The sequence below is a fragment of the Urtica dioica genome, chromosome 8 (genome assembly GCF_054948205.1).
Source record: "Urtica dioica subsp. dioica isolate 48M chromosome 8, U.dioica_male_clone48M_v1_H2, whole genome shotgun sequence".
Taxonomy (NCBI): domain Eukaryota; kingdom Viridiplantae; phylum Streptophyta; class Magnoliopsida; order Rosales; family Urticaceae; genus Urtica; species Urtica dioica.
This window is the reverse complement of record NC_142763.1, coordinates 49,918,518-49,979,465: the sequence shown is the minus strand read 5'-3', so window position 1 is coordinate 49,979,465 and position 60,948 is coordinate 49,918,518. Positions and strand designations below refer to the sequence as shown.

The window sequence follows — 60,948 nt, the reverse complement described above, 5'->3', positions numbered from 1 at the left end:
GCTCGGGGAGCACCAACCAAGCTGCAGATGCCTTGAGTAGGAAAACGGAGTTTGCCACGATACAGAAGCTTGCCCCATTGTCTACAAGTCAAGTAAGCATTCCAATCCGAACTCGTATCAAGGAAAATCTCGAGAAAGACCCGGTCGCCCGCGCCATCATGGCCCTTGTCAAAGAAGGGAAATCACGTCGATTTTGGATCGAAGATGGGCTCCTGTTAACCAAAGATCGCCGCTTGTTCGTCCCAAAGGCGGATGACTTACGGAAGACTCTCTTGAAGGAGTGCCATGACACGTTGTGGGCCGGCCATCCCGGGTGGCACCGCACGCTTGCCCTCCTTAAGCAAGCCTACTATTGGCCTCAGATGAAGTCCCATGCTCAAGACCATACTCGAACTTGCCTTATCTGCCAACAAGACAAGATCGAGAGAAAGAAGACCCCCGGACTTCTAGAGCTGTTGACCATCCCAACAAGGCCTTGGGAAAGCATCTCGCTAGACTTCATTACGAACCTCCCGCAAACAGGAGACTTGTCATGCATTCTAGTTGTGGTCGACCGGTTCTCCAAGTATGCCACCTTCATCCCAACGAGCAAGTATTGTGGGGCCGAGGAGACAACCCGCCTGTTCTTCACCCACGTAGTGAAGTATTGGGGCATACCTCAGCACATTGTGAGTGATCGAGACCCTCGCTTCACGGGAACTTTCTGGAGTGAGTTATTCAAGTTGCTCGGCTCACAGTTAAACATCTCCACAAGTTTCCACCCCCAGACGGATGGTCAGACCGAACGTTTCAACGGGATGTTAGAAGAGTACTTGCGCTACTTCGTCAATGAGAATCAACGTAATTGGCCGCAATTACTAGATGTAGCTCAATTAAGCTTTAACGCTCGCAAACGCTCGGCCACGTCTCTCAGTCCCTTCGAGATAGTCCAAGGCCAACAACCCTTGATGCCTCATTCGATCCCAGAATACGTGGGCAAGAATCCGCGGGCCTACGGATTTAGCAAGGAATGGGGAGACAACCACGAGATTGCCCGTGCATACCTAGAGAAGGCTGTGAAGAGAATGAAGAAGTGGACAGACCAAGATCGATGGCCGCTCGAGTTCAAAGTGGGAGATCGAGTTCTCCTCAAGCTGATGCACGAACATGTGATATATCGCCAAGCAAGAGACAAACGTCTGTTCCGAAGATACGAAGGCCTGCTGACCGTCCTTGAGAAGGTGGGCAAGGTGTCCTACAGGCTCGATACCAAGCCCTGGATGAAGATGCACCCGGTCTTCCACGTCAGCAACCTGAGACCCTACTGTCCCGACAAAGAAGACGCGTCCCGGAATGAAGACAAGCGCCCGCCAATGAAGGGGCCACGGAGCAAGAAGATTACCAAGGAGGTGGACACTATCCTCGCGGACCGCTATGTCAAGATCCACCACAAATGGCATTGGGAGCTACTCGTGAAGTGGAAAGATGCAGGAGACGAAGAATCAACCTGGGAGTGTGCAGAAGACTTAGAAGACTTCAAGCACAAGATTGAAGAGTTCAAGGAAGCAAGTCGCCATCTATCGTCGACATCGACAACTCCGGCCATGGGAGGGGGTAGAGTACTAGGTTCTTTTGATAAGGGCAAGTTCGTCCAGGGTCGTAAGTAAACCCATGGCCTCTTGCCCATCCTCATGTATTTTGGGTAGATTGTACTTAGGATTTACTTTTGTAAGCCCGATGAGGGCATCGATAGAATTAGTGGGGGTGAATGTTAGGGACCTCCTTTTTGCTCTCCAGAAATTTAATGTCTACTGGAGTCACTTTGCCAAATGTTCGTTTTCCTTCTTTAGGGGAGGGTGGTGGAAGGGCATGAGAGGAACTAGCCCAAGGATCCTTAGTCCACCACCGGGGATATCAAACTTGCCGTGTAACCTTCCCGTTTGATATCAATGAACAAGTAGACTCATTTTGCTTCTGTGTTTGCTGTGCCGTGTCCCTATGAATGATTGCTTGATTGTTGGCTTGTTTATATGTATGCTTGTCGATATGTTCTCGTGTGTGTGTGAATGATGTGGTCCCAATAGCTCGTTACAATGTTATTCCGTGGCTGATCATTATCTCATGTTGTCTTGCAGACATCCAGTAGGCTGACTTGCTAGCGAAGCGCCGCAAGTGCCGCACGTCCCGACTATCTACCGAGTGAAATTAGTCGGCCCGTGACACTGTTTGGTTAGGCACCGGCGGATCTGGAGGAGCGCTCGCCCCGGGTGGAGGCTCCCCTGGCTAGGTGAGCGCGGAGGGAGGTGCGCCGGCCTTGGGCGGCGCCAGTCGGGCCAGCGCCAGCGCGGGTAAGGAGACGCACCGACCGGCAGAGGTCGTTTGGCCGGGTGCTGGCAGCGTCGGAGGCCCACGCGAGTCGGGTGAGGCCGTGTCCGACTGGGGGCGTGCTAGGGACGACGCGCCGGCACTAGGTGAGGGCGTCCGGGCCGACGCCGACGTCGGTGATGAGGCGCTCCGGCTGAGCTGCCCCGGCCATGGCGCGGCAGTAGGGACACAGCCCGCCCAAACCCTAGGGGTCTGTGGGCCGGGCCCGTGCAAGGAGGGTCCACCCAGCCAGGGGCCGGACCGCGCCAATGGGCCAAGGGCGCGTGAGGGGCGCCCAACCATCCCAGGCGCGCGGGAGGACGCCCTGGCCGGGCCAGGCGCGCGAGAATCGGGCCAAGCTGGGACGAGCGTTCATGAGCCCGACCCACGTGGCCTGGGCGCTTGGGAAGAGGGCCCGGTATGCAGGACGTACGTGAGGAGGTCCGCTCGGCCGGCCTGGGCGCGGGCGAGGAGGCCTGTCAGGCCGACCTGGGCGAGCGCGAGATGTCCCGTCTGGCCGGCCCGGGCGCGCACGAGGCAGCCCATCTGACCAGCTCGGGCACGTGCCGGGAGGATGACTCGGCCGGTCTGGCGGAGCGTACCACGGATACCTCGACCGGCCCCGACGATGTAGCGAACCCCGAGGGCCCAGGCGAATCCTTTTTGCTCCGTTCTTCGGCGGTCACGGTGCGCACCTTGACCGCCCGAGAGGATGAGCACGCCTCGGCTTTCCTTATTGGGGAGTTGGCGACTCGAGACGGCGTTGATTGCTCTGACGTCGACATTCCGAGCTCACTCTCGCTGTCCAGCTTTAGGAGCTTGAGGAAGCGATTCAACATCCCACCAACTGTATCGTTATTGCGGCCGCTGTGTGACGATCTCCCGACTCATCCATGAAAGGGGTATGCCGCCGTCCATGAGGCGAGTCTTCGCGGGGGTCTACGATTGCCCTTTCAGCATGTGATCCAGGATCTTCTAGTCCGATTGAACGTTTACGCGTCCCAGATGTCTCCATCCTTCTACCACGTGGTGGCCGCGTGTCACATGATGCTCTATCGAGCGAGAAATACGGTCATGACAGCCGACGACATTAGAAACCTTGTGTCCGTCCACAGCGTCCCCAGGAAACTAGGTTTCTACAAGGTTCAACATCGCAAACGCCTCGCCATTCTCACTAAAGTATCCTCGAAGCATCGATACCCTTGGGTGTGGGTGTCTGAATCTGCCTTCGGGGCGGCGCCTCTTGTCTTCGGGCCCGTGGCCGACTTCGCGGCCGACCGCGGTACCGAGAACTCCGAGCTCGCACTCGTGATTGGAGCCGTTCCGGACTCGAGACAAGGGTCGCTCTTCGAGTCCCCTGATCTCATGGCGACTACCGGGTGGTTCGTACCTAACAATGTGACGCCCCCACTGTTTTCTCCTGGGTGACGAGGCTCTAAGTCCGAGGCGGGGGGTTCCTCTGCCCCCTCCCTTGACGTGGGTGGTATTAAATATTTTCATGCTGTCGCATTACTTATTGCTTGTGTTTCCGCGACATCGGTCGTTTTTATTTAAACTTCTTTGGTCTGTTATGCGTCTTATTTTTTTTCGATTTACTATGTCTAGCGTAATCGATTCACGCAATCTGGTTGATGCGTTCTCATGAACCTTGGTTTACTATGTCTAGTGTAACCGGTCTGCACGGCTTGGTGCCACATCGAGTGGTCAGGTTTTCTGTGGACGTTGGCTAGACCAATTTCGTCCGACGGGCGTAAGCCTTTGAAACCCATTGGCGATTTGCTGCCTATCGGTGCACGAGCTGGGCGGCTAGCGAGCCTCCTTCCTGGTGTGTACGCTACCTGTTGACGTGCGTGTCGTGCGTCAGGATGGGCTTGGAGTAGGACATTAAACGAAAATTTGACCGTGTCTACTGTTATGGGCGAGCAAAGGGATTCGTGGATTTGTGAATCGGTCATTTGATTCGATTCCGAGCGAGTCTAAGCCATTTCAGTTTCGAAGCATTGTTGATTGTCACCGAGATTCTGCCCGAGAGCTCGGTTCCGTCGAACTCCTCAATGGAGGCGATCAAAAGAATAAACGACGATCAGCTCCAGAGTGCCTCGACGACATGAAATTATCCTTAAGCTAACGAATCACGCTGTTCGGATGTGTTTGGTTGAACTGTGTATATTTTTTGTTGAGTTCATAATTACTGTTGTTCTTGCTACCGTTAATGAGATTTACAGTTGTTATTGTTACAATTAATAAGATTTAATGTTGTTCTTTTTACCGTTAATGAGATTTATTGTCGCTCTTGTTATAGTTAGTAAGATTTATTATTGTTCTTGTTATTGATAATAAGATTTACAGTTATTCTTGTAGTAGTTAATTAGATATATTGTTGTTCTTGTTATCGAATAAGATTTACTGTTTTTCTTATTACCGTTAATAAGATTTACTGTTGTTCTTGTTACCGTTAATGAGATTTACTATTGTTCTTGTTACCGATAGTGAGATTTATATAGTAAGATTTACTGTTGTTCTTGTATCGTTAATAAAATTTAATGTTGTTCTTGTTACCGTTAATGAGATTTATTGTTATTTTTATTACCGTTAATCAGATTTGTTATTTTTCTTGTTACCGTTAAAACATTTATTATTGTTCTTATTATCGTTATTAAAAATTATCAAAATTATAAGATGGTTAGTTTTATTTACTCTAAATAATATTAACCGTTAAGAGTGTTAAGAGTATAATGAGAATATTAAAATTTCATTTTAATGAATTGGCCATTCTCTTAAATATATGTTAATAATTAGACTATAATTATAAAAGAAGAGACGGACTATTTGAACTAATTACTAAGCTCGCTCTACAACTTTTCAATAAGCGTTCTTTTCATCGTAGTGTTTAATTTATTGATTGATGAATATATACATAAATATTTATTATTATTGCATGTGAAATGTAACCAATATTTCAATAAAAACATATTATTTATATTTGATAGGTAATAAAAAAAAAAAAAAAGGAAGTGGAGTGGGGTGGGGTAAAAACGGGACGAAAGGAGGAGGGGATGAGAAACGAAAGGTAGAGAGGAGAGAGGTAAGTTCATGAGTGATCAAAGAAGACAAACTCAAGAAAGGATCGGATGATGGGTATGACAATGATGACGACGGCGATGAGTAGCTGCGTGTACGGTGTGGCAACGTCGACGCAGGTGCGTTGTAGTAAGCGCAGAAGCACGGCAAGATGCTCCCTCGCCGACAGGAGCACGGCGGTGAAGGAAGTGTCCGGAGGAGGAAGAGTGGCCGATGCGGTGGTTGTTGGCGGCGGCGTAAGCGGGCTGTGCATCGCGCAGGCTCTGGCGACGAAGCACCCCGGCGCGGCGCCCAACGTGGTGGTGACCGAGGCCAACGATCGCGTGGGAGGCAACATCACCACCCGCTCTGGCGGCGGATATCTGTGGGAGGAAGGGCCCAACAGCTTTCAGCCGTCGGATGCGATGCTGACGATGGCCGTGGACAGCGGCCTGAAGGACGACCTGGTTCTGGGCGACCCCGACGCCCCTCGCTTCGTGCTCTGGGAAGGCAAGCTCAGGCCCGTCCCCTCCGGCCTCGCCGACCTCCCCTTCTTCGATCTCATGTCCATTCCGGGGAAGCTCCGAGCCGGCCTCGGCGCCCTCGGCATTCGCCCTCCTCCTCCTTCGGTTCGTCTCTCCCACCTCACATTCTTCTTTTTCCATTCCCATGGCTGACCCGTTGGTGGTGGTGGCAGGGCCGCGAGGAGTCCGTCGAGGAGTTTGTGCGCCGCAACCTCGGCAAGGAGGTCTTCGAGCGCTTGATCGAGCCTTTCTGCTCTGGTATCAAACCTCCACCCATGACCCACCCATTCCAGTTGTTTTAAGCTAACGGTCGAACCAACTGTTGGCAGGTGTTTATGCCGGAGACCCTTCCAAGCTAAGCATGAAAGCCGCTTTTGGGAAAGTGTGGAAGTTGGAACACAACGGAGGCAGCATCATTGGCGGGACTTTCAAAGCAATCCAAGAAAGGAACCAGTCTCCCAAGCCCCCTAGAGATCCGTAAGTACATCTTGATATTCTTGGTGGCAACATTCATCGAGAATGAGCTGGTGTGGTGGTGCAGGCGTCTTCCGAAGCCGAAAGGGCAGACGGTGGGATCGTTCAGAGATGGGCTCGCAATGTTGCCAAACGCTATCTCTAAAAGGTGTGTTTCCCATTTTCTCTCTCCCTCTCACCGCAACCATTTGCTGATGAGCAGGGATCGTGTTTGGCAGTTTGGGAGACAAAGTGAAGTTATCGTGGAAGTTGAGTGGGATCAGCAAGTTGGAGAACGGGCTGTTCGAATTGACATATGAAGCCCCGCAAGGATTAGTCACGCTTCTCACTAAAACCGTGATTTTGACCGTTCCTTCCCACGTTGCAAGCTATCTGCTGCGCCCTCTATCAGTATGTTTCTCTCGGGATATAACAAAATTGACATTTTTGTTGCTGCACAAAAATGGACAACCAAAGTGTTTTGCAGGGCGAGGCTGCAGATTTGCTGTCCAAGTTTTATTACCCGCCCGTGGCATCGGTGACGCTCTCATATCCAACGGATGCGATTCGGGAAGAATGCCTGGTAGACGGCAAACTCAAGGGTTTTGGTCAATTGCATCCACGGAGCCAGGGCGTTGAAACTCTAGGTACAGTGCTTTGAGTTTTAATGTGGATGTGGATGTGGATGGGATCATCATATCCCTGTTCCCTTGTTTCTCCAGGAACTATATACAGCTCATCCCTGTTCCCGAACCGGGCACCCGCAGGAAGAGTTCTACTGCTGAACTACATCGGAGGTGCCACCAATAGTGGGATCGTGTCAAAGGTAAGAAAGCCTGTTTTTGCATGAATAAAATGAAAGAAGGGTTGACGAAGATCGCGTTTGATGTGTGTGGGCAGAGGGAGGGGGAGATAGTGGAAGCGGTGGATAGGGATCTGAGGAAGATGCTGATAAAGGGGGACGCAAAGGAGGCGGAAGTGGTGGGGGTGAGAGTGTGGCCGAAAGCCATCCCGCAATTCACGATCGGTCATTTGGACACTCTCGACGCTGCCAGGGCTGCCCTCGCCCACAGCGGCTTGGATGGCCTCTTTTTGGGCGGCAACTATGTCTCCGGCGTTGCCTTGGGCCGATGCGTCGAGGGCGCCTACGAGCTAGCCTCCCAGGTCGCTGCCTTCCAACAGACGAGAGCCCACTTTTGATGAATGTTTTATGTATGTGTGTTTGTACTATAGTGTGTAAAGAGAGAGAGAGAGAGAGATGCGTAATGTGTGCGGTGGCAGTAATGGTAGCGCCGAAAGAGGCCATTGGCAGCAAGAGAGACAATGGAGCAGTAAAAGTTGGGAACACAAAATTGATGGTATTGTGGGGATGGTGGGGGACAAGGCCGACCAACTAACCAACATCTTCTTTTTGATAAATGTAGCCAAGCCTAAGCTTGATTACCCTAACTCGACTCCTAACATAACCATCCAAAGAGTGAATCATAATATAGTTAATAGGTGCATGCGCAACAAGACAAACTTGTGGGTTGTGGCACGGACTCCCATGCTTTTGTATCAGTTCGCTTCACTGCTGTGTCTACATTCATTTGCTCGACCATTATGTCTCCACGCTTGTCCAACACAATGCGACGCAACCAAAGCGGCTTTAGCTTAGGGAGGCTAATAAATGATGTTGGAAACTGAAAAAAGGTAAGAAATGATTATGTAGCCTCTAAATCAAGAAACATTAAAAAAAAGGAGCACGTGTTGGTGTCGGGTAAGTGATGGTAGTATAAGAGGGTGTCGTGTCGTGTTTTGTTTTGTATTGTTTGTTTTGTTGAAGAGAATGAGTAGCGGAAGTACTAGTAGTAGTAATAGCAGTCATCTTCAAATGGGAGTTACAAGCACTCTGTTCGTGAAAGTGCACATGGAAGGCCATCCCATTGGCCGCAAGCTCGACATCCTCGCCCACTCTGGCTACCGCCACCTCGTCGCCACCCTCGACCGCATGTTCAACGCCAACATTATATGTCAGCTCTCTCTCTCTCTCTCTCTCTCTCTCTCTCTCAGTTCAATTAATAATATCGTTACTATCTACTCAGTGGATGCGGATAATAGCTATCACCCGCATGATTTCCACGTGCTGACATATGAGGACGACGAAGGCGATTGGATTATGGTCGGCGATGTCCCTTGGGAGTCAGTCTCCACCTCCTTATCTATCTATCTATCTATAAATAATACATCTTTACACTATTCTGACTTGAATCATATTATGTCATCATCGCAGGTTGTTCTTGGGTGCCGTTAAAAGACTGAAGATCTCCAGACCTTGTCCCTGCACATGATCTACCATCCCAATCTCATCTCAAATTTGTTTATTCTTTCCTTCTTAGAACCAAACCAACACTTATTTCCAATACAAAAACCAGTCACATAGAAAAGAAAGTAGCAGTCAAAACAACAAAATAAGTAGTTATTAGAAGGAGCGCTGAGAGGCGCAGTCGAGATTGGGACCGGTGGGGACGCGGAAGATGTGGGCGTAGCGTTTAAAGTAGCCGATGCGGTCAGCCACGCGGGCATCTGCGGGGATGCCGCACTCGAGGCCGCCGTTGATTATGTTGGTGACGAGGCCGAAGCCGGCGGTGCGGTTGGCGGCCACGTCAGCGCGGGTGGGCTTGTAGGAGCCGACCATGACGGCGTGGCAGGACGGCTTGGGCCTCTGGGGGGTCATCCAGAACCAGAGGGCGGTCTTGAAGGCGACGGTGGAGTCGTTGGCCACGATATCGGGGTTGGCGAGGCCGTCGAAGCCGAGGGCAGCGCCGGCCGGGCCGTAGTTGTAGTTCCACGAGAGCTGGATTGGGCCGCGGCCCTTGTAGGACTTGCCGGGGGAGCACGGCCACCGTGTGTTGGAGGGGTCGCAGTAGTCCGACTGAGGGCTCACCTCCTCCTTGAAGCAGAGGCCCCACGAGTATGGGCCGTCCGGGGCATTGCCCCACCCGCCCGTCGTCTCGTGGGAGATCTGGGCCAGGAATGCCGCCACCTCCCGCTTTTGGGTGGCCTTACACCCCGTCGACCCGAAGGCAGGGAAGCGATTGGCGGCCGAGACAAAGGAGTCATAGGTGTAGAAGTGTTTGGCGGGGCAGGCCGGATCGTCCTTGTGGAGGAACAGCTTGCCGAACGTCTCCCGGCTCATGACACTCGATATCGAGCCTGACCGTGCCGGCCTAACCACACCCAGAAGAAGAAGAAGAAGAAGAAGCCAAATCGCCCGAGAAGAAGAAGAAGAAGAAGCCATTGTTAGAGTGGTGAATGATATGATGCATTGATATCTTCCTTCTTATATTATAATGCAAGAGCGTTGACCAATCTTACATTTTTGTAATTATATCAAGGGTGGTGCGATGAAGCTAACATTGTTGACTGGACTTGGTCTTGTATGCCCACATTATTGCATGCGCTTCTAATTGACACCACCGCAATAAGTGCCATCCCCACTATCTATACATCACATTACAATAGAATGATAGATTACTTGGTTTTTTCTATGTTCAAATGCTTTCTTTCGTCTTAATCTGACGCACATTATCTCTAATAAAGTCAACTCTTTACAAACACTTCCATTCCATTATGTATACCAAATAACAAGTTTTCCCATTTACTTGATATTAAAACGACAGCAGCTAACGTCAGAGCCTACATAATCATACATTAAAAAATTAAGTAAACTTCATTCATGATTCAAAATCTAGAAAAATCTTAAAACCCTCCCCTTCTCTCGCTTCTTTTTCTCTCTTCTTGCTCCTTCACCAAACCCTCTTTTTCTCTTTTTCTCTTCGTTTCTCACCCAAAATGATCGGAGAAAATTACTTTTACTTCTTACTACTCCCATAGATTGTTGTTGTCGTTCGTTTTCGGACAGCGATTTAAAAGCCTCAAACAGTTAGACGCAAGGCCGGATCGAGTGATCTCGTTTTGGCTTGAACGTGTCGGACTTGGTATCCCAGGTCATCCCTTAGCTTGGATGTCGGTAGCGTTTGTCGGAACACCTGAAATAAGAGGAAAACACGTGAACTACAAAGGGAAAACAGAGGGGGTGCCTCTGTTTACCTCTCCGACGCTCAGTATTAGAAGGATTGAGGTGGAGTATAGAGGGTTTGGTGTTTAGAGGGCCGAAGCTTGAGAGAAACGAGTGAAGTACGAGTTCAGCAGCGTTTCAATACTCAATTTTGGATTACCTTATTCGAGGGGTCGAGCCTCGTATTTATAGGCGACCAATGAGTGGTTTGGAGACTCCTTGGCCATGTGAAAGCCATGGTTGGCCATCGGCCGGGCATGACTTGGGTCGGCCGATGGCCGGGTGTGAGTCATGGTCGACCATCGGTCGGGTGTGGCTTGGGTCGACCGATGGCCGGGTGTGCGTCATGGTCGGCCGTTCATCGGGGGAAGGCTCCAGGGTCGGCCAATGGCCGAGCATGCCCTAGGGCCGGTCAATGGCCGGGGCGGGCCCTTGGGCCGACCATTGGCCGAGCATACCCTAGGGCCGGCCATTGGCTGAGCATACCCTGGGGCCGGCCAATGGCCGAGGCAGGCCCTGGGGCCGGCCATTGGCCGAGCATACCCTAGGACCGGCCAATGGCCGAGGCAAGCCCTTGGGCCAGCTAATGGCCGAGGCAGGCCCTTGGACCGGCCATTGGCCGAGCATGCCCTAGGGCCGGCCAATGGCCGAGGCAAGTCCTCGGGCCGCCCGCTGGGCGTCTCATCTTCACTTCACCGGATCGGGACAGGCTGGTAACATTAGCCCCCCGAGTTTAAAATAAACGACCTAGTTTATTTTAAATGAAAAAGGTTGTACGTTATTTATTTACGTTCTCAAATGTTTATAACTTGTCAATAAAAAGAGACAAGTCAAAAGATAAAAATATCTTCTAAAATACATTTGAGAAAGGTCGTTTTGAGTTATTTTATATAACTTATGTATGCTGTATATTATTAGCGATAATTTCTTATTATGTTCTTTTCTTTTAGTTTCGACCTCGGGAACCTATTCTAAACAGTGGGCCTTGCTGAGTCAAAAGAATAGGTGGTCGAATAGTATGGGACGTTTCTTAGCTTAAGTCAGAGAAGTTATGTCAAGATCTTATTATCTTTAGGCATCGATTCTTTTCTGTATCTCTGTTATGTTCTCATGTGTTCTTGATTGCTCGTGTTTGAGACGCTCTGAGTAGCGTGACTAGGAGGACGTTTGATCCGTTCCTTATGAGCTTTCTTTCTAGTAGAAGTATGTACATTAGTATGTCGAGGGATGAGATACTTCTCCATGTTCGATCTTTCTCTTCTATAGATAAGTTCAGATTGCTACAAGGATAGCAGCGAGCGTAAGGATATTACGTGGACGAAGCTACGAGAAGTAAAGAAAGGACTCTTTCTGTTGGAAGAGAAGGATTCGGGATTCATATCCAGGTAAGTAGAAACATTTCAATTGTATCACAAAAACAATGTGTTGTGTGTGTTGCTTATGTGCTTGCATTTACATTGGTATGATATTGTTGGAATTGATCTAGGGTTAAGAAAAAGTTTAACGCTTCGAGCAAGCGGCGGAATTTAAAAATTTTCTTTAAAACAAGTAAAACGATTTTACTAACCTAGACAAAGAGCAAGTACATGTAAATAAAAACTATTATGAGCATTAAAAATTTACTAACCTTTTTAGAAGCTTGAACGTTGATGAGCCTTCGGAAGGTTGAAAACGTTCATCTCCCCTTGCAGCACGTCTATCTTCTTTCCTCGGGAACTCGAGCAACCACGAAAGATTCTATCACTAAAATCACTCGAGAGAAAAGGAATCAGTGAGTGGGCACTTTTAAACACGACGACTCGTGAACAAGTCTCAAAGTCGAAGAGCTAAAACGCTAAGTCAAATGTGGACCTAGGTGCCAAAACAAAAACGAAAAAAAACTAGAGAGAGAGAGAGAGAGAGGAGAAGTTGGCCACCACAAGGTCTAGAGAGAGAAGCTCTCAATCTCTAACTTATGTGGAATGAATAAAATGAGAGGATTGATGCCTCTATTTATAGGGGAAGGATTACCTTCAATAAATTAGTTTCTTCTTCAATAGAATATCACATATTTATGAGCAAAATTTGCTCTTCCCCTGATATAGTCACACGGCCAAATAAGGTTTTAGAAACCTTGAATTTGTTTCCTCTTGTTGTACTTTTAGCCCTAATCTATGCAACCAAGATGATCTAATAACAACTACTCAGATTCGTGCAAGAAAGTAAAGTACTGAAATGAAAAAGACACAACCAGATTTTTCCCGTGCTTCGATCCAAAAAGATCTACGTGCACGTTGAGCTTCGTGGGAGAAACTCGGTCTGTACTAGCTTCGTCTCGATTACACCCTCAAGATTACCAATCTCTCAAACTCACGAATACAACCTCACACTCTCAATCACAGGCAATTCTTTTTACCAGTTTCACACAAGAAACACGATCAAGCCGATCGCTCAAGAACAAACCACTCAGAGAGAAGAAGAATAGAGAAAACCCTAACACAGTATTCGAACAGGACGCAAAGACTTGAACAATAGGTCACGAGCTCAAGAGATAGGCTATCACGAAGAAATGCTCGACCGTCAGATCAGGTGAGATCAACGGCTTCTGTTCCTTTATGCGCTACGATGTCGTTTAACCGACAGAGCACGACCCTAAGAAGCTGAAGCCTTTTGATCTTCATCCCAGTGGGCCTCAGCTAATGGGCTTCGGCGAAAGAGTTGCTGGGCTTCCAAAACCAACACCTCTTTTTATTTTTCTTCTCCCTTGACTTGTCTTGGCCGAAATCCTTCTCTCCTCATAGGGGAAATTTGTTCCTCTTTTTCTTTTGGCAAGTATCTTGATACATCAATGCACAAAATAATCTCTCTTTTCTTTGGGTAATGGGCGGCCAAGGCTCTCTAGGAGGAGCTTCTAAAAGCTTCTTCATTTGTTCATGACAACATGAGAAAGGCCAATTAAGAATTTTCAATAATACTCTTATGAAATGAAATTAATCCACAAGGCCCAAACAACACATCATGGCCGAGTGATTTAGGTCATCATATGACCATGTCAAAAAAATTTATTGACATTCATTTCATCCTATGTCCAAAAAGACAAAATTACCCTTTTGACAATTTTCGTAATACTTGTCTCGTTCTTGTTTTGACTTAGCTTCTAGTTTAACTGTTCCTACTCGATGTGATTTGTGACAGTGACCTCATAGATCCAAATGAACAAAGCTTGAGCTAAATACTTGGACTCAAAAGTTCACAAACCTTTTCCAAGTTTAGCTTAATGTCAACTGACTCCACTAAAGAGTTGACACTGAAAATCTCTCGGTTCAAATGAATTTATTTTCTACTCAAGAATTCAACCTAATTGTAATGAGTGGATCCACAGAATGTTATCAGTGTTTACCCTTCATGAATATCATCAGCTAGTCGGGATTTACAAAATTACCATTTTACCCTTCTAGCTGTTATTTCCTCAACTCCTTTGTCGCTTGTGAATAAGTTAGAAACAATGTATTGACGAGGAGCTAACAAGTCACATTGTTTCATCCAAAAGAGTCAGGACTCAATTTGGACACTGGCCAGTTCATTTATTCACACTCCAAGGAACAAAGCATGAGGTGATATACATTGCATTTCAGCAATCTTGTACATGAATTCCATATCTATGAGAACTTCACAAAGTTACTCATGACATTCTCATAACTTATTATTTCACCAATAGGCCTTGTTCGGAATCACATAGTGAGTCCGAACTCTGACTTTCTCAAATGAGAATACGTAAACTGTGAAATGGCATGTCTCATTTCAAGATTAAGGTAAGCATGATGCAATTCATACGTAGTGACTTCGAGACATAAGAGGTTAAATGGTTTGTTCTTATCTTGTCTCTAGAAGTGCACTGGTCAATTCAGTACCTTCGGAAGATACCTAGAAGAACTATAGAGTCTCAAACTCTCAATGCCCCATAACCAGACATCATAGATTCTCCTAACAATCGTACTGAGGTCAATAGTCCTTTGATCCTTAGATTACGAATATATCGTTTTAAGAAAACTACGAAGAGTTTGTTCATGCAAATCTACATTTGTCTCTTCGTAAGTTGTTAATTTTGTTTATGGACTAAAGACTGAGGTTTTATCATAAAGCTTCAAACAGACAAGGAAGAATGAATGAACGTTTCAACTTTTAGTAATAAATAAGCAATTACAAGCAAGAGTCTTCGTGAGACTATATTACATCAAATGTACATAAATAGACTCGACTACTCTTCTTGTGGGCACTATTGACAACAGATATGTGATGGTTGCATTTATTGCATTTGCATTCATATGCATCTCATCTAAAAATGAAAAAGAGTTTTACGAGAAACGAGGTTTTTCGAAAGAAGGATGTGTGTTGTGGATCGTCCACGAATGGTCGGCTAACTCCTAGGATCGGGGAGCTAGATACAACTTCGCGAGATAGGATCGATCTCACGAAGGATCGGGTCGTTTGAATAGTTCTGGGAACCTTATGACTTCGAAGAGCGGACCGTATGTAGTAATGGGTACCTTATGGTCACGTCGGACCATTTGAATAGTGTTGGGCACCTTATGGTTGCGACCTCCGGGCTGTATGTCATAGTGCTGGGCACCTTACAGCTGCGGCATTAGTCATACATGTATGTGAGAGGACCTGAGTGAACTGTTTACAACACACACCTTGCGCGCAATCAAGAAGAGATTTAAAGAGAGAAAGAGATGAGAAAAACTTGCTTGGATTTTAAAGTGAAAATCATATCATATGCATTGTTTCTGCTTACTGGGCGTTAGCTCATTCGTTTTTGTGATACACGTGAGGGATGTGAATAAAAGAGTGTATATACGGTAGCGGGTTGACTGGCGAGCGCTTCCATGTAGACGAGACTTCTAGCATTTGACTAATGTTTTGTGAAATGTTTGTGTTTTGTGAAGTCTATCTAAGACCTAGAGGTCAAGTAGATTGTTTCTTTCACTATGTCGTTTATGCATGTAGACTTTAAGTCATTACGATGGTGTTGTGTGTAGATACGAAAGGTTTGTCATGACGTCGTGTCGTTTATGTCTCATAAAAAAAGAGAATTCCACAAGTTTTCATATTAAATAAACGACTCGTCGGGGCGTGACAATTATGTATTGACTCGATGCTCGTATTTGAATTTCGCAGATCGAGTCGGAACGAGCAAGAGCCGGCGTAATCGAGAGCATTGAAGTCGGAAATAGAAAGATCATAAAAGAATAGATCCCGATCTAACTCGTGAGTGTTGTTAATCACTTTGTAACGTTTAGTACTCTTGGGTTAGATCGTAGATCTAATGATTTGGATATAGGTGTGTACTTTAAGTGCTGTAGAATACTCGAACCATAATGAACTGTTGTCGGTGGTACCTACAAGTCATTGACTTCTGTCGAGGACCATACCGGTCCGGATGGCGTTGAGTACTCAAGCGGATGCCCACTGAGTGCCCCGTACCCCAATGAGACTGCTTCTCGAAGCGCGTGCTTATTGTCGGCTAGAGACCCCAGGCGGAGGCTCACCGAGTACCCCGTGTGGCATTGGGACTGCTTTGCAAAACGCAAGCCCATTGCCGAATAAAGACTCAAGCGGAGGCGGCTTTGAGTGCCCCGTGCCGCAGTGAGATGGCAATCGCGAATCGAGAGCTCATTGCTAGAAAGGCTCGGCACGCGCCGACGTCGCGGGTGAGATGGTACCACTAATGGATCCCAGACAAGCGATATAACTCTTAGACCACCGAACGACTGCTGCTCGAAGTCTAAGGCTGGTCTCTTGTTGTTCCGAAGGTTATAGTGGGGATGTGTGTACCCTTGCGGACGACAAGTACTAGTTAGAGTGTTCACACATTAGTCATGCTCTAGAACTAGTTAGATTTGCATCTTGCATTCTTATGTGCTTATTTGCACGTCACATGGCATTAGTTGCTTTTCTTTCTGAGTTAGACTCTCACTTGCTGAGTCAATCGACTCATAGTGTTATGACCCTTGGTTATGTAGAGAAAGGCAATGCGGCAATATCAGAGTCGTTATAAGACTCAATATTCGAATTGAGAAAAACGAAAAATTCTCCAGGATTTTCATATAACCACTTTTGATACTTATATATATATATATATATAAGAGTCGTTATAAGACTCAATATTCTGGTTACTATGTTTAATTATTTATTATCTGCTTGATGTTGTATATGATTTGGTGATTATATGTTATGCGACTTGACCGACGACGCGGCTCGTGGGGCAGCGGGCACTCGCAGGTCGTGACAAATTCTCTTTCGAGTAATAAACAATCCTAGATAACAGTTCTAATGGTGATCAAGCACTAGAAAGCATTATGCATGATTCATACCAAGCAATTCAATAGATGGAGCAAACAAGCATAATCTAACCTAACGAATCTTCCCTCCATTATCAACCCTAGCTACATTGCAACCCCATAAGAACCTAGCCGCCAATGGAACCCATAATAATAAAAACGCAAAGGATAATAGTTAAAAGCAAGATGAACATGGAAAGCAAAAGAGATTCATATTGAAATTAAACGATGTTCAACAATAATTTAAAGTAATAAAATAAATAAAAGAAGAGAAAAAAGAAGAACGAATGAATTCGGAGAAGGAGAACTCGTCGGGTTGTCAATTCCGTCGAAGAACGACTTAGTCCTCTTCCAAAAGCTCTAAAAAAACAACCAAACAGTAAAAGAGAAACTTAAGCAAAAGGGAAGATGTGTTTTTGAGAGCTTAAAGTCGAATATATAGGTCAACGGGTGATTTTCGGAACATATTGAGCCTTTGGAAGGGTTCAAATGACCCAAAAACATAAAGAACGGAAAGAAAGTCCGTTAAAACCCGAAGAAACGCGCGGTGCGCCGTCACTCCATAATCCAAATCATGCAGAAGAAGGCGCAATGTTTCTTGATTAGTTCTAACTCGTTCGAAAAATCTTCAAATCATCCCAAAGATGGTCCATTGCCCTCAAAACACTTTTAGATAATGATAAACCTCTAATAACAAAGAAAAAACAAAAAAAATATCAAAAACACCTAAGGATTCGCTTCGATTCAAGTTCGACAACGAGAGATTTGTACGTATAAAACGCACTCATCATTCAGTCTGAGCAAACTTTTGTTCCCCACTCTTCTTTGAAAGATCCAGCGTTCGAAAGGAAAGAAGCTTCTAGGAGAAGAATGAGGTGTTTCGCAAAGCTGAGGAGGTTTTGGGCATTAATGAGCCCGACCACTCTTTTAACCAAATGGGCTACGATTTGGGATTGAAGAGTGAGACTTTTCTTTTAAGGACGGGTGACTGAATCGCTCTTATTCACTTCAGCGAATGTGCTCAGTTCTTAGCTCCCCAAGATCTTGGGCAAGGGCAGATTTTGGAGTCGGCCTCAGCTCGTGTTGATACGTTCAAGACATTGGATGGTGTGGCTGCTCTTTCGATTACGATGCCTTCTCCAGCAGTGAGGAAAACGATCACTCTTTTGTCCCAGATTCCAAAATCTAGCTTCTTCCTTCTGCTCTTTCTCGGGACACCGTGTCTCCAAAGTCTAATGGGAGGACACAGAACAGGTGGTGTAGAACAGGTGGTGTCTACTCCTGATCGGCGAAAAAAAAAGTTGAGAGGATCGAGTTGGATAAAAGAGATCTTCGAAAAATGACCTATAAACTCAGCTTACGGAAACCAAAGTTGATTCGTTCCAGATTTTATGAATTCTTTCGCTTGGTTTGAGAGGAGGTTCGGAGGATGCTATTGGTTTTCGTGATTTTAGTATGGTGTTGTGTTTACCATCGGAGCAGCGGGCGGATTTTTAGTTTTTGCAATTTCTAGAAAGTTTTTTCTCTGATAAGTCGTAGGATGTTTGTATTGGGGGATGTCTTTTTTTTTACTTTTTTTTTTTTTTTTTTTGCTTGTTTCGGATTTTTTGTGTATAATTGCCTATTGCATGCTTTCAATATAACAGTGTTTTTGTTTAAAAAAAATAATAATAAACTTGAAAAAAATTATTAAAATAAATAGATAAATAAAAACCATAGGAGAGGAAGAGGGTTCGTCTTTCTTATTGGGTTGGGACGTACACATATCTAAAGGCTAAATTCAAAATTTTGATTTATCACTCAAAATTATTAGTCACCGCACACCAGGTTACAACAAAATTATTCTCCCATTACACCAGATTAGTAATAAAGTTTGAGGAGGAGGAGGAGTTGGTGGTGGAGGAGGTGGTGGTGGTGATTGGTGGATATGATTGAGGATAGATTGGCATCTCACTTACAATTAACTTGTATTATTTGATTCATTTTGTTCGATATCTATCAATAGTCACATCTCTGATTTTGTATCCCCAAAAAAATATCAATTTTACAGCATGACATAGCTCAACTATACAATACATGATTATATTAACCTTTGGAAGACTTGGGAGGAATGAAAAGCCTATGCGCTTGCAGCTGCAGAAGATGCCTCCGCAATCGCATCGGCATTTTGTACCGAATTCTTATCTTGTCTTCTGTCGTCATTCTTCTTAGCCATCACTGGTTGAAACTGCCACATCAATCAAACGAATCAGTACATACCTTCAACCTAACCCGCTTTTACGTCTCAACCAAAATCGATGCTAACCTGATAGATAGAATAAATAACATTTCTTCGCAGCTGACCCATCATCTCTAAAAACAGGTTGTAGCCTTCGAGCTTGTACTCGATAAGTGGGTCCCGCTGCGCATATCCTCGTAGACCCACAGCTTGCTGCACAAACTTGAGTGCTTGAAGGTGTTCTTTCCACAGTCGGTCAATATTGCTCAGTATCAAGAACCTTTCAGCTTCCTTCATCAAACCCGGTGCTTGATTCTCCACAATCTCCTGATACACCATCACAGCTCGTGCCAATATTAGAAACTAACAGAGATTGCTTGTTCAACAATTATCTACTACTGACCTTTTTCTGGAAATATGCTTCTCGACCACGAAGACGCAGGTAGTCTCGCAACTCCTCATAACTTGCTCCCTTACTCCTAAGCAAATCCGGTGTCAAGTCACCCAAGAGATAGCAATACCTGAACCAACAACAACATTTTTAAGAAAGGTTTCCCGACGAGTCATTTATAATAAAATCACTTACTGCTGTAGCTTAGCAATGAGCTTCTCAAGATCCCAGCTTTCCTTTGGAGCATCAGAACCAACATTTGCCTATTCATCAGCCCCCCAATTAGTTTGATGATACAAAGTACACAATGCAGTATATCCAAATAAATTTACCTCTAATATGTCATCCATTGTTAATTCAGCATATTCAAGGATAAGAGACTGAAGATCATCAGATTTGAGGGCTCTCCTTCTTTCAGTATAGACACGGTCTCTTTGGCTGTTTAAGACGTCGTCAAACTCAAATAACTGTTTCCTGATGTCGAAGAAGTAGTTCTCCACCTTTCTCTGAGCTTCGTCTAGCGCTTTGGTAAGCATCTTGGATTCAATCGGTAGGTCTTCAACTCTAAAAGCTCTCATCAAACCCTACAACTCAGACCACTGTTGATGAGATTCTCCTATAAAGAAATTTAAATACTACCAACCACACCCCAAATCTGAACCTGAATTCTGTCTCCGCCAAATACACGAAAGAGGTTGTCTTCGAGACTTAAAAAGAAGCGTGAGCTTCCAGCATCTCCTTGCCGGCCACTTCGACCACGCAACTGAATATATACATAAATTGAATCGTAAATCAAATTTTTTTTTTAAAAGAAACAGCTGACTTTATTATAACCGCGGCAAAGCCGGAAAAACAAATCGTATAATCAAATTAATAATGTTCTATAATGGAAAAAAGGCAAATTAGAAAATAATTTTCAATAGGCTATTATAACCTGATTGTCAATCCGGCGAGACTCGTGGCGTTCTGTACCCACCACATGAAGTCCACCAGCTGACACAACCTGCAATAATGTTGAAAATTAGAAACATAATAGAAAAGATATAGGAAAATTTATTTGTGAATAGAGACAAAACCTTCTTCCTCTCTTCCTCGGTGTAGATCTTATATTCTTTAACGATTTCTTTGAAGACGTTCCTCAGTGTGGCTATAACTTCATCCTGTGCGGGACCCTACAGGTATAAAAAGCATGCAGTGTTTGAGGAGCAATGAACAGGATCGTTTATGCAGCTTTTTTTTTTTTTTTTTTTTTTTTTTTATAACCGTGGTGACACCGGGTTAGACCCGACTAAAATCCACGAGGCCATGGTATTATCAACCGGGAGATCACCCCAGTGGCCCCAATTTTTGCGTCTAGGGGAAATCAAACCGGGGACTGACAAGGTCCCAAGACTAGACCAACCCCTTTGGGGTTGGATCATTTATGCAGCTTTGGCTCGCTTTTATGAAACTTTGAATCAATAAAAACTGTGACCTTCTCACACGAATACGACAGACGCTCCTCTGCTTCAAGCTCAGTCAACGATCTCCGGCCCCAAGATTGGACTGCTAGCTTCACAGCCTCCTCGGCCAACTTCACATTCTCACTAGATAGCTTGCATGGAAACAAATTTTCCGCAACCTGGAAAGCAAATCGTTCCAGTTTCAGAGACCAAAACCACTGCTTTTAGTATAACTTTGAGAAATTCTATTCACCATGGTAAATAACTATAAAAACAAAAATCGAAAGCCACACCTTCCATGACTTTTTTGGAGGAAGTTTCTTTATTGATACGATGCCTTCAATTGGATTTACGACACTGCCACACAAACATAAGAAAACAGTAAGTTACATTTTAAGCATTGCTGCTGATAGGATAGGATAGACTTGATAACCTAATACTTACACACATAAAAGAAAACAATCTGGTGTCTGAGCAGTAAAATTCCCCCCAACAATATTATGGAAAGAATCATAAACAATCATATACTAGTTTAGTTTGCTAGTTTTATACGCCAAAGGAAGATGTGTGGTTAATTACGCCTATTATTCAATATTATCAGGCTAGGACGTGAAGAAATAAATTATCACTAAACTCAGATAACACCTTGGCATTGGGTTTCTCTTGATACATAAGAACCCTTTTATTATTTATAGAATGTAACTTTCTCTATTGACAAAGGAAAAAAAAAATAGGGTCTTTTACCTATATAGCCATTTGACTTATAGCGTTTTGTATAATAGCCAACCTTTTGTAAATTTTCTGTAAATAGCCGCCTCAATTTATTTACGGCACTCAAAAAGACCAAAGACCCAAAATAGGTGGAAATGTTTTTGGGTATTTTTGTCTTTTTGAGTGCCGTAAATAAATTGAGATAGCTATTTACAAAAAGTTGGCTATCTAGCAATTCTTAGACTTTCAGTGGCTTATTTGGCCAAGTTTTTTTGAAAAAAATAAGATGAAAGAAAAAACCTTGGCATAAGCAATTCTCGTAGCTTCAATCTTGCCATGAATTCTGCATTACCACCTAGAATTATATCGGTTCCACGACCTGCCATATTGGTAGCGATTGTCACTGCCCCCAGCCGCCCACTCTGCGCAACAATTTCTGCTTCTCTTTCCACATTTTCTGGTTTTGCATTCAGAACCTTTCACACAAAATAAAATTAAATTAGGTATATAACTAATGCAAGGATTAGAAAAAAGAGAAAAATTGCACCTCGTGAGGAATTCCAACTTCTTTGAGCTGCTTGGATAAAGAGTCACTCTGTTCAACACTTGTTGTGCCAACGAGTACCGGGCGGCCTGTCTTGTTCATTCTAGAAATCTCTACCACAACAGCTCTCCATTTTCCCGAGGTTGCCCTAAACACCACGTCCGACTCATCCTGAGAATATTGAAGCCAACATGTCACTTCCTCTTTTTGGTTCATCAAATGAGGCACGCAGATGAAAGGTGTAAGTAACACAAAGACGTCCTGTTATCTGTGGCTAAATATTTTACCTTTCTTGACATGGGTTTATTTGTAGGCACAACTGCGACTTTCAGCTTGTATATACTTTCAAATTCAATGCTTTCGGTTGCGGCCGTGCCAGTCATTCCACAGAGTTTCGGGAACTGCGATGAAAAATCAAAGAGAGATCGAGATTTAGCACATATGATGATCTGATATGACAGCATGGATTGGGAGATGGAATAGTCGGACCTGTAGAAAGAAGTTCTGGTAACTGATTGAAGCCAAAGTCACTGTCTCCATTTGGATGGGCACGCCTTCTTTTGCTTCCACTGCTTGGTGAAGCCCGTCACTCCATCGCCTCCCCTAAATGACTAACAAATGTCATCGTTTGGCTTTTCTTTTTATTTTCTATGATTTATATTATCGACAAGATAATTCATTAGATGACCTGCATAACCCGACCAGTAAACTCATCGACAATAAGAACGTCTTTGCCCCGGATGATGTAGTTGACGTCTTTGAGAAAGATTTCCTTAGCTTTGATTGCATTCAGAACAAAGGACGCCCATTGCTCTCGCGGATCATACAAGTCTTTGACATCCAGGATCTCCTCAGCGTCCTCGTAACCCTGCTCCGTCATCAGAACTGTTTTCTGCTTCTCGTCAACCTACAAAAAAGAGCACGCCGAGTAATAGTCAAGACTTGATGACTTGGTGGTAATGATAGAGCCGGAGAAGAAATGTGTTATTACGGTGTAATGTATGTCGCGCTCGAAGGCTGAGGCTATTTTGGCAGCTTTGTAGTAGCGAGCACTGGGCTTCTCGGCGGGCCCAGATATGATGAGAGGCGTCCTGGCCTCGTCGATCAGGATGGAATCAACCTCGTCGATCACGCAGAAGTTGAAATCCCTCAAGACCAGCTCTTCCACGCTCTGCGCACACACACCAGAGAGAGAAGGGTTCAGTTCTGGGGGTAACATACGAGATTGAGAAAGCAAAGACAAATACTTTCCGTGGCGAGATTGTCTCTCAAGTAATCGAAGCCCAGCTCGCTGTTGGTGACGTAGGTGATGTCGCACAAGTAGTTGTCTTTACGCTGTTGGCTGGTCATGTCCTCTGAGAGAGAGAGAGAGAGAGATTGTTTTGTTTGTGATTGTGAAGTGTGAAGTGTGAAGTGTGAAGTGTGAGAGGTAAGGGAATACATACGCTGGATGAGGCCGACCTTGAGGCCGAGGAAGCGGGGAACTTGGCCGACCCACTCGCAGTCGCGGCGGGCCAAGTAGTCGTTGACGGTGACGACGTGGACGCCTTTGCCGGAGAGAGCGTTGAGGTAAGCCGGCAACACGGCCACCAGAGTCTTCCCTTCCCCGGTCTTCATCTCCGCAATCTGCCCATTGTGGAGGACCATGCCTCCGATCACCTGCACGTCGAATGGTCGCAGCCCCAACACGCGCTTCGACGCCTCTCTCACCACCGCGAACGCTTCCTGACCAAATTCAAACCCATTCAACTTCAACACACACACACACACACCAACACTCACACACACACTAAGACACCTACGGGGAGAACGGAATCCACAGACTCTCCCTGCTGGAGCCTCTGCCGGAATTCGGCGGTCTTCTCTCTCAGCTCGGAGTCGGAGAGCGCCGAGACCTCCGCTTCCAAGCGGTTGATAGAGCTCACGGTGGGAGCGTACAGCTGACGGGCGCCATCGCCGGAGTCCTCGGACTTGAAGATTCCGCCCAAGAGGCCTCCTAAAGCCGCCGCGGCACGCAGAGGCACACGGCGGCGATGCGGAGGCCAGCGAGGCGTTGACTGAGTCTTTGGGAAATTCACAGAACAAGAACAAGGAGTGCGGTTGAAATCCAAGAAGAGAGGCGTTTTGTGCAGTTTAATTGCCGCACTTGTCGCTGGCACCGCCATTTGAAGCGGTGATAAGTGTGCTTTTGATAAAACGATTAAATGAGTGGCAGAGAAAGAGAGTGTGACATCGTCGTCATTTCTTTCTTCCCCTTCCGCCTTTGTAATTTGGATTGCCTTTTTATTAATATTATAATTATTTGTGCTGTACTTGTACTCAAGGTGGATATCATAAGGGGCATGAATTATTAATTTGGATTTTTGGCGCAAATAGTCCCCATACTAGTATAATAGTAACGTTTTGATCCCTAAACTTTTTTTTGAAGCATTTTAATCCTTAATTTATTGATTTTGAAGTATTTTGATCCTTTTTTAACAAATTATAATCTTTTTATAAAATTCAACACCTAATCAATTTAAAACTTATTTACAAACTAAAATAACTTGCTTATAATTTTAAAAAGTATAATAAAATAGCATATATAATGCTTTAAAGATCTAATATTGTATAATTCTTTTAGTTCTTTAATGATCAAAATATAATTTAACAAATTTATTTTGTAAAATTTAGAATTTATACTAGTATATTATATATATGTTTTAAGTTTATAAGGTACGTAATTTCATAAAATAAAATGTATTTTTTCAAAGAGGACTAAAATGCTATAAAATCAATAGATTGAGGACTAAAATGCTTTAAAAGAGAGTTTAGAGACTAAAATGTCACTATCATAAAAAGTTAGGGACTATTTGAGCCAAAAATTCTATTTTTTTATATATATATATATATATATATATATATATATATATATATATAACAAAGCACGCACTCAAATGTAGGATGTAGTCTCCATAATTATTTATATGAAATATCTCCACAACAATTCCCTCCAAAATAACAAACTCTCTTGAATTGAATTTATGGTTAAAATAAAAAAAATAAAATATATATAAAAAAAACATGTCTGGGATTGTGATACAAAAAAAAAAAAAAAAAAAAAAAAAAAAAAAAAAGAGTAACAACTAAGTTGGTTGGGGAGGCATGACGTTGAGGGTGCGCAACCACTCGCATAAGCTGGCATCGTCAAAATCCACAAAACTGCTCTTCAGCTTTGTTCGCTGCTCCGCCGTTAACCATCTCAGCTGCGGAAATCTCGCCTCCTGCAACACCAATTTACGATTACTAATTACAATCGTGTTCACGTTCATGCTCATTAAAATGGAATAAGACGCCTGACCTGCTCATACGGCGGATCTCTGTGGGCCGGGATGAGTCTTGAATTGAAGTACCTGGCCTGGGAGCTTCCCTCCTGCACATTCCCACTCAGTCATTCCCCCAATATCATCAACACTCTACAACTCAGTATTAAAGTTACCAAAGGCGTATATACCTTGAAAGCAAGAATTCTGGGGGCTGGGAACCGGGATTCCGTGAGCTCTTCCCCCAATGTCCTGCAAGCCGCCACCGCTGCTGCACTCCTTCCCTCGTCCCCACTCAATTCACCTCCCTACAACACCCCCGTCCCCACAATCACTACCACCATAACATAACATAACATAGCATAGCATATATGAAGTAGTAGTACGTGAACAAGCTTACCAACCAAATGAAGACATCTGTGCCATGATCGAGAACCACGGCTGCATCGCCCTGCATCGCCAGATCATACGCAGGCACTTCCTCAAACGTCCCTCCTTCGCGGTGCATCAGACACCGCGGCGCCATCATTCTCAGCGACAACTCAAACGACGCGTTCAGAAACAAGTTGCGCAGCACCGACCTCTCGTCCTCGTGCCCCACTATGCCTCCCAGAAGAGGACCCCTTCTCAGATGATACAGGAGCTCCGGCACCAACCCAATCTCCTTCGGGAATCGGTGCAGCTTCGATTTCGGCACCTGGGTCCCCAGCTTCCCCGCAATGTCTTTTACCCTCTCGTCGATCATCCTCCGCATCTCCATGGCATCCGAAATGGTCTTGGCTCGCAGGAGGGTCCTCTTGCCGATGAGCACCGCCGCCACCTCGCTCTGAACACTCTCCAAATACGCCGAGACGCTGCTCACCGTCGGCAGCCGCACCGTGACGACCCTCGACACGTCACCCTGATACACGTTGGAAAACTGGATGGCGAACTGGAAGTACACGTGCTCGCTCGCGATATCTCTCTTGGTCTCCATGGAGAGCGAGAAGCTCTGCGACTCTTCGACGCTGAACATCTGGATGTAAAGAGAAGCATCGTCCTTGAAGGTGTCGTGGGTGTCGACGTGCGCCTCTTCGCCGGGACCCACGACCTGGGTTATGAGGATGTCGTCGGAGCATCGCAGCTCGAGCAGCCCATGGGAGCCGGCGGCCCTTGAAGACGCCCTCTGAAGATTGACGCCAAAGGCCTCTCCGAAGTCGTCGTGAAGGAGCAGCACGCCGCCGGACGCCTTGGCGAGAGGGTGCAACACAGGGACCCTGACGGGGCACGTCCCGGCGCACAGAATGTCGACAACCGTGCCGTGCCTGTGAGCCTCTCGCCCCAAGTTTTCCATCCATTTCAAGGCACGGCTTTCCATGTGGGCGTAGTTGGGGTGGGCGAAGGAGTGAGGAACGGATCCGGGGCCGAAGGTGGTGGGCCCGCCAGCACACGCAATCACCCTGCTGTTGCCTCCCGACCTCTTGAAGGCCATCTCTGCGGAGGGGCCGCGGATGATGGCGAGGGCGGCCTCCACGGCGGCTCCCAGGCACCGCTCCCTGGAAGCTTCCGGAAGGCCGAGCTTGTAAGGCGCGAGGGAGGAGAAGATGGCGTGGGCCACGGGGAGAGAGGCGTGCACGGGGGACAGGTAGATTCCGGTGCCGTAAAGGAGAGCCTTGAGGGAGTCCTGGGACGGGGATTTGTCTCCGGGGAGCACGTCCGCGGACGCCACGGAGTCCTCCGAGAAGTCGTAGACGGAGACGGTGCGGCCGTAGGAGATGATGCCGATGCGGGTGGTGGGGTGCAGGGAGTCCAGAAAGGCGTGCAGGGAGCTCTGGAGATGGCGCAGATGGGGCTCGTCCAGGCACTCGTCGATCACCAACACAACCGGCGCTGACAGTCGAGAATCCGACACCGGGACAAACCCCGGCCGCTTGTTGCCGCTTCGGATGTAGTCCACCACGGGAGACCAAAGCTCGGGGAAACGGGACGGGTCGCCCTTATACTCTCCGTCGCTGCCATTGAGGTCACCGCAGAGAACGCACTGCCACTCCCCCGACCCCGCTAAGACTTTGCAGTACACGTTGGCGTACGCACCGCAGGCCAGGCACCGGTGCGGGCTGCGCTCAACTATCTGGGTGGGACCGGAGATCTCTCTCCCGGGACTCACCAAAGCGCCAAAACCCAGGCTCGGAACGTTGGCCTGCTTCTTTTGCTTCAGCACCTGAACATACAGACGCAGTGTTGGTGTTGCGCGAGTGAATTAGGAAGATAGAGACGAGAGCGGTTACCTTGTGGGCGGAGAACAAGACGTAGGGCGTGCCAGAGAGCTGATCTGGAGGAGGGGGAGAGGATGTAGCGATGTCGGAGGAGGACGACGGAGAGAAGGCCACCGGCTGAGGCGTAGACGGTGACGCGCGGAAGGGGACTCCGGCGGGCCTCACCGGAGAAGAGAACACGGGAGGGCCGGGAGGAGTGCTCAATTTCACAGACGGCGATAAAGGAGCGGGATTCGCCATTGCAGATCCGCCTATGCTGATCACCCCCAACACTCTTGCTCGCTTTCTTTTCTTTTTCTTATTTCCACATTTTCATCACATCTCCTCAACATATTTTGTACTTCGTAATTTCTTTCGGGAAAAATGACACTTTTTAATAAATATTTAATTATTAAAATATTCATTTGATTAACTTTTCAGATGTTAGACCTGATATAAGAACTTAACCAAACTCAAACCAATATCAATAAAAAAAAAAAATAACTCTAAATCGAAACAAACTATTAAAATTCATACCTCACAAAAGACGGCTTCTTTATGTGTTCACATCAATGTTTTAAAAGGCGTAAACGATATTCGAGGCAATTTCTGTTTTCGAGGCAAGGCGTAAGCCTCGAGGCGTATCGAGGCGTAAGCCTCGAGGCGTATCGAGGCGTAAGCCTCGAAAGATAGGCATAAATTAATTTTTTTGTATAATCTGGAATCATCCCAAAATAAATTTAGACTGATAATGCTAAGTTTTAACCTTCATATACTAGTTTAACAATGAAAACCCAAAAAAACCTTAATCTACTTTTTAGACCAATTTTAGAGTAATCTATATCAGATAACGAAAACCCTGAAATACTAGTTTTAGACTTACGATTCAGGTTATGTGTTAAAAAAAACCTAATTTACGTTTTATTAATCTTTTACCTGAAAAAAACCAAAAAAAGGCCCAGAAAAAGCCCAAACTTTTAAATTGGGCCTTAAAAAAAAAAAAAAAAAAAAAAAAAAACTTCCCTATTTCATGCGTTTCTGGGCGAAAATTTTCAGAGCTTACGCATAAGGCGCACGCCTAAAAACCAAAATGCGCAAGTTGACTTTTTTTTTTCCAGGCTTAAGCCTTGGGGCTTTTTCCGACCGCCTCGCCTCAAGGCGCGCCTTGAAAACGCCTTTTTAAACAATGGTTCACATTGCAACTTTGAGTCCTGGATTTCACACTCGAATCAAAGATTTTTTATGACTATCGACTGTCGATTTTTATCACTTTCCGCTATATGTAATCTCCACGATTCATAGATTGTTGTTTGCTTTTTCGTTTTTAAATAAACTACATATAGGGCGCGAATAAATAATGATAAAATGAGATTGAGATATAAATATTATAGTCAACATCAATTAAAAAAAAAATCAATAAAATGAAGATATAAATATTGTTCGTAGTCTTTTGGGGATTCATCTGAGATAAAGGTTCCTCTGATTCATCACTTATTTCTTCGAAATTGTCAAAACTAGGAAGTGTCTCATAACTCTAGTGCCGATGAGGATTAGATGTTGATGAAAATGCATATGCGCCAGTAGCAACTATATCCTTGAACAACGTATCTAGTTTATCTTCCAACTCGGAATAAATGCATTCTTTGCGGAATTTACCAAATTTTTTATTCTCCTAAAAAAATTTGTGTCATATAGTTATAATTTAAAATTTTAAGTTTGCAAATATATTTGATTTATTGATACAACAAACCCGTGTTTTACTTTTCCACCACTCTTCACTTGCATCGACGGTATTATTGTTTTTATTCCACTCATGACCAGTTTCTTTTCCAATCAATTGTTTCTACAGCTTCCATTCACCTTTCAGTAACTCTAACTTATTTTTCAATTGGGCTCTATCATATTCTTTTGGTGTTTTCTTAGAAATATTTTTCACCATGTTCTCTTATCTTAGTTTAGTGAAAGTTGTTCCCGATCGGTTTCCAACTTCAATCTCCGCAATAAAAACGTCGCATAAGATATAAACCGCATTAGTGTGATATTCGGTTGCAACGGCTCTCTTTTTCTCTCTCCTGGACCTAAACCCATTTCTCACCTTCTAACACCGAAAATGGTCGGAGAAATCGGTTTTCAAGTCTCACCTCCCCCTTAGAGTCACCGGGCTTTCTATCGCGACCAGGTCTGTGGCGGTTTCAGACCCAGACGACAACGCACGCGCCGCCACACACTCCCCACGCGCAGCTCACGCGGTCCACGCGCGCCTTCCTCCGCGGCGCGTGAGGGCCACGCGCCACCCTCCGGACGGTTTTTTTCGATTTTTCCGACGCCCACTGCTTCGTCTCCTTTTTCTCGGCCTTTTCCTCGCACGCGGACTCTGCCCCGGATTCCCGCCCACGCGCCGCCACATCTTACCGTGGACTAAAGTGTTGAAGATCTAAGGAAAGTGGCTGTTTTTGGCTTATTCCGGTCCAAGGTACACAAAGACAGAATGTATTCTGCGTTTCCCTGTGGTCTCTGATCATGGTGTCGCTGAGGGATAACGTTTTCGTGGAAAGCTGTTCAATAGAGGATAAACGTTTCACGGCTTCTCTCGGACGAGATAGAGGAATCGTTCGGCTGGTGGAGGTTAGTAGAAACTCTTCCTTCAGCATCTTTTTGTGCAGGGAGGCTGCGGTTTGGCTGGTTAAAACGGCCAAAGAAAGCGTGGATCACGTTTCTGCTTCAAGATTCTGGAGAAGATTTGTTCGGAGTGGTTTCTCGATCTTAGTTGACATCATGACAAACAAAATAGGATCTTGTCTGAGGATCTTGAAAGTGGCACAAGGGGAAGGAAAAATGATTCTTATACCAGAAGGAATAAGAAGACAATGTTTGAAAAGGTTCCTGAGGATGGTGGATATGGTTTTAGGTCGCTGGTCAGCAAACCAAAATCCCAGAGGCACGTCGGGTAACGTAATTAGAGGAGTCAACTACGCCGAAGTGGTTCAGGGCCAGAAGATAGAACGGAAGTTACCTATGGAGGAGATGCACACTCCTCCTGCACCTCAATACTCGCCGGGCTTCGTGAAAAAGGCAAACCTGGCTGTGGTGGCAAGGAGACTTGACGGTAAGACAAATTGGGAGGAGATCCAACACGCCATCAGAAGGCTCACCGGTATCGAGGTTTTCGTGTCACCTTTCTCAGGAAACAAAGGTATTATTTGGTGTAGGGACAAGGAAGAAAGAGAGAAAATCCTAAAAGAAGGAGTTATCTTCAAAAACAGGAAGAACATCGCAATTTTGAAGGAATGGGAGGCTTCGGATCAGTGGGAGGACAACCGTGTAAGTTTAGGAAATGGTTGGATCGGCATAGAAGGCTTGCCTTTCGACTTGTGGAATGTCCACGCACTGAAGACAATCGGCACAAAACTTGGAGGGATTATTCAGATCGCCAAAGAGACATTGGATCTGACCGACCTAAGGCATGCGAAGATCAAGGTCCGGGGGATGACAGGTGGACTTCTTTCACCGTGGTTGGAGTTGCCCTACGGTGCCTCTCATATCCATCTTGGGATCTTCAACCTGGAGGAATCGCCTAAAGGTCCCTTTTTTTGGATCCCCAAAGTTCATACAGTAGAGGAGTTACGTGTCTCCCCTCCAGCATCTAATCGACAGCCGGTTTTAGCGTCTAAAGGTAAAGAGGTAAGCGTAGGATTTTCAGGAGCAAATACTTGCCGGAACAGCAGAATGGAGGATGGAGTTACGGCCAGAACTCAAGGATATCTAGAGATGGATTTTCCCGAGTCATCTAACCATCGGTGCACGGACGATGATCTTTCCCTCGTCTCTGATGTTCCTGAATCTCCCGTTGGCGTAATTAGGGCCGGCGTCTCCAACGACAGAGAAGACTCACAGTCGGGGCAGGTACACGAGTTTAACCAAGAGAACTCAAAAAAGGAGATAGCAAAACCAGATCCTCTGTTGCTCCAGCTCGATTGCGACGTGGCCCTAGAGAATGTTGCTCTGCACGCTAGATTGGCCGATCAAATCGCTGAAATTCACGGCAACGATTGCGTTTCGAGGGTCGGGCCTCGAAAAGTGTCCCCGACCGCTAAAAAGGCTGTTATCACTAATGCTCAATCGGACCTCGAGGTCACTTTGGAAAAATCGGTGGACACTGTATCACAAAAAACGACCAAGAGCTGCGATCGCTTCTCCCTCTCTCGTCGCCCAAAATCGCGCAAAAACTTTCGAGTGGGTATTATCGAAAGATGGAATGATTTTGTCTACAAGGACGCGAACAAGTCGAACTATGCGAGTGAATCTGAAGTTGGTGAACGAAAGAAAGGAGTCTTCGGTAAAAATTATTCTCGAAGGTGGTGGCTAGGCGACCAAGAGGAAGAGTCGGCTTTCAAACCTCCCCCCGGAGGTATGGACGAGGATGATAAAGTTGGGCCCAATCAAGACGGGGCAATGGTAAGCATGCTCGGGGAATCTTCCTCGGAAGATGGTTCTTCAGAAGAAATCTTTTGCTCCTCTGAAGACGACCACAGACTAGAGTCGGGGGATGGTTTGGAAGGAGTGGCTGCTCTGTTTAGATCCGAGGAGGAGAATAGATCCGAGGGTGGCTCTTTCACTCCGGAAGGCAGGATTAACCCTAAGGATCCTATCTCTCCCCCGTTGTCCGCTCCTCTAAACTCAGGGAAAGCTTGCTCTAGGAAAAGTGTAGAGAAGGCAACCAGAGTCTCGGGCAAACGAAAAGGAAATCCAAAATGCTCCAAGGGGGCCAGAAGAGAATTAAAAAACCTGGATTTTAATATGAGCTACGGGAATTCAAAGCTCAAAATGAGGGAAGTACCGTCTTTATGAAGATATTATCTTGGAACGTCAGGGGTACAGGTCACCCCGACAAACGCATGGGAATATATTGGTTTTGCAAGAATCAAAGAGAACATACATAGACAGAAAGTTCATAGGCAGCATTTGGAGTTCAAGGTTTAAGGAATGAGTTTCCCTCCCGTCCATTGGTGCTTCGGGGGGCATAGTGATTGTATGGGACTCTAGGAGGGTTTCGGTGGAGGAATCGTTATTGGGAGATTTTTCGGTGTCGATAAAGATTGTGCATGGTGATTCCCCGTGGTGGTTTTCAGGGGTATACGGGCCATGCCGGTCGAGAGAAAAGAACGAGTTTTGGGATGAGTTGGCTGGCCTCGGGGAAATTTGTGGCGAGAATTGGTGTATGGGTGGTGACTTTAATGTTGTTAGATTCGCTTCAGAAAAGAACAAAACCGTTCGGGCAAGGCGGAGCATGAGATGCTTCAACGAAATAATCGCAGAGCTTTCCTTGTTCGATCCCCCCCCCCTTACAAACGGCGAGTACACCTGGTCTAACTTCCGGGAGAATCCGACTTGCTCACGTTTGGATCGGTTTTTGTTCTCACCAGGTTGGTGGAGAATTTTTCCCTATTACCAACAAGAGGTTCAACTAAGAGGGGTTTCAGATCACTTCCCGTTGGTCATAACCACGGATAAGGCAACTTGGGGTCCGGGTCCTTTTAGGCTAGATAATGATTGGTTGGACAACCTAGAATTCAAAGACTTGGTTAGAAGTACATGGTCCGAAGCGGTGTCGGCATCATGGTCAGGACACAGAATCATGGGAAAATTCCACAAACTCAAAAATAAAATAAAGGCTTGGTCCGTAGGGGAGAGAGAAAAGAGATACAGCCAAAAACTCAAAATCGAGAAGGAGATTTCACTTTTAGACAGAGCCGAATGGGGTGTCGACTGGACGGAAGAGTTACGACACGAGAGAGCCTTCCTTAAGGGTCAACTAGATGGCATTTTAGCAAACGAAGAAAGAGCAACTAGGTTCAAATCAAAAATCAGTTGGGCCAAATTCGGCGATGGTAACACGAGTATGTTCCACAATCTACTAAGCGCTAGGAAAGCTAAAAACGCACTGTGGAAATTGGAAAGGAACGACGGGTCCATCACGATAGTCGAGGCTGAAATCGTGGAGGAAATAAATCACTTTTTCGAAACTCTCTACAGGGCTGGCCCTACAACAAACTGTGAGTGGAACAATATTGAATGGGACCCCTTAGACGAGGTGAGCGCCGAAAGTCTCTCTTTACCTTTCACGGAAGATGAAATTCGGGCGGCGGTTTTCGCATGCGGAAGGAACAAGTCGCCCGGGCCGGACGGCTTCTCTTTGGCATTTTTCCAAGATTTTTGGGAGACGATCAAACATGACATCAATCAATTCTTCGAAGAATTTTGGGAAACAGGGGTAATCAACAAAAGCGTCAATGAAACTTTCATATGTTTAATCCCAAAAAAGCTAAATGCATGCAGAGCAAAGGACTTTAGGCCAATAAGTCTGATGACGGGCCTATACAAAATTTTGGCTAAAGTCTTGGCAGAGAGGATTAAAATCGTTCTAGAAAAAACCATTTCTGAATTCCAAGGAGCCTTTGTCAAAGGTCGGCAGATCACGGATCTCATACTTATAGCCAACGAATTGGTCGAGGAGACAAGCAGGACCAAGAAAGTTGGATCGGTCCTCAAAATCGATTTTGAAAAAGCGTACGATATGGTGGATTGGATCTTTCTGGACTTCGTTTTGGAACGCAAAGGCTTCGATGGTAGATGGAGGAAGTGGGTCAAAGGCTGCCTTTCCTCGATGTCTTTCTCGGTAATTGTTAATGGTAAAGACCGGAGATGCTTCTCAGGATCGAGAGGGGTTCGACAAGGCGATCCTCTGTCGCCTTTCCTCTTCATCTTGGTTGCGGATGCTTTGTCAAGACGCATCACGCGCGGAGTAGTGGAAGGACATTTCCACGCTCTTTCTTTGGGCGCCCTTTCAATCTCCCATCTTCAATTCGCAGACGACACACTCATCTTCGGGGAGTTTGATGACCGGAATTGGACGAACATGATCGACATCATTTCCAGATTCTGCGACGAGTCCGGGCTTAAAATAAACATCGAGAAAAGCAGTCTTATCGGGATCAACAGTGACCCGGCCGATTGTTCGCGCTTGGCTGCCACTCTCGGTTGTCAAAAGGAATCGTGACCAATATCCTACCTTGGTATGCCTTTAGGCAATAATCCGAGAAGCAAAACTTTTTGGGACCCCGTCATTTCGAAGTTCACTAAAAGGCTAGCTGGGTGGAAAAAAGGGTTCCTCTCGAAAGGAGGCAAGATGACCTTGATCCAGTCGGTGCTATCCGCTCTTCCAACTTATTTTATGTCGGTGTTCAAAATGCCTATAGGGGTGGCAGACGACTTAGAGAAGATCATGAGAAACTTTTTCTGGGAAGGCTTTGAAGGCCGGAAAGGCAGCCCCGAAGTCGCTTGGGAAGTGTGTTGTAGGCCTAAGGAAAAGGGCGGTTTGGGCCTAGGAGGCTTGAGAGAGAAAAACGTCGCGCTACTCGCAAAATGGCTATGGCGCTTTCCACTTGAGCCTAGGGCTCTTTGGCACAAGGTGATAGTCGCCATTTACGGCTACCACGACAACGGGTGGGACTCTGGGCACGCTACAGGACGCACACTTCGCAGCTCGTGGAAATCAATCATGGCGGTCCAAGAGGATTTTCTAAAGCATTGCAAGTGGATAGTGGGCAACGGCTCAAGAATTCGGTTTTGGGAGGATTCATGGTTAGAAGGAACAAGTATGAAAGAGAGGTTTCCCGGTCTATATCGACTCAGTCCATCGAAAGGATTCCCTATCGCGAGTTTGGCTTCCCCTTCCTCGCTTTTGTTTGATGCCGTGGATTGGAACTTAAATTTCCCAAGGAACTTAACAGACCGTGAGGCGTTGGAATTGGCTACATTATTGGACATGCTCGAAGAAGTGCCCTTGTGGGCAGGTTTGGAGGATCGAAGGGTGTGGTCGGACGATTCGGAGGAATTCTCGGTGAAGAGCATGGCCGCAGCCATCTCTCCGGTGGCTACTGCCTCCTCAGCGACGTTCTTCAGCGCCATTTGGAGGTCGGCAGCTCCGAAAAAAGTGAAGATTTTTGGGTGGAGGATTGCTATCAATCGAGTCAACACGGCTGATCGCATCCAAAGGCAAAACCCACTGCGGGTTCTGTCTCCCAGCTGCTGTATGGTGTGCAAACGCGCTGCCGAGAACAATCAACATTTATTTGTTGACTGTCCTGCAGCGGCGAGTTGGTGGAGTTGGTTCTTCGGTAAAGTCAGTATACACGCTTCTTCTGTTATTTTGTTGGCTGACTTTTTTCAGGTTCACACAGCGACTAGGAAAACGGCTCGATGGGTGGCAGCAGTTAAAGCAGGAGTGCTTGCGGGCTTTTGGGCGATTTGGCTTCTACGAAACAAATGCATCTTTGAAGACGAAGGCTGGAACGCAGAAGGTCTTCAAGATACATCTAACAGACTCATAGCTATGTGGCTTCACTGCTCGGAGAAAGATATCAAAGGCTACTCTTTGACAGATTTACAAAGAGATTGGGCAAGCGCCATATGATAGCCGCAAAGAAAGAAGTTCCTTCCTTTTGTTTAGTGTCTCATCCCGGTTACCAGGGGCGGGAGCTTTTGTCCCCTTAGAGTTTTTGTGTACAAAGACCTACAAGGTCTCTTTTGGTTGTTGTCTCTTTAAGACACACTTTAGATTAGCTTTTGCATATAAGTTTCACCTTTCCTCTATGTAAAGGCCTATATGGCTAGCTTTTGGTAGTGGTTTCGTTTTTATGGTTTGACTCAGCCCGGTTTCGCGTGCTCGATTGGCGTTGGATCCGGGGAGCTAGCTATAAACGACCATTCTTTTGTGTAAAGTGGCTTTCGCTCATTCATATATATAATGAAGTTACCGTTTCAAAAAAAAAAAAAGATATAAACCGCATTATTATCTCACAGTGCTTTGATCCGCGGCTGTGTTATCATGATTTTCACTCATCGATATACGTAGAATATATATGCAAATTTTCACATATAACTTTATAAGTAATTAAAAAAAAGTTTGTACTTTAATGATACAATCTTAAGCAAAATATAATTAAAAAATGTTTAAACAAACTCATCTATATACAGAATATATAGCAAATTTTAACACATTATAAACTTATTTTAAACACAGTATTATAAGGGTAATATTTAGAATTTAAATACATTGTTATAATTTTTGAACTAAAGAACAACACAACTATAGTTAGTTAGTTTGTAAACTAAATATTATTAATTTGCCGAACATCACACAAGAGAATTCAGAAAGAGTTGAGACCTACGACCGAGAGGTATCGAGAGAGATGGGAAGTTCAAGCAGTGTTGAAAGCGGAATTTCAGCTCGGCCAAATCGCAGAGACCTGTTCTAGGTATTATCGGCTTCGCAAATTTCCACATTCTAGGTTTCGTCTTCACGACTTTTGCAGATTCAGGTACGTTTATACTCTTTGATTATTTTGTTCATTTCGAGTCTGTTGCATAGAGTTTGGAGGTCTAATTTTTGTTTTTCGTTTTTTATCTGTTGTGTTAGGGCTGTTTTTTACTTCCGAGCTGGTGAATTTCAGCTCCGCCTAAGCGATGAGCTGATTCAAGCTCACTTTCAGGTATGTATTTTTTTTTTCTTTTTTGTATCTTTGCGTTCAATCCGTAGATTAGCGCTACTGAGTTTGAAATGTATTTTGGGGATTTTAATTGTAATTAAATTTTGGGGTTTTTAATTTAGATTCTTGCCACTGTGTTTTTTGCCGGAGAAGATCACCGGCGAGTAAAGAGAATCCCCAGTACTCTTTACAATTATAATTTTGAGGATTATACTGAGCTATTGGGGACAATTAAAAAATATGTGATTTGTTTACTGATTTAGCTTGATTCAAGGTTTAGTCTAATAACAGATGTCATTTGATTAATTATATATTTGAACAATGATTCTGAGAAAACTCGAAGCCAAAAGATAAGCTTGTGTTGCAGATTCATCACAGAATAAAACTATTACTGATTTATTGCACCAATAAATTACTGATTTATCTAAAGCATTTGTACAATATCTGTGTTTTGAAAACTATTACTGATTTTTTGCACCATTAGATTAGAAGAAAAGCTTATCTAACAAAGAAATAAACGAGCAAGATAGCTAAGCTTCGTACCTTGAATCTCGTCTAGCATAATCCTCAATTCCTATTCTTCTCAGTTTGTACTCGGAAGGCGAATTCGGCGGGGATTGCAAATACCCAAGGTTTGTTTTTTCCTTCAATGTAAAAAAAATCAAAAGACATAATTATTTATGTAAACAGTCTGTATATTCAAAGATTCTGGAGTTGCATTTCATACCTCGTGTTATAGGCAGATAGAAAACGTAAATGAGTAATTGTAATTTTTTAAAGCGTAAATGAGTAATTTTAGGTTTAAAAACGTGCACTTCAAACCTCAGTAATTGTAATTTTTAAAAACGAAATGGTTTCTCAAAAGCTAGGAATTAGTGTTTAAAACTTTTTCAGAGTTACGTTGATTTCTCAAAAGCGCTTTTGCTATTTTTTTAAAAGCTGTTTTTACCAAACAGAAAAAAAAACGGTTTAGCTTCAAAAACCAACCTTAATAAGCTCTGCTAGCGACGGTGAATGAGAAGCCATTGTCGTAAGGCTGCGAAACGAGGATAGAAAAAGGAGGTGGAAAGGGGGTCCAAATCCGAGTTAATAAGAAAGAGCGAGTGAGTAAGTGGGCGCGATCAAATCGGAATCGGGTTCGTAGAGGAAGGAGGAATGGGGGAAGACTTACGCAGTCAGCCGGTGAGGCTGATGAATTTCGTATCGGAGGAACAGGTTAACTATCTTTGTTATTGGTGATGCCAAAACCCTAATTATTGAAATGGATTGGAATTGATTGGATTGAGTTGTTTTTGCAGTTGGAGGAAGCAAAGCAGAGCAGAGGGGAGCGCGTGGAAGACGGGACAGCGCAGAGGGACAGACCTCTTTTCGAAATCCTCAGAGAGAACAAAGACAAGCGCGACGCCGAGTTCAATGAGAGATTTAAGCACAGTCAGTGTGTCTTCTATTTCTAATTCTCTCTATTCTGTTCTCTCTCTCTCTCTCACTCTCTCTCTCTCTCTCACTCAGGACCTCCCAAAGCTCTGGACCCAGACGAGTCGGAGTTCCTTGACAGCCTAGAACAGGTACAATCTAAATATGAATAACGCCTCATTCTTATTAATTAATATAACAATGATTGTTTCAGTCGAGGAGGGATTACGAACGACAAATGGCAGATGATGATGCCCAACAGCTTCGGACATTCCAGGTACATTGAGAATGAATTAATGAATGAATGAGATAGCGAATGGTTTGTGATTGGTGAATGGTTTGTTTGTTCAGGCAGCGCAATCCACAGTTGATCTGAAGGAGGCTCCTCCCATTCCCCTCCCAATCCTCCAACAGGTTTGTTATCCGTATTCTGGTGTTTATTAGAACACGACGAGCGTCACATTGCCGTTGTTGATTCCTAATTGTTTTTTTTAAAGGAAAAATTGTACAAGATAGTCATTTGAAACTTATTGATTAACAAAATAGTCAAAGTTTCAACTTTTTAGCAAAGTATCAAAATTTACGTTTTCAAAATTTTTTTGACAACGCAGATTAAATTTTTTGACGATTATTATAAGCAATTTATCACTTAAAAAAATAATAATTTTGGGATCAAATTTTTTTTTTAAAAAAAAACCAGATTATTGTACATTTTGGCTATTCACTAAATTAAGACAAACATTGGCTTTTTTGCAAATTCATAATTTTAAATTGGTTATTTAGCTAGAGTACTCTTTTTGAAACGAATGGCAGGTCGCGAAGCCGAAAAAGGAAAATCCTAAGAAGAAGGTGGCGATGGGGGTGATCATCAGCGTGAAGCCGTCACAGCCAGAAGCCAAGAAGCCTAAGTTGGATCAAACCCACACACTTCCTCTTGTTTCATACAGTGATGACAGTGATTGATCAAGACGACTGACCCTCTTCTTCGATCATCATATCAATACATGCTCTATTCCTATGTTAGTCTGTCTTGACACTTTATTGAACTTGTATTTTTGGCAACAAGATGAAACGCAAGAAAATTATCACTTCCAGTTCAGGTACGGAAATAAGTGTGGTGTGATGTCTCATCTCTCCACCTCGTAGTTGAGTCGCATCACATTGGAATTGGATGGATAAAGAGACGGGAATGAAGGTGATATTTCCAAACAAGAGTGAGTGGCCACTTGGTCTTCTAGATTGAATTGAAATGGAATAGATAACAGCTGTTATCTTTGTATTCATAGAATCATAGTGTACAACTCATCTCAATGTATGTAACAGAGGATCTTTGTTTGACTATTTCAATATTATTGTCTCTAATTATTATTATTATTACTACTATTCTTGTTAAAGAAGACGTGTATATGTCGTCACTGGTGACCTCTTTCTCTCTTAAAATTAAAATATACAATGTTTTGGAGTTGTAAATCGTCACTGCTGACGTCTTTTCTCTTACGAATATACTTTATGTTTAGGAGTTTGGTTTGGAGTCTTTGGACCGTGAGCGTGATAAGGAACTGATATTCTTCTCGTATATTTGTATTAAAAAATTAGAAAAATTTGACATGATAAAATAACAAAAAAAGTAATAAATTAAATAGTAAGTGGGAGGTGAAATAATCAAGCAGTGGAGGCGGACATGTGAAGGGCGACGAGGGAAGCGTAGAAGCCGCCAGTGATGTTGATCAATGTGTCGTGCTTGCCCTTCTCGACAATGACTCCGTTTTTGACGACGGCGATGACGTCGGCGTTCTTGATGGTGGACAGCCTGTGGGCCACGACGACGGTGGTGCGGTTGAGCATGACGCGGTCGAGGGCGTCTTGGACGACGCGCTCGGACTCGGCGTCCAAAGCGCTGGTGGCCTCGTCCAACAGCAGAATCTTGGGGGCCTTCACGATGGCCCTCGCTATGGCCACCCTCTGCTTCTGCCCCCCCGACAGCTGCGTGCCTCTCTCCCCCACCACCGCGTCGTACCCGCTCTGAAGGGCGCTTATGAACTTGTGCGCGTTCGCCAGCTCCGAAGCCGACGTTATCTCCGCCTCCGTCGCCTCCCCTTCCTTCCCGTACGCGATGTTTGCGCGGATTGTGTCGTTGAACAGCACCGGCTCCTGGCTCACCAACCCCATTTGTTGCCTCAGCCACTTGAGCTTCAGCTGTCGCAGCTCCACCCCGTCCAGCGTTATGTTGCCCCCCTCCGGGTCGTAGAATCGCTGCAACAACGCGATCACCGTTGATTTCCCGCTCCCGCTTTCTCCCACCAACGCCACCGTCTGCACACGCCCCATCATGCAATGTCATTCTCACACAATATATATATACATAAATAATAGAGGCTTACTTGAGGAGCAAGCAACTGTGATTACCTTGCCGGAACGTATGGTTAAACAGAGGTCTCTAAATATTTGAACATCCGGCCTCAGTGGGTACTTGAAGCTGACGTGGTGCAGCTGAATCTCGCCCTTCACGTCGTCAATTGTCTCGCCCGACTCGTCGCTGGGATCGATCTTTGACTTGCGGTCGATAACGGAAAATATGGAAGCCGCGGCCGACTTGGCCTTGCTGGAATCAGGGGCGAACGAGCTTGATTGGGATATCCCGAGAGCTGCCATTGTCAAGGCAAAGAAGACCTGCAATTCATATCCGTGTCGCGATTAAAACACAATAATACCAGCCAGGGAAAACACTTGTTTGATGGAGCAGTCAATTACCAGGAAAACATCATTAAATGTAGTTTTTCCGGCTTGGACTAGGCGAGCTCCCGCGTAGAAAACGGTGGCGTAGACACAGAAGAGTAGCAAGAAAGACATGCCGAAGCCAGCGCCGCTGATGAGCCCTTGCCTGATGCCCGTCTTCATGGGGCCCTCGCACTTCTTTCGGTAGATCTCCATCACTTTTTCCTCGGCACCGAAAGAAGCAACCGTTCTGATGCTCCCGACGGCGTCGTTCGCCACCTGGCTCGCTTCCTCGTACATCATCTTTGCGTCGGAGCTGAAGCCCTTCATGAACTTGATCTGGACGTAGCCGTTGACCCCGACCAGCGGAAGCAGCACGAGCATGATGAGAGCCAGCTGCCAGCTGGCGAGGAAGGCGATGAGCAGCCCTGCAACCGCCGATGCGAGGTTCTGGACGAGCTGGCCGAGGGCGTCTCCCACGAGGGCCCGCACCGTGGCCGCGTCCGCCGACAGCCTGGCTCCGATCACGCCGCTCGAGTGCTCGGGCTCGTCAAACCAGCCCACCTCCATGTGCACCACCTTCTCGAAGCACATCACCCTGATGCGCTGGATCAGCTTGCTTCCCGCGACCGCAAAGAAGTAGCCCCGCGCCGGGATCACCACCCCCGACACGATTCCCAGGATCATGAACATTATGGCCCAAAACGCGGCGTCTTTCTTCTGCTCCTCGAACGGCTCGTAGAACACCTTAATGACGCTGGAGATGAGCACGCCAAAGAGCGGGAGTATGACGCCATTGATGATGGCCGCCACTGCCCCGATCAGAATCACGGGTATTTCCGGCTTGTTCAGCGCAGCGAGGCGGCGCAGCGGTACCTTCGGAGGCTCTTCCGCCTCCGCTTCCACCGCCGTGTTGTCATGCACGCCAGTCGGCAGCCCGAACGACATCGAGAACGAGTGACGGCTGCTGTTTCCCGCAGACGATCCACGGCTCAGCGACCGCAAGAACGACCCTCTTTGGCTCGACTGCCTAAGCGACTCCGACGACACTTCTGTTTTGTTTTGATCACCAGAGACTTGCTTTGAAGACTCTTTGTTCACCTCTTGCAGCTTTATAAGCTGAGAGTAAGCACCCTCCGGGTCCGTGAGCAGCTCCGTATGCGATCCTGTTCGATTCACAACACATATATACATTTATATACTAAACACTACGCAAGAATGCATATATGAGCTGTTTATGTTAAACTGTCTACGAGTATACAGTACCTTTTTCTACCATTTTCCCTCTGTGAATGACGGCAATCATATCAGCATTCCTGACAGTGCTCAGACGATGAGCAACCACGACAGTCGTGCGGTTGACCATTATCCTGTCTAGTGCCTCTTGTACGACCCTCTCCGATTCTGCATCGAGCGCACTTGTTGCCTCGTCAAGAAGCAAAATCCGCGGATCTTTGAGGATCGCTCTCGCTATCGCAACTCTCTGTTTTTGACCTCCGGAAAGCTGAGTCCCATGCTCACCCACCATAGTATCGAGACCCTGATGTCACGGTTTCCAATGTGAAGATTTTTACACGCTCGCTTGGAAGGAAGAAGGTAGAGAGACATACCTGGGGCAGTTTATCAATGAACTTGGCTGCGTTGGCAAGTTCAGCCGCTGCTTTGATCTCTTCGATAGTCGCACCCTCCTTTCCGTACGCAATGTTTTCCTTGATACTCGAAGCAAACAACACGGGCTCTTGGCTCACCAGCCCGATCTTGCTCCGAATCCATTTCAGCTGAAGCTCCTTCAAGTTGATGCCATCTATTAGAATCTCTCCGGCTTTGGGGTCATAGAATCTCTCGATCAGGCTAATCACCGTCGACTTTCCACTCCCACTTTGGCCCACCAAAGCTGCAGTGGTTCCGCTCGGGATGAAGAGAGAGAAACCGTCGAATATCTGCTCGTCTGGTCTAGTCGGATAGCTAAAGTAGACATCTTTAAGCTCGATATCTCCGCGCACGTCCTCCAAAATCTTTCCACTCGGGTCATAAGCGTCGATCTCGGGCTTCCTGTTGATGGTCTCAAACATCTTAAACGCAGCCGCTTGGCCGGAAGCAAATGAGCTCATGCACGGAGATGCCTGCCCCAGAGACCTGCGTGTGTCGTACTTTAGCCAACAACTAATGCTAAACATAGCTCACCCCAAAAAAAAAAAAAAAAAAAAAAATTTAATCTTACATTGAACCAGTCAAGACGGCAATGATAACGTTCAAAACATCACCACCGTTGTACCCTTTTTCCCTGATCATCTTTGAGCCAAACCAGATAGCCAACGCATAACTGCAAAAGATGACCATCATAACCACGCCAAGACCGAGCCCAGCGGCTGTGCCTTCGTGTACACCAGATTTGTAAGCACTCTCTAGAAACTTGTTGTAACTCGCTATTGCATGTTTCTCCCCCGTAAACGATGCAACCGTTCTGATTGAGCCGATCGTTTGTTCAACGACGATAGCGGCTTTTCCATAGGCCGTTTGGCCACGGGATGCCATCTTGCTGATGATGACGGCCATGGCTGCGCCGGCTGCGACCATCAGAGGGATCGACGACATCATCACGAGTGTGAGAAGCCACCCTTTTATGAATGCCACCACAAACCCACCGATAAACGTCGATACCAATTGTATGAATTTCCCGACCTACAAAATCAAGTCCGTTAAGACTAAGAATGAAGAGGCAGAGCGAGATTAACGAATGAGTTGAACTGCGTTACCTTCTCGCCCATTGCATCTTGAATGAGGACCGTGTCTCCAGACATTCGTCCGACAACCTCTCCCGTGTTGGTCTCTTTGTCAAAGAAGGACACGTCTTGTCTCAATATCGTCTTCAGATACAAACCCCTAATTCTCGCTGCTTGTCTCTCTCCCGTCACCATCCAACACGCCACCTCTGAAATTCAACCAAACCAAACATGAGTTTCTCAGCCCAAGCTTCCAAAACTCATAAACTGAGTCAGCTATAAATAATTTGAGAGGAGGGCAGGTAGTTACGGCAAAAGGCTGCCACTAGAGAGCCCACACCCAAGTACACAAACTTTAGAGCCACCTACACCAAACGGAAAAGAAGAGAAAACAACCAAGAGAGTGAGTTGATGTACAGAGATACGATATCATGATTAGGTGGAAGGTGAATAATGTTACCCCAGAAACGACATCAACTACGTTGGAGCTGGTCTGGTTGCTTCCAAAAGAATCGATCATTTCCCCGAAGAGGATGGTCATGAGGGGGAGAGCCAATCCATTTCCGATGGCGCCAAGAGTGCCGAAAATCATCAACAAAACATCGGTGCTGTCTGCGAAGGAGAAGAGCTTGTAAAACGGAATCTTTTCGACGTCTCCTTCACTCTTTGCTCTTTCTGATGATTGTTTCTCTTCCTCTGACCGTTGACCGTTTGAGGTGCTCGCCTCGCCGTTCTCTCTTGCCATGCCTCACTTAACTCTCTCCCTTTTTACCTTTTACTTCCACCTGAACACCCACAACTCCCTTCATCACTCATCGTAATATATGCACAACCAAAAATACGAAGCACGCCTAAAGTAACTCAAATTACAAGTTGAGTCGGCATATATACAACACCAACAAACTAAACCGTATACCCGTTACGACAAAAACTTCTCATTTCCATGAAAAGAGGAGAGACAAAGCAGAAACATACAATATTGAGTAGATGCTAAAATCGATGTTGAGAGAAGAGGAACACATATAAGTAGATATGTTCCACAAATATTAAGCAGAATCCATTTGAGAGAGAGAGAGATTGTTTGTCAACTTTTGAACTAAATATGAAAACAAAGAGAGCAAAGTTGAGATCCGAGGGAGAGGGAAAAGAATAAAGCAGCCGTACATATATATTTGCAGAGAAGCCAAAAGTGGTGCAGCACAAAGATTAAAGAAAAAACAAGAGAGAGAGAGAGAGAGTAGTTTTTACCTTTTGCAAAGACAGGTTGTAGTTGTTGATGATGAGTCACCAAACGGCATTATATATAAATAATATATAGGCACACACAGCTATTTGTCTTTGCTTAAGCCGCAAGAATCTGACTATTATTTCTATTCCAATGTAAAATTAGTATTGACAGGCACGGGGGACTGTGATTCCTGGTCAAACACCGAACCTTCGCTTAAAATCGCAATTGTGTACCATATCTTTTATTGGAACGTGTTTCTTTTGTTTATAAAATTCGGTTTACTTGGAGAACATGAAAGAGAGTGAGTGATTTGGAATCTATTGGCTTTCCAACCACCATCTCCACTACCAACAGTTAGAAATATATTTTCCACTACCAAGTACCAACAGAGAAATATATTTTATTCTATTATGCATTCCTGTAATTGCATGGCAAACAGTGTCAATGTTGACAAGTAAATAAAATCTACCCTGTCAAGAAAAAAGAAAAAAAGTAAATAAAATAATAACAATATAGGGATTTTTTTTTGTTGCGTCAAATAAGAATTAATTAGTAGCAAAACAGAAAAAATAGTAAGCCTATTAACTTGTCAAATCAATATATATTTGGTATTTTTGTAAGGCGTAATTAAATCATATGTCAACGCTCTTCCCCAATTCATTCATTAATTTTTTTTAATAAATAAAGTGTGAACGACAAGTGGGTCACGGAATGAACAAGTGCGTCACGGAACGAAGGAGAAGAAGAGGGATGAGGCTCTAGACTAGATACATTTACTTGAACGTGAAGCCCAAGGCCAAGTGTTGAACTGCATTTCTAGATTTGTCAAACTCCATATTATTCAAAAGCCACGTCCACACCTGAGGTAACGCCCATGTAATTTGCCTATTTCTATACATATATAACTATTAATTTGTCGGCCATTAAAATTTAAAACACCTAATGTAATCTTTAATAACACGGTAAATACTAACCCCGTTAGTTTGAAAACGGACGGCTATGATGTAACACCAATTTCATTTTGATTTTATTTTTCCTCTTTAGCTTTTACCATTCATTGAAATACATCAAACAAAAACTCGAAATCCCTTAATCAAAAACCAAATCCCCAAACCAACGTAAGTTATATACTTTAAAAATATTTTTTTTTAAATAAACACAAAATTAGGGTCCGACGCGCCTGCTGCTATCGCCTGTCATGTGTGGTATCAGAGGGCGAAGGAATTGGGGCGAGCGGAGGCGTAGTTTAGGTAGGTCTCGGTTGCTGCTGTTTAAGTGTCATCACACGTCAACAACGGATAAGCACGAGTCAAAGCTCATCACAATTACAGTGCGTTAGCTTAGGCAATTAGTTTTGGTTTAAAAACTAATTCTACCATATATAAATAAACAATTATTTAGCAAAATAACCAAATCAAACCTTTAACATTGCTAAATAGCCAAGGTTTTGTAAATACTAAGTAAATAGTCAGATATCATTTAAGACACATCTGCATTTACTAAAAAGCTCAGGCTTTCCCGCCCATAAGCACACGGTTGACTTTAAAAAAAAAATTAAAAGAGGTAACGTGTAAACGAGAATCGAGGAATAATAACTGCAATTAATTACCGATTATCTCTCCACCAATATTCAATCTGCCATTAAGAAAAAATCTATCTCAAAAATATTTTCAAAACATCTCCTCTCTCCGACGAACAGGAACTCCATTGGCGACAACCGACGAAATGGAACGATATTTCAGACCACCTCCTCTCTCCGGCTCTAACAGGTATGCATGTGTGATTTTTTGGCAATTGGAACTCTTATTTAATAATATTCAACCTCGATTTACATATTAAACTATGAAAAAATTGTTCTTTTTTGGAATCGATTATGAAAATATACGGTATTGAACATTCATCTCCCTATGTATTATGAGTCCGTGCATTATTGGTCTATAATCCTAACATTTACACATAACCCTATTCATGACAACGAAATTTGGGGGAACCGACTATTGTGATTTAAAAACATAATGCATGTTCTTCAGTGATTACAATGTTTATTGTAAATCCTTTTGAATGTTTAAATATTGTTGGAACGGGTTTGATGTATAAATCTTGATGTGTTATATCTATATCTTGATGCGCAGTAAAATGAAATCATGTATCAGTGTGTTAGTTTTCCCGATATACCATTGTGAATGCGTTTAGAAAATTGGGTGTTTGGATGTTAGAAGAAAAAATTGGAGTCGACATATTTAGCAGTAAATCTGAGTAAATATTGGATAGTCTAAGTTATTTGGACCAAATATCTTTTTACACATATTTACTGCTGAGTTTGGATGTTAGAAGAAAATAATAGTAGTCGACATATTTTGCAGTAAATCTGAGTAAATATTAGATTGTCTAAGTTTTTTGGATCAACTATTTATTTACACATATTTACTGCTGAGTTTGGATGTTAGAAGAAAATAATAGTAGTCGACATATTTTGCAGTAAATCTGAGTAAATATCACACAGTCTAAGTTTTTTTTACCTTTTCTTTATTTACACATATTTACATCTCAAGAAGAACGACGAACCAGTTGCTGTGAATGCAATATAAATCTGGACGAAAAATATAAGAAATAATATATAAAAAGAAACAAAAAAATTACAACTGCCACGTCCATTTAGTTCCTAAAATAAAGGGATCATTAATAGACTAAATCATGTTCACACTTATATCAGGAAATACAATTCCAAAAATTTCGGAAATAAATTTCATCCGAAAATTCAAATTAGTAATTCAAAATTCAAACGCTCATGGGCAATTTTCGAAAATAAAAAAACCTATTATTGAGCCACGTCATCGGAATGGCTATTTACTTAGTATTTACAAAACCTTGGCTATTTAACAATTTTAAAGGTTTGAGTTGGCTATTTTGCTAAATTACCCATAAATAAATTGTAATGATTCATTAATCAATAACACCAGATCTCTCTCTCTCTCTCTCTCTCTCTCTCTCTCTCTCTCTCTCTCTGAGTCTGAGAATTCTCTTGTTCATTTTTTCAAATCTTAACTTTGGTATTAGAGCTTATCAATGGCGTTCGATTTCTCAAGTGGTTTCTGCTCTGCACCTATTATAATGTAGCGTACAACTCATCAGCTTAGTCATGGTATGATCAGCTCAGAAAGGCATTACTGGCGTTTGGCGTTACAAGCTAGCTCTGTGGCAGACTCATCTTTGTTCATCTACAGAAAAGACAAAAAAATATGTGCCTATCTCCTTGTATACGTGGATGATATTTTATTCGCTGGAACTGACTCAAAATTCATTGTCAATGCCATATTAGTTCTAAATCAAGCTTTCACTCTGAAAAGCTTGGGCGCCCACCTTGGTTTCCTCTTAGGGGAAATTTGTTTCCTCTTTTTCTTTTGGCAAGTATCTTCATACATTCATGCACAAAATATTCTCTCTTTCTCTTGGGTATGTTGGGCACCTAACATCATTCTAGAAAGGCCTTCTAGAAGCTTTTTCATTTGTTCATGACAACATGAAAAAGGCCCATTAAGAATTTTCAATAAAATTCTTATGGAATGAAATTAATCCACAAGGCCCAATAAATCTAGTTTTGGCCGAGTGCTACTTGTCATCAAATGGCCATTGTCAAAAAATTTATTTACATTCAATTTATCCTATGTCTCAAAAGACAAAAATATCCTTTTGACAACTTTCGTTCTTGTTTTGACTTAGCTTCCAGTTTAACTATTCCTACGGGATCAAGCTTTAAGAGGTCACGTCCCACGGGACTCAATCCTACGGGATCAAGCCTTACGAGGCCATGTCCCACGGGACCCAATCCTACGAGATTTAGCCTTACGAGGCCACATGACTCCTCCTCACCTCTTCTCTCCTCTGAGAAGCGCGTTGATTGGAGAAAACCCAGCTCGAGACTTTCGAGTTGACACCTTTGGCTCGGGTGCGGCCACTTGGTCCGGCCTTGGGTCGAACCGCCCGAAACTTTTAATCGTTGTTCATTTAGTTTGTGTTAATTTGTATTTGATTTGTGAGTTAGTGTTGAAGTGTCGTTAGGAATCTGTTAATTTGTGTTAATATGTGTTTATTCGTATTAATTTCAATTTTTACTTGTATGAGAATTGGCGACTCTGTGTCTCCGGTCGGAGAATTGGCGGTTCGAGACTGATCGACGGTGAAGATCGGCGGAAAATTGCGCGAGTTGACTTGGCGTTAAAGACTGACGGTGAAGATCTCGTAATATCTTTATGGATTTTTTTTTAATCTATTAATGAAACAGTTATTTATTGTATTATTTTTCATTAATTAATTTATTTATGTTAACTAATTTATTTTTGGTAACTTTTCATTTTAAATGAAATGTATTATTGTCTATTTATATTGATTAATGTGATTAATTGACTAGTCTACAAAATAAACCAAACATCGACTATTTTGCCAATTTCATGTTTCAAATTGGCTAATATATTCTAACTCCCTAATTTTAATAATGTTGAGAGCTCAATTCCATATTTTTAGTGGAATGGCCTATTTAATAAGACGAAGAAAGAAGAACACGAGGTCACTCTAATTTGTGTTGATTTATGCTTTGAGTTTTTAGAATGAGATAGAATGGAGGAGGATATGGAGGTTACGTACGTGTAGACTTGCATTTCAAGATTTGTCAAACTCCGTATTATTCCATCAAAAGCCACTCATTATTTTCCTTTTGAAAAAATAAATAAATAAATTTGATTCAACAACTTGTCACGGGAGTTTCGCCCTCTTTCAGATTAGTCCATATTTACACGAGGCTATAATTTCAACCTCTAGTAAGATGCAGAAAAGCAGATCTTTAATAAATATATTGTATAAAATGCAGGTATCTGTCATCTATATCTCATCTTCAGAAATGTTATTATGTTCATTTACATACATAAAAAAAAAAAAAAAAAAAAAAAAAAAAAAAAAAAAAAAAAAAAAATTTAACCATGTCTTCGCTTTGACAATTTTAAGATCCTTTTACTTTTCCTATCCATTTAATCAGAATGAAGATATCAAGATATCCATATGATGACTTCGTTTTTTTTTTTCCCTCTCTCTCTTTCTTTTGGTGTATTATTAGTTATGAGATAAGGAGCCAGATATCAAATATGGTATTATGATTCTGTATTGGACCACTAATCTGAGGTTTCTTACTACAACTCCACTTCTAACATTAAATCAACAATAAGGAATGTTGATCTTCAGTTTAGTTTATTATTATTATTAGGATTTTTGTATGAAGTAGTCATAGTGTTTAAAAAAATTGTCAAGGTTTCACAAATTGATGTATTTTAATCACTTATAATGTAAAATTAGTAATATATCCTTAATTATTTTGAAAATAATTAATCTAAGTTTTCAAAATTTTAATCTACTGCATTTTTTGTATTAATCCACTATTCGATAAATCAGAAGAAGAATATGTCAAAAAAATTAATCTTATTTTAAAAAAATTTAGTACACTATTCAATAAACAAGAAATAAAAAAAGAAGAAGACGAATAAGATGTCAAAAAATTTAATCCACTCTTCAATAAATCAGAAGAAAAAAAAAATGTCAAAAAATTTAGTTCTGCTTTCAAAAAATTTAATCCATTGTTCGATAAATCAGAAGAAGAAGATGGTGGTGATGACGGCGATTTCGAATCCGACCAGTCCAAAGTCAACTCTGCCATCCAGATCGTCATGGCTCGCCTCGAAGACGAGTTCTGCAACATCCTTCTCATTCACACCGCTCCGATCGAGTCTAAATCCCTCTCCGCCAACGAAGATTCCTGCTCTGTCATCACCGTCGTGGACGATGAGACAGAGGTTGATGAAATTTTTCGGCGCGGAGACTCCGGCGCGATGTGCAGTATTCGCGAGATCGATTCGAGCAGCTAGGGCTTCGGTGAGAGTCGGAAAAAAATTTATGGTCGAATGGTAAAGGCTCTCGAATGGTCCATTGATTTGGAGATCTATTTGGATCTAAGGGTGTTATTGGGTTTTGTCAAGTATTGACTATTTTGTACGAAAGCTTGGCTGCTTTACCATGCCCAAAATTTCAAATGGCTATTTAACCGCAGGATTATTATTATTATTATTATTATTATTATTATTATTATTATTATTTATGAGACAGTAACAATATGCGAGTGGGTAGGGAAAAAAAAAGTGTCGTAGTTTAATTGAATCGACATGAAAGAAGATTAAGAAATTGAGGATCCCCCGAGAAACGACGCCATTTTCTTGTGATGGTTCTTTTATTATAAAAGTTACATAAAGATGGAGAGGAAGGTGAATGATTGGGGAATTAACGGAAGAGTTGTTGGAGGGCGTGAAGGAAGTGTTGAAGATGGGGGCGGCGGACGCACCAGGTGTCGAGGGTGACTGCGTCGGTGCGAGTGATGACAGCGGCGGGAATGCCGGGGGCGCCCTGCATGGGGACCACCCTCTCCGGCGGGCCCCACCCCACGTCCACCTGGCTGAACCCGAGGCGGCCCCACTCGGACACGTACAGCGTGTGGTACGAGGGCGGGCGCAGGAACGCCTCTGCGTTCCCGTCCCTGCAGTAGTCCCCAAAGCCCCGCGCGAGCCCCGCCTTGGCTTCCTGGATCAGCTTCACGGCGCGGCCCAGCGTCGGCGCCTCCCCTTCCACGCCCGCCCTCACCGGGAAGAAGCAGTTCCCATAGAAGCCTTCCGGGAGGGGAGCCAGGTGGCGGCAGTTGGCGAAAAACGCCAGCTCGGGCGTGGCCACGGCTCTGCCTCTGCACCTCCACAACGCGGCCGCCACGATCTCGAAGGTGGAGCAGCCCAGCCCCGTCTCGCGCTGGAAGGCCCGCTTCGCCTCCTCGATCTCGTCTCTCCCCACCTCCACCTTGACATGCTCCAGCTCTTGCACCGGCGGCGGCGGCGGGAGACGAGGCGGCGGCGGCGGCGGAGAATGAGGGAAGAAGCGACGGCACCAGACGGGGCCCACAGAGAGGCCGGGGAGGCCGCGCGCCACCTCCCCCACGGCGTTGAGGAACTGGGCGGCTCCGAGGCCGTCGCACACGGTGTGGCTGAAGACGAGGCCCAAGACAAAGGCGCCGCACGAGAACCGCGTGACCTGCATTTGAAGGAGCGGGCCGGTTTGGATCGGCGGAAGCAGAAGCCGGTGACACTCCTCCGAGCCCAAGTCAGAGGAGGCAAGGGTGCAGGCGGCCGATGCGTCTACGAGGAGTACGCCGTCCGCGTTGCATTCCACGGAAGACGAGTCGTCGGTGAGACGGCCAGCGAGAGGATAGTAAGGCACAAGTGCCTTGGAAACGGCTTCACTCACCACATCAAACACCGACACATCGTCATCGCTGAGCTGCTTCTTGTTGCTGTTGTAAACGTGAAGCGTTCTCGCATTGCAACGCAGTATCCATAGCTTGTCGATCCCCGACAGCTCCAGCGTCTCTCTTGGCGTCTCCTTCCACGGCTTTACCACCCTCTCACTCCAACGTAGCAATTGCATTACCATTTTCCCTGTGCACTCTCGCTCTGTTGCCTTGCATGTATTTATAAGTCCGATAGGAAATTGGAGTTTTGTTTTTTTATTGTTCCATTTAATATGGTTGGTTGGATTCACACACACACGCCTTGCTTTCAAGTTACGGTTGCTTCAACTTCCATACAATACAAGGCTTCCCTTCAAAACAACTGAATGTTTGAATATTAGAAATACAAAGCACACAAAGCATCTTGTTGCTCAGAACATTGCCATAATCCATCTTATAATGGTAACAGTATTCGCCAACCTGAAATTTGTCTGTATCCATTATTTTATTACAGACCTCAAATGGACTTCGTCCAGTTTCATAGGAGTGAAAATAAGCCATCTTTGACTTCCAACTTTACCAAGTATCTGCAAACACAGAACGTCGATTGAAGAAACCCTCTCTTTCTCTTTTTCTCTTTTTGGGTTGAAGTCAGTATATTCTTTTATGGCTTGTGACTTTGCGTGAGTAAGAGAACCAACGAATTACTCACGTACCTTTTATGAGTACAAGTAAAACAAAAAAAATTGTTACCACCCATAAAAGAACATGTCGGCGCTTCAGTGATAATGGTGTGGCTGAAACAAGTTAATAACCACTGTTTTCACATCTTACTACAAACCGAACCACTAATAAATTAAATGAAAAAGAAGACATTGGGAAAGAGGCAACACCACCTGCTACTACGACCAATGCCCATTTATTTTTCACTATCAACAATTTAGTGTCCTCTCTTTGTTTTCCCAACACAGTAACCAAAAGTATGATGAAGAATCATAACGAAGCACATGGGTTGCCTATGCATTTTGTGATTGGTGTGTTGAGCGTTTGTGCTTGTGGTGGGACAGATCATCAGTCCTACATTTCTGCGGTGGGAGACCCTGGAGTGAGGAGAGATGGGCTGAGAGTGGCCTTGGAAGCTTGGAACTTTTGCAATGAAGTTGGTCTAGAAGATCCTTCCGTCGAGCTGCCGACTGCTTTGATCTCTCAGGAGCTTCAGCGGCACTTATGACGGAATTTCCTTCTTCAAGGTTGTATGGGAGAAGAGAATCAGAGAAGGTATCCATGGTTGATGCTGTACCTGAGAGCCGACGCAACCAAGGGATATTCCGGCGGATATCACTATAACACCAGAGGAATGCTCAAAACTCTTAAGTTGTCCAACAGCACTAATTTTAATTCTAATATCCCCCGGACTAATAATTTACGTCGGGTTATTAAGGTTCGCCGAATTTCAAGGTGAGGTTGGGGCTGGAGATGAAGAAAGGGGGCGGGCGAAAGAGCCAGTTCTACTTGACGGACATTGGACGGGCGTGCGATGGAGACGTGCTCACCGACGTCGCTCGATACTCGGAGATGATCCTCAACCCCAGCCTGGTGCGCCCCCGTCAACTGCCCGCCTTACCACATCACCCCCGATGACTCCAAGATTTACAGAAACGACACCGCCAACTTCCCGTACTACTGCGATCCTACAGCAACCACAAAGAGAGGCCAAGGCTCTACTTTTATTCCTCTTCTGCTCATCATTCATTCATTCCCTCTATATCCGGGCTCGGCTCCCACCAGAAGGATGTGGACTTCCATCGACGTGGGCACCGAAATCTTTGTGCGCGACACCGAGGAAGAGGCGGAATGGACCCTCGCCGACTTTGACGTTCTCATCACCCCCCCTTCTTCATACGACTTTTTTTTTAAATATATTTTGAACTCAACTAACTAGGACCGCTTACGGTCGCTGCTTCTTTGATGCTTGCATTTTCAAGCAAAAACACTAAAATTTACAGTGCTTGCTTGGATGTTGATTTGATTACTATATTGATTTATGTAGTAACAATTGCAGTTATGATTTTCTAACCTATATGAGCAAGAAAGAACAACATCACACAAGACACATGATTTACCCTGGTTCAATCACGAAGATCTACATCCAACACTTCTAAGTCTTTCTTTTATTCAAGATACAAACAATGAACAAGGTCTCTCTTAGCCCTTTTCTCAAACACCTCACAAGAACTCACCAAGAATATTTTCCTTGCAATGATTCTTCTCTCAAGTGTTTCCCCGAGTGTGTTTTATGACTAACCATCTTTGCAAACCTCATCCAATGCCTTTATATACAGGCTTACAAGCATGACTCTACTAGCTAATACAAACCAGCCTAAAATAACCAAGTTGCCACCGATGACATGTACAGCAAGTTATTTAAGTCCTAGTCATCTAACGGATATAAGCCACACTGATATTAGATCACTCTTCAACAATTTAGATTTCTTATTTGGCTGTCGAAAGTTGTACAGCTAAGAAGTGTAGTACAGTTGAGTGTGGTGTTAGTACGTGAGTGTAGTACAGTGGTGAAGTTAGTTGTATTAGATTTGGAGGTGATTAGTACAAGAGCGTACAAGTGAGGCTGTTATAAAGTAGACGAGACTTGGTGACCCAAACCACCACAAAATTGCGACGATATTGCAACCTTGGCAAGCAATGGAGAAGAAGCGACACAATACCTGTACGTTTGTGTGTTGAATAAGGTTAGAAAAAGAGAAAAAAGAAGAGACGGGGAACGGTCAGTGCACGAATGGAGGTTTCAACAGACAAAAGAGAAGCTGTTGTGCCTCCACTCATGCACTGCCTCTTCCCTGGCTCTCCCTCCCTTCTTTCTCTCAACTCAAATACTGTCTTCATTGAAATGTGTTTTCTCATTGTTTGATTCAGCTTGTTATCGCATAAAAAACGCCCCGCATTTGTTTTTCAAGAAAAGGGTTAACGATTTAATATTGTATACTTCACCGCCAAACTAGTTTGCTTTCCCTGATAGCTCTATAATCAGATGGCGATCTAAGAAGAAGAAGTAAAAGAAGCAACAGCCTCCATTTCCTGGTGCAGCAGAAGAGCGTCGACAAACACATCTAGACTCTCTCCTTGCATGACATCAGCGATGGCATGACACGTAATGTTGACACGGTGATCCGTAACACGCCCTTGAGGATAGTTGTATGTCCGTATTCTCTCGCATCTCTCCCCACTACCAATCTACCAACACCCAATCCATTACCATCAACCATAAAAATCAACTCTAATTCATCATCATTTCTGACAGCTTACCTGCTCCATTCGGAGTTTTGATCTGCTCGTCTGAGCTTTACGCCTCTCTATTTCATAGAGCCTCGCGCACAGAACCTTAAGCGCCTTGTCTTTGTTCTGCAATCATGTCACATACTATTAACAATCAATGACAAGATGTACGGGCGACTACTCAGTCGGTGTAATCATATATTTGAGTTGAGAAACATTAACCCTGTGTTGGGATCGTTCGTCTTGTATGTTCACTGTGATGCCCGACGGAATATGAATTATTCTCACAGCACTGTTGGTGGTATTGGCATGCTGACCCCCTGCCCCACCCGATCTGTATGTGTCCACTCTCAAGTCTTCATTTCTTAGTTGCACATCCACCTGAAACAATATGCTCTCATTTTTTAAGTATGAAGCTAAGAAGAAGAAGAAGATGATGAAGTCAAAAAGTATAATTCAAGTGGTTTGACCTGACCTCGTCAGCCTGAGGTAGAATAGCAACAGAAACGGCACTTGTGTGGATACGCCCCGCTTTTTCTGTCACCGGAACTCGCTGTTCACATTTGTCATTCATTATAAAAAATAACACCAGTTAAAAATTCGAAATGGCAGCGCGAAACAGCTCAGGTATCTTTTAACATTGGAAGTTACGAAAAATGCTCTCTTCTCTCCCCTCTCTTCATTTGCTGTTACCACGCTTCTCCCTATCTGACCATCCTTTTCTCACGAAAACATGGTCGGAAGTAGTGTCACTCTCTTTGTCGACTAGTTTAAACTTGAAAATAAGGAATTTAGATGTTCAATAGGGAAGGATCGTAACTTAGTGAGAATTCAAGAGGACTGCAAAGGGAAGCTTTTCAGCATTTTCGTCCAGAAAAAAGCAGCAGCTTGGATTCGAGATAGGACGGTGGAAATTTCAGAAGCTTTTCAGCCGGCCTTTATCCGTAGACGTCTCTCAATCAACAACGTTTCTCTCATCATTGATGTGTTAGAAAACCAGAGGGGAAGGTGCATCAGAATTTTGAAGGTGGCCAATGGTGATAGGAAAACCATACTCGTCCCTGAAGGTAGGAATCTGAAAGGATGGCAGCTTTTCGCTCGTTCGCTCTTCAGGATTCTTGAAGACGTGAAGATTGCTCAGCGCATCCCGATCGCTGAAACAACCAAGTCGTTTCCCCCAAAGCCTTCCCCGGTCTCGGTAGTGAATGGTAGAAGCTTTAGAGATGTCACAGTCGACAAAGCTTCCTCTGTATTCTCCTTGTCTTCGGCTCCGACAGGAAAAGACGTCCTTGATCTTTGTGACGCAACGTCCAGGCTTGCATGGGGCTACAGAAAAGAGGAGAAGAACGCGAACTCCCATGCCCGAGATTGGAGCGCTGCCGTGCTTGTCAGCAGGCACGAAGGTGACTCTCTCTGGAAAGACAGTGATGGAGTTTCTGACCTGGAAGGTGGCTCGTCCGAGGATTCTTTCTCTTCTTCTGGCGAAGAAGAAACTCCCGCTCCCGATGATTGCTTGGATGGGATGTCGCTAGTTCTCGGTGAGGGTCAGTTGGCCTTGGTTCCTCTTTATGTCGAGGCGAGTTTGTCTCCGAAGATACCAGTCCCACTCGATATTCGTCTACCGTCTGAGTTTGCAACTTTATCTCAGCAGGGTTTTTGTTCTCCCGAGAAGGATATCGAGACGTCCAGTAAACAAAACAGAATAAAGGACCGGGACCGAGAACTCCGAAATCTTGAAATCGAGATGTCCTTTGGTAAAGCAAAGGAGTCTGGGCCTAAGTCAAGCTATCAATGATGATTCTCTCATGGAATGTTAGGGGTTCGAAGAGTCCCGAGAAGAGGAGGGGTATTAAAACCTTGGTCTGTAGCGTGAGACCGGACATCGTGGTGCTCCAAGAGGTTCGTAGATCTAAAGTGGACAGAGGCTTCGTGGGCAGCATTTGGAGTTCCAGATTCAAAGAATTTTTTTTTTTTTTTGACAACTGTGGTGTCCGGGTTAGACCCGACTAATATCCACGAGGCCCTGGCATTATCGACCGGGAGACTACCCCAGTGGCCCCAATTGTTGCGTCCAGGGGGAATCGAACCGGGGATGTGCAAGATCCCAAGAATCGCCCTTACCACTAGACCAACCCCAAGGGGTTGAGTTCCAGATTCAAAGAATGGATTTATATTCCCGCGTTAGGTTCGGCAGGAGGCATTCTTGTGGCTTGGGACTCTCGAAAAGTTAATGTCATGAGCAATCTTGTGGGATCTTATTCGGTATCCATCGAGATAGCTAGAGAGTCGTCTTGGTGGTTCTCGGGCGTTTACGGGCCGTGTCATCAGGGGGAGGGCGGAGTTTTTTGGGACGAGCTGGCCGGGCTCGGGGAAATCTGTGGGGCTGATTGGTGCGTCGGGGGAGACTTTAATGTGGTCCGCTTCGCCCACGAGCGCACATCGCAGGTTAGGGCTAGGCAATCGATGAATATGTTTAATGAGATTATAGCCGATCTCCAGCTCTTAGATCCCCCTCTGGCGAATGGGAGCTTCACGTGGTCTGCGTTCCGAGATGTGCCGATCTGCTCTCGAATCGACCGGTTTCTGTATACAGAAGGATGGAGGGTTTCTTTTCCTTTTTGTGTGCAAGAAATTCAGTTTCGTGGAGTCTCGGACCATTTCCCCATCATGTTGAATTCTTGCCTGGTAAAGTGGGGTCCCTGTCCTTTTAGACTCGATAACTCTTGGTTGGCCAACAAGGATTTCTGCAGATTAGTGAAGGAAGAATGGGGTAGAGAAACTCAGCCAGGATAGGAGGGGTTTTGTTTCATGCGAAAACTCAAAAACCTTAAAAGTTAAAATAAAAGAGTGGGCTGCAGAAGAAAGGACTAAGGCGGCTGGTCTTAAGTTATGCATCCTGAGAGATATTCAGAGGCTTGACAAAGCGGAGGAAGAAGGCTTTTGGTCGACTGAGTTGCGCAACGAAAGATCCCTCCTTAAAATCAAACTTGCAAGGCTCCTAGAGGAAGAAGATATGGCCCTTAGACTTAAAGGGAAGATTTCCTGGGCCAAAGACAGGGACAGCGACTCCATACTATTTCACTCTCTCATGTCGGCCAGAAAAACGAAGAATGCTATTCGGAGACTTGAAAGAGAGGAGGGTTCTGTCATTGACGACGAAAATCTCATTGTTGAGGAGATTAATGAGTTCTTCTCTAAGAAGTTCACGGCCAACCCGGTGGCTTCGTGAGAATGGGATGAGGTGGATTGGCAGCCGATCAACTTAGAATGCGATCAAGATCAATACGGCAGATCGCATTCAAAAGCTCAACCCTCACATCTCTTTGATGCCTAGCTTTTGCCCCCTCTGTGCTAGAGTGAGTAAGGACGCTGAACATCTCTTCCTCGAGTGTCCTGTGGCGGAGGCGACTTGGAATTGGCTCTTTCACAAGCTGGGCATGTCCACTGTACCAGACACCATTGAAGGGCTGCTTCGCATCCACGAGTCGCAAGGGCATAACACTAAATGGGTTGCAGCTGCTAAGGTCGGAGTCATGTCGTCTTTGTGGTGCCTATGGAATTTGAGGAATAAGCGGATTTTCAACGAGGAAGTAAGGAACACGGAGGGCCTGATTGACAGCATTAATCATTGTATAGCCTTATGGCTTTTTTCGAAATGTAAAGACTATGAGGATTTCTCCCTTTCTGATTTGGTTAGGGATTGGGCTTGTGTTTTATAACCCTCTGCGCAGGGGTCTGTCTTTTTCTCTCGGAGTTTTTCGGGTTTGTAATGTTCTTCTTTCGGCTAAGCCGCTTTTTTCAATAAAAGATCAGAGTTTCTTTAAAAAAAAAAAAAAAAAATTGAAATGGCAATCTAGAATTGTTAGTTGAGATGAAGACCTGCACCCTGTGAACTCCGCTCTCAAACTTGAGCTTTCCATACACATCGGCACCCGAGATGGCTGCCGTAGCTTCCTGATAACAGCCAGTTGTAAACCAAACTAAAAAGAATTGCTGATAAACTGTAGGGAATGAAATAGTACCTTGTAGCCTTTGAGACCGGTGTGTGTTACATCAACGACTTCGAAGTTCCAGCCCTTGTACTGGGAGTACTTCTCATACCTGTGAGTAATAGGTAAGAAATAAGAATGAGTGGAAAGGGAGATTTGACTGAAATGAAGACATACATTTTGAAAATGTCGAAGGCAAAGAGAGAAGCCTCGTCGCCTCCAGCGCCTGCCCTAACTTCCAAGATGCAGTCTCTCTCGTCCGCGTCGTCCTTCGGAAGCAGCAATTTGAGAAGCAGATTGTGGAGTCTCTTCACAGATTCCGAGGCGTCCCCCAAATCCTGGGAGGCCATGCTCACCATTTCCCGGTCTTCAGCGCATTCGCTCATCAGAGACTCCAAACCCCTCATCTCCTGCAATCCACCACGTCTTTGAGCTCGTAAACCTAAGAATTGGGGAAAATTGTGGAAGAATGTACGTTTTGCTTGGAGCGGAGCTGAGTGATGAGTTCCATGGAGGCGCTGAGCTTCCGAAGCTCCTTGTTGAGTTTGGCAAACTCGGAAGGCGTGGTTTCTGGCTGTCATCCACCCAAACATCATCACATACTCTGCTTCTGTATCATGTCAATATTAAGACATTGGAAACACGTACCCGGTTGAGAAGATTCTGAAGAGAAGCGGACCTGCTTTCGATTGCGGAGGCACTCTGTTCCATGATTTTGATAATAGCGGGAGACAACTGAGCCTGTGTATCTGCAATTCAATACCATCATCAAATCGACAGCCAAGCAACAACAGAACAAGAGACAAATGTACGAACCGGTCGAGAAATAGCGATTCCACTCAAGGATCTTCGGACGGAGACGCCATATCCATCTCTGTCTCTTCATTTTAGCAATCTTCTCTCTCCCAATTTCAACTCAACTACTGTCAACTTACAATGCCCAATACATATGAACAAATACTACCAAGGGCAAGGGCATATATTTGGTTGCAAGCAGATTTCAACCCCGAGAAAATACAATAACCGACTTTTTATTCGCAAAATATTCAGAAATTGGCATCGTACTCTATATTTATTTTTTGGAAAAAACTGTTTTTTTTTTAACTGATATGTGTTTGTTAAAC

General features: G+C 44.6%; 9 protein-coding genes and 1 pseudogene across 11 annotated transcripts; 4 read left to right on the top strand and 6 right to left on the bottom strand.

Moving 5' to 3' along the window:
• Window positions 1-5,332: 5,332 nt before the first annotated feature.
• LOC149390027 (Flavin containing amine oxidoreductase family) lies at window positions 5,333-7,829 on the top strand. The gene is made up of 8 exons (XM_089624432.1): window positions 5,333-6,032; window positions 6,101-6,185; window positions 6,257-6,404; window positions 6,469-6,549; window positions 6,620-6,791; window positions 6,868-7,027; window positions 7,103-7,206; window positions 7,281-7,829. The coding sequence occupies exons 1-8, from the start codon at window positions 5,475-5,477 to the stop codon at window positions 7,578-7,580; spliced, it is 1,608 nt and encodes a 535-aa protein (XP_089480558.1). The 5' UTR covers window positions 5,333-5,474; the 3' UTR covers window positions 7,581-7,829.
• A 158-nt stretch (window positions 7,830-7,987) lies between these two features.
• On the top strand, window positions 7,988-8,815 carry LOC149390026 (auxin-responsive protein IAA30-like). Its single transcript, XM_089624434.1, has 3 exons — window positions 7,988-8,392; window positions 8,465-8,561; window positions 8,653-8,815. The coding sequence occupies exons 1-3, from the start codon at window positions 8,209-8,211 to the stop codon at window positions 8,708-8,710; spliced, it is 339 nt and encodes a 112-aa protein (XP_089480560.1). The 5' UTR covers window positions 7,988-8,208; the 3' UTR covers window positions 8,711-8,815.
• LOC149390025 (chitinase 10-like) lies at window positions 8,726-9,660 on the bottom strand. Its single transcript, XM_089624433.1, has one exon. It carries the CDS (start codon window positions 9,658-9,660, stop codon window positions 8,842-8,844), a length of 819 nt encoding a protein of 272 aa, XP_089480559.1. The 3' UTR covers window positions 8,726-8,841.
• Window positions 9,661-18,705: 9,045 nt separating this feature from the next.
• AGY1 (Albino or Glassy Yellow 1) lies at window positions 18,706-24,358 on the bottom strand. Its single transcript, XM_089622939.1, has 19 exons — window positions 23,872-24,358; window positions 23,515-23,794; window positions 23,322-23,424; window positions 23,061-23,241; window positions 22,758-22,976; window positions 22,559-22,672; window positions 22,357-22,470; window positions 22,073-22,240; window positions 21,826-22,001; window positions 21,108-21,171; window positions 20,847-20,993; window positions 20,449-20,544; window positions 20,307-20,375; window positions 20,034-20,135; window positions 19,705-19,956; window positions 19,568-19,635; window positions 19,385-19,502; window positions 19,069-19,308; window positions 18,706-18,990 (listed from the first exon to the last, which is right to left on the bottom strand). Exons 1-19 carry the CDS (start codon window positions 24,232-24,234, stop codon window positions 18,883-18,885), a joined length of 2,982 nt encoding a protein of 993 aa, XP_089479065.1. The 5' UTR covers window positions 24,235-24,358; the 3' UTR covers window positions 18,706-18,882.
• Window positions 24,359-25,008: 650 nt separating this feature from the next.
• Window positions 25,009-27,979, bottom strand: LOC149390023 (Sec23/Sec24 protein transport family protein). The gene is made up of 5 exons (XM_089623335.1): window positions 27,639-27,979; window positions 25,772-27,571; window positions 25,563-25,679; window positions 25,410-25,481; window positions 25,009-25,332 (listed from the first exon to the last, which is right to left on the bottom strand). The coding sequence occupies exons 1-5, from the start codon at window positions 27,864-27,866 to the stop codon at window positions 25,195-25,197; spliced, it is 2,355 nt and encodes a 784-aa protein (XP_089479461.1). The 5' UTR covers window positions 27,867-27,979; the 3' UTR covers window positions 25,009-25,194.
• Window positions 27,980-36,731: 8,752 nt separating this feature from the next.
• On the top strand, window positions 36,732-39,739 carry LOC149390022 (NEFA-interacting nuclear protein). 3 transcript variants are annotated; one of them, XM_089623189.1, is made up of 9 exons: window positions 36,732-36,985; window positions 37,084-37,156; window positions 37,741-37,785; window positions 38,110-38,368; window positions 38,452-38,584; window positions 38,663-38,718; window positions 38,781-38,843; window positions 38,918-38,980; window positions 39,380-39,739. In XM_089623189.1, the coding sequence occupies exons 4-9, from the start codon at window positions 38,309-38,311 to the stop codon at window positions 39,527-39,529; spliced, it is 525 nt and encodes a 174-aa protein (XP_089479315.1). In that variant the 5' UTR covers window positions 36,732-36,985; window positions 37,084-37,156; window positions 37,741-37,785; window positions 38,110-38,308; the 3' UTR covers window positions 39,530-39,739. The 3 variants fall into 3 exon arrangements, with proteins under 3 accessions (XP_089479315.1, XP_089479317.1, XP_089479316.1); XM_089623191.1 differs by having other exon boundaries at window positions 37,713-37,785; XM_089623190.1 differs by having other exon boundaries at window positions 37,638-37,785.
• Window positions 39,740-39,798: 59 nt separating this feature from the next.
• LOC149390021 (ABC transporter B family member 11-like) lies at window positions 39,799-45,462 on the bottom strand. The gene is made up of 10 exons (XM_089623187.1): window positions 45,253-45,462; window positions 44,465-44,789; window positions 44,315-44,369; window positions 44,038-44,213; window positions 43,503-43,963; window positions 42,892-43,417; window positions 42,548-42,821; window positions 41,318-42,447; window positions 40,973-41,236; window positions 39,799-40,879 (listed from the first exon to the last, which is right to left on the bottom strand). The coding sequence occupies exons 2-10, from the start codon at window positions 44,747-44,749 to the stop codon at window positions 40,229-40,231; spliced, it is 3,822 nt and encodes a 1,273-aa protein (XP_089479313.1). The 5' UTR covers window positions 44,750-44,789; window positions 45,253-45,462; the 3' UTR covers window positions 39,799-40,228.
• Window positions 45,463-51,394: 5,932 nt separating this feature from the next.
• Window positions 51,395-53,054, bottom strand: LOC149390020 (HXXXD-type acyl-transferase family protein). The gene has a single exon (XM_089623188.1). It carries the CDS (start codon window positions 52,742-52,744, stop codon window positions 51,551-51,553), a length of 1,194 nt encoding a protein of 397 aa, XP_089479314.1. The 5' UTR covers window positions 52,745-53,054; the 3' UTR covers window positions 51,395-51,550.
• A 383-nt stretch (window positions 53,055-53,437) lies between these two features.
• On the top strand, window positions 53,438-54,483 carry LOC149390019 (uncharacterized; annotated as a pseudogene).
• Window positions 54,484-55,016: 533 nt separating this feature from the next.
• Window positions 55,017-60,816, bottom strand: LOC149390018 (Peptide chain release factor 1). The gene is made up of 10 exons (XM_089623006.1): window positions 60,641-60,816; window positions 60,473-60,573; window positions 60,300-60,398; window positions 60,002-60,234; window positions 59,858-59,936; window positions 59,715-59,789; window positions 56,311-56,388; window positions 56,058-56,216; window positions 55,866-55,961; window positions 55,017-55,793 (listed from the first exon to the last, which is right to left on the bottom strand). Exons 1-10 carry the CDS (start codon window positions 60,708-60,710, stop codon window positions 55,599-55,601), a joined length of 1,185 nt encoding a protein of 394 aa, XP_089479132.1. The 5' UTR covers window positions 60,711-60,816; the 3' UTR covers window positions 55,017-55,598.
• Between the last annotated feature and the right edge of the window lie 132 nt (window positions 60,817-60,948).

Excerpts from the sequence above, each read along its gene's own strand:
- LOC149390027 (XM_089624432.1), top strand. The coding sequence starts at position 5,475 with ATGATGGGTATGACAATGATGACGACGGCGATGAGTAGCTGCGTGTAC. Across the intron at positions 6,186-6,256 it reads GATCGAGCCTTTCTGCTCTG|GTGTTTATGCCGGAGACCCT; the intron begins GTATCAAACCTC and ends AACTGTTGGCAG. Across the intron at positions 7,207-7,280 it reads ATAGTGGGATCGTGTCAAAG|AGGGAGGGGGAGATAGTGGA; the intron begins GTAAGAAAGCCT and ends GTGTGTGGGCAG.
- LOC149390026 (XM_089624434.1), top strand. The coding sequence starts at position 8,209 with ATGAGTAGCGGAAGTACTAGTAGTAGTAATAGCAGTCATCTTCAAATG. Across the intron at positions 8,393-8,464 it reads GTTCAACGCCAACATTATAT|TGGATGCGGATAATAGCTAT; the intron begins GTCAGCTCTCTC and ends CTATCTACTCAG. Across the intron at positions 8,562-8,652 it reads GTCGGCGATGTCCCTTGGGA|GTTGTTCTTGGGTGCCGTTA; the intron begins GTCAGTCTCCAC and ends TCATCATCGCAG.
- LOC149390025 (XM_089624433.1), bottom strand. The coding sequence starts at position 9,660 with ATGGCTTCTTCTTCTTCTTCTTCTCGGGCGATTTGGCTTCTTCTTCTT.
- AGY1 (XM_089622939.1), bottom strand. The coding sequence starts at position 24,234 with ATGGCGGTGCCAGCGACAAGTGCGGCAATTAAACTGCACAAAACGCCT. Across the intron at positions 22,673-22,757 it reads TTACTGGTCGGGTTATGCAG|GGGAGGCGATGGAGTGACGG; the intron begins GTCATCTAATGA and ends TTAGTCATTTAG. Across the intron at positions 18,991-19,068 it reads TTATTTATTCTATCTATCAG|TTTCAACCAGTGATGGCTAA; the intron begins GTTAGCATCGAT and ends TTGATGTGGCAG.
- LOC149390023 (XM_089623335.1), bottom strand. The coding sequence starts at position 27,866 with ATGGCGAATCCCGCTCCTTTATCGCCGTCTGTGAAATTGAGCACTCCT. Across the intron at positions 25,482-25,562 it reads CCAGAATTCTTGCTTTCAAG|GAGGGAAGCTCCCAGGCCAG; the intron begins GTATATACGCCT and ends GGGAATGTGCAG. Across the intron at positions 25,333-25,409 it reads GAGATCCGCCGTATGAGCAG|GAGGCGAGATTTCCGCAGCT; the intron begins GTCAGGCGTCTT and ends TTGGTGTTGCAG.
- LOC149390022 (XM_089623189.1), top strand. The coding sequence starts at position 38,309 with ATGGGGGAAGACTTACGCAGTCAGCCGGTGAGGCTGATGAATTTCGTA. Across the intron at positions 38,585-38,662 it reads CAATGAGAGATTTAAGCACA|GACCTCCCAAAGCTCTGGAC; the intron begins GTCAGTGTGTCT and ends TCTCTCACTCAG. Across the intron at positions 38,719-38,780 it reads TCCTTGACAGCCTAGAACAG|TCGAGGAGGGATTACGAACG; the intron begins GTACAATCTAAA and ends TGATTGTTTCAG.
- LOC149390021 (XM_089623187.1), bottom strand. The coding sequence starts at position 44,749 with ATGGCAAGAGAGAACGGCGAGGCGAGCACCTCAAACGGTCAACGGTCA. Across the intron at positions 41,237-41,317 it reads CATTTAATGATGTTTTCCTG|GTCTTCTTTGCCTTGACAAT; the intron begins GTAATTGACTGC and ends TATGAATTGCAG. Across the intron at positions 40,880-40,972 it reads TAACCATACGTTCCGGCAAG|ACGGTGGCGTTGGTGGGAGA; the intron begins GTAATCACAGTT and ends GGGCGTGTGCAG.
- LOC149390020 (XM_089623188.1), bottom strand. The coding sequence starts at position 52,744 with ATGGTAATGCAATTGCTACGTTGGAGTGAGAGGGTGGTAAAGCCGTGG.
- LOC149390018 (XM_089623006.1), bottom strand. The coding sequence starts at position 60,710 with ATGAAGAGACAGAGATGGATATGGCGTCTCCGTCCGAAGATCCTTGAG. Across the intron at positions 56,389-59,714 it reads GCGGAGTTCACAGGGTGCAG|CGAGTTCCGGTGACAGAAAA; the intron begins GTCTTCATCTCA and ends AAATGTGAACAG. Across the intron at positions 56,217-56,310 it reads TTCTACCTCAGGCTGACGAG|GTGGATGTGCAACTAAGAAA; the intron begins GTCAGGTCAAAC and ends ATATTGTTTCAG.